The sequence below is a fragment of the Mesoplodon bidens genome (genome assembly GCF_964165515.1).
Source record: "Mesoplodon bidens genome assembly, chromosome: 17".
In the NCBI taxonomy this organism is placed as follows: domain Eukaryota; kingdom Metazoa; phylum Chordata; class Mammalia; order Artiodactyla; family Ziphiidae; genus Mesoplodon; species Mesoplodon bidens.
In genome coordinates this window covers 32,799,689-32,871,777 of record NC_138174.1, presented here as the reverse complement: position 1 = coordinate 32,871,777, position 72,089 = coordinate 32,799,689, and positions in this window count along the sequence as shown.

Sequence of the window (72,089 nt, the reverse complement as noted above, 5' to 3'; positions counted from 1 at the left end):
ACTATAATGTTAAAACCACTCCACAATTTATTTCCTGCCTACGACTCCAGATTTATCTTTATCCCACCTTGTCAAACTCTCACAAAGCCAGCCAGACCAAAGGGCTTAAAGTTCCCAAAATGTCTCCTCTTGCCCCAATCCCCATCCCATCTATTTCATATTGTTGCATCTGTAATTCTACAGTGTGATTATTTTTACAGTCTCTCTTTACTAAGGTGAAAGAACTTGGAAATCAAGGGATCTTTTGTGTGGCCAAAATATCTCCAACATTGTGTATAGTATCTGGGTGCTTAAGGAATATTTGTCAAATTCATTGATTTTCTCAAGGTCACAAAACCAGTTAATGGTGCATCTGGAACAAGAACCTAGAGGTCTTCATTTCTAGTCCAACGATATTTCTACACCATGTAGTCGATCTTAATGACCAAACCGCACATTATCATAGTGTTCCTGGTATCTGGACTAAAAGAATGGTGACACGGGCCTCCCTGGTGGCGCAGTCATTGGGAGTCCGCCTGCCAATGCAGGGGACACGGGTTCATGCCCCGGTCCAGGAAGATCCCACATGCTGCGGAGCGGCTGGGCCCGTGAGCCATGGCCGCTGAGCCTGCACGTCCGGAGTCTGTGCTCCGCAATGGGAGAGGCCACAAAAGTGAGAGGCCCGCGTACCGAAAAAAAAAAAAAAAAAACCGAATGGTGACATTCATCCCCATTCTTAAGAAAGGACTGCATATTCACTCCTGAAGGAGTATATTGAAAAGAGTATGAGAATCTATGTAAATCCTCAGACCTCAATTTCTTCCCCATAGACTAAATTATGATTCTCCAAATCATAGGAAAGCTTGGTTCTATTAACTTTGGTAAATATTTTACTTTTGAAAATTTATCAGTGCTTTTAAGGTTGCCTTTAGAAAGGTCCTATCTGCTTATTTTATCACCTTATACATTTATCACCTTATACATTCTCTGTATTATTTATAGTTGTTTCTATCGTTTTAATAAAAACCCAAGCAGACATGTAGGACCTATACAAAACTGCTCATATTTAATAATGCATTTTGGGGAGATGCTTTTTGGAGATTCCCCATAGAGCAGAATGTGAATGGAGTTGTTGATGTTGTTGTTGTGTTGTTATTGATTTGGCTTCTAGCTTTAGGATTCTCTCCAAATGCTTTCTCAGTCAGACTTCTCGGTTCTTCTATAGTTTAGTGTTTTCATGTTTCTGAATTGCTGCTTTGTAGAAAAGCCATGCTGTATGCAACTTCAAAAAATATATAAACAACAAAAAGATTTTTCTGAAAAATCAGTTAAGGTGATTTACTGGTTAAATGAGGTTAATTCCACTCTGAAATAAGCCAAGATATTTCCCTTTATCGACAGATCCTATTTTACTAATATGAATTCTTGCCCTGACAGTGAGCCACAGAAGACAATTTGAGACAAGAATAATTAATTAAAAGATACATTTCACGAAGCAGATGACATTGACCGAGTAAGAAATGAACAAAGCAGAATTCACAATCTGAAGCCTAGGCACTAAAAAGAATTCAGCCCCTTCAAGTGGTATAGGTATTTTCTTCTGGTGCACAAAAATGCAGAAGGCAATTCAACCCTTTAGAGGTCTGTTTTTCATCAGCTTTGATCTTAAAATTGAGACAAGTGTTTGGAGTACTGTCGCTGATAAGGAGCAAAGTGAGGGCTGGAAGCACACTCGAACAGAATGTGGTTGCTCACACCCGGAACGATTAAACACTCACGCATTTAAAAGCGAATTCCACAAGTCACACAGTTTCAGAAATCATTACTGAGAAAAAGAACACCACACACAGTACTTTCATAAGAGCAAAAACTGTCATGACCACAGAATACCAAAGCATAAGCTCTGCACATATTCCCAGTTTCAGCTTTAGTTTTTCTTATTTGTTTCTAGACACTGTTTTCTCTGCCACCGACAGTGTTTACAGTCCCTGCCTGTCACATAATGAAACAGAAGCAGAAAGCCTTACTATGGTGCTAGTAAGGCTTTAGAAAGATACCAACATAGCTGGGTATCGGATTTCCTTTGTTTTATTTTATTCTTTTTTAAATTCTCTCTCCTGGGACATGCTATTTTCTTGATCTGAGGAATCCTAGGTCAGCAGGGTTTTGGTAACTGAAAGATCATGTTCATAGCCAGTTGCATGGTTGAGATGCAATCCAGTGAGACCTAAATTACTAGTTTGTCCCCTAGAAGAGGAAGAGACATCCCATAAGCCAACCCCTCCTTGAGTTCTGAAACCTTAGCGACCAGGCAAGGGGTAGATTGATACAGAGTGGAACTTCCTCAACTGTCCATTTCATTCAGTGCCCCTCTCCATTTCAGGGAGGCAATACTTCACACTCCACAGCTGAAAAACAGAAACTTCTCACTTAGCTATTGAGCTTTATTTTCCCATTTTGCATTAGCAGAATGTGTGAAATCTATTAGTGTCTTCACTTTTTCGATATTTGTGCTAAATGTGCATGTGAGACAAAGAAGTATAATTCACAAAATCATTTAAACATTACTCAGCACCCACCATGCAGCAGATACTGCAAAGCCCTGGAAGCACAAAGGGGAATATGACATAACATGCCAGGCCTCAAGCAGTCAAGGTCTAGTCAGGGAGACAGAACAGCAAACACCTAATTACAACGTAATAACAGAAAGTGGGAAATGCTATCATAGGGCCTATGTGGGGAGATGGAGGAGCAGAGAGAAGCATGAACTCATTCTGCTGAGTCTCAGGGAGAAAGGAACCCAGGACACTCTGACAGAGGAAGGGATGTCTTTATCACCTGAGCTGAGCTCTCCAGGAAGAGAAGGCATAGAAAGCCATTCCAGAAACAGCAACCTACAAAAGCCAAGGCTAGTTGAGTGTTTGAAAAGGTGTGTGGGAAACAATTCGTTTGGAAAGTTTCTTATCAAGTGACCTTCTCGGGTAAGGGGAAACCTTGGAGAAAAGAACTAATTCCGTCTCTTAACACTGGTATCCAGAGGAAAGCAGACAAAATTGACATTAAAGTTGCTTTGAAAGGGGAAAGAAGAGGTAGAGATGGTGCAAAGAGGCAACAGGCGGTGTGGGAGGGAGGGAGGGAGGAGTGTAAGAGGAGGTGAAGCTGGCCCCAGACGAGTGCCCTTCTGTTTACATACTGTTTCCATGTCCAGACCTTTATCTGGTGGATTCTTAAATTTATTTATTTATTTGTTTGTTTGTTTGTTTGTTTGTTTTTGGCTGCGTTGGGTCTTCGTTGCTGTGCAGGCTTTCTCCAGTTGCGGAGAGTGGGAGCTACTCTTGGTTACGGTACACTGACTTCTCATTGTGGTGGCTTCTCTTGTTGAGGAGCACAGGCTCTAGGCGCATGGGCTTCAGTAGCTGCGGCACGTGGGTCCAGTAGTTGTGGCTCGCAGGCTCTAGAGCACAGGCTCAGTAGTTATGGCACACGGGCCTAGTTGCTCCGCGGCATGTGGGGTCCTCCCGGACCAGGGCTCGAACCCGTGTCCCTTGCATTGGCATGCGTGTCCCTTGCTTTGTCCCACTGCGCCACCAGGGAAGCCCTATCTGGTGGATTCTTTTTCATTTCTCCACACATTACCTTAGTGATGTGGCCTCTGAAGCAGCACTGACCCCATGAGTGACTGGAATCAGAGATGTTCCTGGCTTTGCCATATCCTAGGGACAGTGCTGTCTAAATCCCAAGAGAGACATGTAGGCTGAGGTCTCTTCAGAAGAACAAAAGTAGAAGAGAGACAAACACTACCTCCATAGAAGTTGGGATCCTGAGGCTATCAACTCTTTGGGAGAACTGAGCTTTTGACAGCAGTGAAATTGGGGAGAAAAGCAGAAGCCTGTTACCTGAGTGACCAGGAACACTCGGCCAGGCTTGCTACTGATGATGGGAGGAGTGACTGAGGAGAAAGAATTTCCAATCCAATGGGGACTCGCCAAAAAGATTCGAGGCAGATTGCAATTTGGAAGGAAGAAAGACACATTGTCACTCATCTCCAGGTCTTGTCACTCCTTCTACCCCAACTGACACTGTATCACTGTTTTTTGTAAATTTAAGTTGTATTGAAACACAGCCGTGCTCATTCATTTAAACATTGTCTACTGCTGCTTTTTCGCTACAGTGGCATAGTTGAGTAGTTGTGACAGAGCTTGGTAGCCCATAAAGCCTAAAATGTTTACTATCTGGCCCTTGCCAGAAGAAGTTTGCCAACCCCTGCTCCAGAGCTATCTTACAATTTTCAGGAAATACAGTGGATATAAGATGAAGTTAAAATGGTACAACAATGATGCAATCAGCCAAATCCAGAATGTGGCACATTCTACCCAACTTTCTTCAAAAAATCAACTGCATTAAAAAGAGGGGAGGGATATTGTAGTATACAAAAGACTTAATGAACACAAGTGCTTACAAGGGGACAAGGAGACAAGTAAAAGGGTAAAATTTGCCAAATGTAAACAAGAAGGAATGAGTGGCAGGACCTAAGTGAATTCAAATGCAGTTTTCTAAAAAATGTAATGGACACAACAAAACATGTTGACTGAATTGACCAGACACAACTTGTGAGCTGTTTGTGTAGGTGATGAACGGTCCTTAATGCAGTTGATTATTATTATTCATTTATTTCTCAAGCTTCTTCAACCTAAATATCTGTGATTTTACGGTATTAGTTATTAATAGGTCTATTTGTCACTCCCAAGCCCTGCAGAATTTTATCCTCTTGGATTTCTTTTGACTTGAAATACTAATGTTTTCCCCCAATGAACATTAGTTGGTGTTCTCCCAAGATTAATCACGTCATGATTGTTTACCCACACGTTTCTAACCTTGTTAGTTCCATATGTACCATGTTTCTATTCTTTCCTCTGTTGAAAACACCTCATTTAGTACAATCTGCAAAGTTTAATAAATTCTTTATTTATTCTCTCATAAAACTAATAAGAATATTAAATGAAACCTTTTAAATAGTAACCAGAATTTGCACAGCTCAGTCTTTGACTCTGTATGAGATCTTAGTAAAGCTGTTTAATCTCTAGGTACTTCTCCATTTTGGTACTTTTCACCATTGCTTCATTTTTTCCACTTATTTTATTTATTACCTTGAGTGTGATGACTTCTGAGGCTTTCTCCTGCTTTTTTATAAGAATGAGTGTCAGAATTATAGAATGGACAAGTTGATATACCTTCTTCCTTAAAAATATTTTTTCATTTGTTCTCACTAAGTAAATATCTCATGAAGGCGTTGCATGAGGGAGTCGTGCATGAATTTGTTTCTTTGATTCTGCTGTTGGCATTTAGCCACATTGTGATCAAAATGTGTTTGTAAAATGCAAACAGCATAACTACAAAAAAATATGCAAAGTGCTTCTCTAAATTCCTTCTAAGGGAAAATATGGATTATATAAGTTAAATAAAGCTATATAAGATAAATGAAAGTTTATCACATAAGCATCAGAATATGTACAGAATTTCAAATGACACACCTATAGAAAGAAGCCTAAATTTCCCCTTTGAAAATTGAGGAATAAAGGACTAAGAACTTTGTAGAAAAATGGAGAAAAGACACAAACACAATTCACCAAAAAGATATAAAAATGGTTCATAGTATATGAAAATAAGTTCAGTAAAAATATAATATTATAAATATTAATTAAGTGTTTTACTCATAATTAGAGAAATTCAAATTAAAACAACACTTGAGATACAAGTTCTCACGTATGTAATTGGTGATATTAAAAAGTATGACCAAAAAGTAAAATTAAATTAGAAATATTACCAAAAAAATTAAATTAAAAAAAAATTATGACAACATATTCTGTTGGCCAAGCTATGGAGAAATAGGAACTCTCATACATTGTTGGGAGAGTGTAAACTAGTACAACCATTTTGGGGAGAATTTGGCAATTTCTAACAAAATCATATATATGCTTACTTTTTGACCTGATAATCCCATGTCTAGGAATTTACCCTGATGATATATCTCCAATAACATGAAAAAGTACACTCACACAGCTATTAACTTCAACATTATTTATAACTGCAAAATATTTCAAACAACTTATGTGCCCACAGATCAAAGGGTAGTTGAATAAGTATGGTATAGCCACACAGTGAAGTACTGTACAGCTGTAAAAAAAAAAAAAAAAATGAGGGCTTCCCTGGTGGAGCAGTGGTTGAGAGTCCGCCTGCTGATGCAGGGGACATGGGTTCGTGCCCTGGTCTGGGAAGATCCCACATGCCGTGGAGCGGCTAGGCCCGTGAGCCATGGCTGCTGAGCCTGTGCGTCTGGAGCCTGTGCTCCACAGCGGGAGAGGCCACAACAGTGAGAGGCCTGTGTACCGCAAAAAAAAAAAAAAAAAAAAATGAGGATGATCTTTATTGACTGATATGGATTAATTTCCAGGATATACTTTTTTTCATTTAATTTTATTTATTTTTTAATACAGCAGGATCTTATTAAGTCATCCATTTTATACACATCAGTGTATACACGTCAATCCCAATCTCCCAGTTCATCACACCACCACCACCACCCACCTCTGCTTTTCCCCCTTGGTGTCCATATGTTTGTTCTCTACATCTGTGTCTCAATTTTTGCCCTGCAAACTGGTTCATCTGTACCATTTTTCTAGGTTCCACATATATGCGTTAATACACAATATTTGTTTTTCTCTTTGTGACTTACTTCACTCTGTACGACAATCTCTAGATTCATCCACGTCTCTACAAATGACCCAATTTCGTTCCTTTTTATGGCAGAGTAATATTCCATTGTATAAATGTACCACATCTTCTTTATTCATTCATCTGTCAATGGGCATTTAGCTTGCTTCCATGACCTGGCTATTGTAAACACTGCTGCAATGAACATTGGGGTTCATGTGTCATTTTGAATTATGGTTTTCCCTGGGTATATGCCCAGTAGTGGGATTGCTGGGTCATATGGTAATTCTATTTTTAGTTTTTTCAGGAACCTCCATACTGTTCTCCATAGTGGCTGTATCAATTTATATTCCCACCAACACTGCAGGAGGGTTCCCTTTTCTCAACACCCTCTCCAGCATTTGTTGTTTGTAGATTTTCTGATGATGTCCCTTCTAACTGGTGTGAGGTGATACCTCATTGTACTTTTGATTTGCATTTCTCTAATAATTAGTGATGCTGAGCAGCTTTTCATGTACTTCTTGGCCATTTGTATATCCTCTTTGGAGAAATGTCTATGAAGGTTTTCTGCCCATTTTTGGATTGGGTTGTTTGTTTTTTTAATATTGAGTTGCATGAGCTGTTTACGTACTTTGGAGATTTTGTCCGTTGATTTGTTTGCAAAGACTTTTTCCCATTCTAAGGGTTGTATTTTTGTCTTGTGTGTAGCTTCCTTTGTTTTGCAAAAGTTTTCAAGTTTCATTAAGACCCATTCGTTTATTTTTGTTTTTATTTCCATTACTCTAGGAGGTGGATCAAAAAGGATCTGGCTGTGATTTATGTCAAAGAGTGTTCTTCCTATGTTTTTCTCTAACAGTTTTATGGTGTCCAGTCTTATATTTAGGTCTCTAATCCATTTCGCGTTTATTTTTGTTTATAGTGTTAAGGAGTGTTCTAATTTCATTCTTTTACATGTAGCTGTCCAGGTTTCCCAACACCACTTATTGAAGAGACTGTCTTTTCTCCATTGTATATCTTTGCCTCCTTTGTCATAGATTAGTTGACCATAGGTGCGTGGGTGTAACACTGGGCCTTCTATCCTGTTCCATTGATTTATATTTCTGTTTTTGTTCCAGTACCATATTGTGTTAATTACTATAGCTTTGTAGTATAGTCTGAAGTCAGGGAGTCTTATTCCTCCAGCTCCACTTTTTCCCTCAAGACTGCTTTCGCTATTCGGGGTCTTTTTTGTCTCCATACAAATTTTAAGGACTTTTGTTCTAGTTCTGTAAAAAATGCCATTGGTAACTTGATAGGGATTACGTTGAATCTGTAGATTGCTTTGGGTAGTATAGTCATTTTCACAATATTGATTGTTCCAATCCAAGAACATGGTATATCTCTCCATCTGTCGTTACCATCTGTAATTTCTTTCAACAGTGTCTTATAGTTTTCTGCATACAGGTCTTTTGTCTCTCTAGGTAGGTTTATTCCTAGGTATTTTATTCTTTGTGTTGCAATGGTAAATGGGAGTGTATCCTTAATTTCTCTGTGAGATTTTTCATCATTAGTGTAGAGGAATACAAAAGATTTCTGTGCATTAATTTTGTATCCTGCAACTTTACCAAATTCATCAGTTAGCTCTCATAGTTTTCTGGTGGCATCTTTAAGATTCTCCATGTATAGTATCATGTCATCTGTAAACAGTGACAGTTTTACTTCTTCTTTTCCAATTTGTATTCCTTTTATTTCTTTTTCTTCTCTGATTGATGTGGCTAAAACTTCCAAAACTAAGTTGAATAATACTGGCGAGAGTGGACATCCTTGTCTTCTTCCTGATCTTAGAGGAAATGCTTTCAGTTTTTTGTCATTGAGAATGATGTTTGCTGTGGGTTTGTCATATATGGCCTTTATTATGTTGAGGTAGGTTCCCTCTTTGCCCAGTATCTGGAGACATTTTATCACAAATGGGTGTTGAATATTTTCAAAAGATTTTTCTGCATCTATTGAGATGATCATATGGTATTTATTCTTCAATTTGTTAATAGGTATATCACATTAATTGATTTGCATATATTGAAGAATCCTTGCATCCCTGGGATAAATCCCACTTGATCATGGTGTATGATCCTTTTAATATGTTGTTGGATTCTGTTTGCTAGTATTTTGTTGAGGATTTGTGCATATATATTGATCAGTGATATTGGTCTATAATTTCCTTTTTTTTGTAGTATCGTTGTCTGGTTTTGGTATCAGGGTGATGATGGCCTCATAGAATGAGTTTGGGAGTGTTCTTTCCTCCGCAATTTTTTGTAAGAGTGTGAGAAGGATGGGTGTTAGCTCTTCTCTAAATGTTTGATAGAATTCACCTGTGAAGCCATCTGGTCCTGGAATTTTATTTGTTGGAAGATTTTTTTTAACATCTTTACTGGAGTATAATTGCTTTACAATGGTGTGTTAGTTTCTGCTTTTCAACAAAGTGAATCAGTTATACACATGCATATGTTCCCATATCTCTTCCCTGTTGCCTCTCCCTCCCTCCCACCCTCCCTATCCCACCACTCTCAATTTCATTACTTGTGATTGGTCTGTTCATATTTTTTATTTCTTCCTGGTTCAGTCTTGCAAGGTTATAATGTTCTAAGAATTTGTTATTTCTTCCAGGTTGTCCATTTTATTGGCATAGAGTTGCTTGTAGTAGTCTCATAGGATGCTTTCTATTTCTGCGGTGTCTGTTGTAACTTCTCCTTTTTCACTTCTAATTTTATTGATTTGAGTCCTCTCTCTCTTTTTCTTGATGAGTCTGGCTAATGGTTTATCAATTTTGTTTATCTTCTCAAAGAACCAGCTTTTAGTTTTATTGATCTTTGCTATTGTTTTCTTTGTTTCTATTTCATTTATTTCTGCTCTGAGCTTTATGATTTCTTTCCTTCTCCTAACTTTGGTTTTGTCTGTTCTTCTTTCTCTAGTTCCTTAGGTGTAAGGTTAGATTGCTTTTTTGAGATTTTTCTTGTTTCCTGAGGTAGGCTTATATATCTGTAAACTTTCCTCTTAGAACTGCTTTTGCTGCATCCCATAGGTTTTGGATCATTGTGTTTTCATTGTCATTTGTCTCTAGGTATTTTTTGATTTCCTCGTTGATTTCTTCAGTGATGTCTTGATTATTTAGTAACGTATTGTTTAGCCTCCATGTGTTTGTGTTTTTTACATTTTTTTTCACTGTAATTGATATCTAATCTCATAGCGTTGTGGTCAGAAAAGATGCTTGATATGATTTCAGTTCTCTTAAATTTACTGAGGCTTGATGTGTGAGCCAAGATGTGATCTATCCTGGAGAATGTTCCATGAACACTTGACAAGAAAGTGTAATCTGCTGTTTTTGGATGGATTGTCTTGTAAATATCAATTAAATCTATCTTGTCTATTGTGTCATTTAAAGCTTGTGCTTCCTTATTAATTTTCTGTTTGGATGATCTGTCCATTGGTGTAAGTGAGGTGTTAAAGTCCCTCCCTATTATTGTGTCACTGTCGATTTCCTCTTTTATAACTGTTAGCAGTTGCCTTATGTATTGAGGTGCTCCTATGTTGGGTGCATATGTATTTACAATTGTTATATCTTCTTCTTGGATTGATCCCTTGATCATTATGTAGTGTCCTTCCTTGTCTCTTGTAACATTCTGTATTTTAAAGTCTATTTTATCTAATGTGAGTATTGCTACTCCAGCTTTCTTTAGATCTTCATTTGCATGGAATATCTTTTTCCATCCCCTCACTTTCAGTCTGTATGTGTACCAAGGTCTGAAGTGGGGCTCTTGTAGACAGCATATATATGGGTCTTGTTTTTGTATCCATTCCGCAAGCCTGTGTCTTTTGGTTGGAGCATTTAATCCATTCACGTTTAAGGTAATTATTGATATGTATGTTCCTATGACCATTTTCTTAATTGTTATATGTTTGTTTTTGTAGGTCCTTTTCTTCTCTTGTGTTTCCCACTTAGAAATGTTCCTTTAGCATTTATTGTAGAGCTGGTTTGGTGGTGCTGAATTCTCCTAGCTTTTGCTTGACTATAAAGGTTTGGATTTCTCCACCAAATCTGAATGAGATCCTTGCCGGGTAGAGTAATCTTGGTTGTAGGTTCTTCCCTTTAATCACTTTAAGTATATCATGCTACTCCCTTCTGGCTTGTAGAGTTTCTGCTGAGAAGTCAGCTGTAAACCTTATGGGAGTTCCCTTGTATGCTATTTGTCATTTTTCCCTTGCTGTTTTCCGTAATTTTTCTTTGTCTTTAATTTTTGGCAATTTGATTACTATGTGTCTCAGCATGTTTCTCCTTGGGTTTATCCTGCCTGGGACTCGCTGCACTTCCTGGACTTGGGTGGCTATTTCCTTTCCCATGTTAGGGAAGTGTTTTACTATAATCTCTTCAAATATTTTCTCGGGTCCTTTCTCTCTCTCTTGCCCTTCTGGGACCCCTATAATGCAAATCTTGTTGCGTTTAATGTTGTCCCGTAGGTCTCCTCGGCTGTCTTCATTTCTTTTCATTCTGTTTTCCTTATTCTGTTCCACAGCAGTGAATTCCACCATTCTGTCTTCCAGGTCACTTATCCTTTCTTCTGCCTCAGTTATTCTGCTATTGATTCCTTCTAGTGTAGTTTTCATTTCATTTATTGTATTGTTCATCTCTGTTTGTTTGTTCTATAATTCTTCTAGGTCTTTGTTAAACATTTCTTGCATCTTCTCGATCTTTGCCTCCATTCTTTTTCCGAGGTCCTGGATCATCTTCACTATCATTATTCTGAATTCTTGTTTCTGGAAGGTTGCCTATCTCCACTTCATTTAGTTGTTTTTCTGGGGTTTTATCTTGTTTCTTCATCTGGTACATAGCTCTCTGCCTTTTCATCTGTCTGTCTTTCTGTGAATGTCGTTTTCATTCCACAGGCTACAGGATTGTAGTTCTTCTTGCTTCTGCTGTCTGCCGTCTCCAGCATATACTTTTAAGTGACAAGCCCAGGTGCAAAAGAGTGTCATAGTGTGTGTAATATAGTGTGAGAATTATTCCCATATCGTCTCATTCGTGCAAACAGAAACACAGGAAGCATAAACCAGAACTAATGAATTTGGTCATCTAAATGAGGTGGGTGGGCCTAGATGGAAAGAACAGGAAAATGGGGACAGGGGAAAGGCTGAGGGAAGAATGACACTGATCTGGGTGTAACATTTTTTTTTTTTAAATAGCTTTGACTTTTGGAATCATGGTAATTCTAAATGTAAGTTATAGTGAATAAATAGTTAAAATGGATCAGGAAGTAGATGAAACTCAAAGTACACAGAGTAAAAATTTGGAAAACAGTGTTTGGACTATGTATTGTAAGGTTAACTACAAAGAACTTAACAACAGTAAATATTGTTACTAAATTTGTTTTTCACTGAGGTGTTGGTTAACAATTCAATAACTTCTTTACGTGCCTTCCAGAATTGATTAAATAAATAAATATATTGTGGGGCTTCCCTGGTGGTGCAGTGGTTGAGAGTCTGCCTGCTGATGCAGGGGACATGGGCTCGTGTCCCAGTCCGGAAAGATCCCACATGCCGTGGAGCAGCGGGGCCCGTGAGCCATGGCCACTGAGCCTGCACATCTGGAGCCTGTGCTCCACAACGGGAGAGGCCACAAGAGTGAGTGGCACGTGTACCACAAAAAAAGTAAATAATAAAATAAATAAATAAATATATTGTGGATAATGAGAGTCTGGTTTCTCATTGCTAGAGAAAGAAATGAGGCAGGCTAGGGATTTGGAATCAGAGGTATCAGTGTGAATTCACAGTTTTTAATATATTTAGAGAGAGAGAGAGGTAGAGGAATGTGTGTGGAATGTATGTGTTAGGCACACATGTATTTCTTATCTTTTTTCCCTACAAGAGCCTAGAAACAGTGACATCTCAGCAGTGAGCCCACTTGGCACTCAGATCTTGGTTTTGTTTTTAAACCATTGTCTAATAAAAGCAGCGTGCATATTCTTGGCTGATTCCAGGACTGAGGCAAGAAAAATGCAAGAGGAGTCTGAAGTATATATTGTGGTGCCAGAGAGTGAGGAAGTGCTCCAAAACTGATGGGGGCATGTGAAAAAGACACAAGAGTTCACTTGAAGGAGCTCCACTGGCCAAATCTCGGGAAAGCCACAAAATAAATAATGAGACTAATAGAATATAACCTATAGAAGAAAATAAAATACAGTGATCCATACTGAGAGAAAGAAATCATTAATATTTTTATGTGGACCTTTTTTTCCCCACAATATCTTCTTCTATAAAATTAGGGCTAGAAATATTTGTCTTGCAGTATTGTTGTTAGGATTAATTGAGGGACAGGGTTTGAAAGAACAGTTCAAAATATATGAGAGGTGCCTATAAATTACTTTATTTTTCTGCCTCATTTTCTTTTTACACAGAAAACCAGAATATCACAATTTTGAAGTTGAATAACTGTAGTTTTGATTTAGTTTTAGAAACATGGTCTTAGTCTATTTTTTTCTTTTAGCAGCTTCTTCAAAATGGAAGCATCTACCTATTGACTTGTCAGTGATAGTTAACCTATTGTAGAATAGTCTTGAGGAATTCATCATCATTTCCCTGTGCATTCTGCTCCAGCTGCTTCTTCCCTCCAGGTGAATTGTGGAAGTGATGCTGAGACTTGAACGGTCAGAATGCTGTGATTCTGCAGCATGCCCTGAACAGCTGGCCATTAGGGAGCACTGCAGGCTTGGAAGAGGCAACTTGTTCCCTCTTTGGAGTTCTGCTCACTAGGTAGGCAGCTGTCATCCGAACAAAGACGCTGATCTCCCGAGGAAGGAGTTTCAGCTTGGCTGGAAGAGGCCTTTCTCTGTCCTAATATTTGGGTGGTCCACTTTTAGGTTGTTAAAAGGAGTTTGATGAACATGTATTTTCTATGCATGTCATCCTCTCCTTGAAGTAATATAATCCTTGAAGGCAGAGAATGTTTCTACTTTTCTTTGATAATCCCTTAACATCTAATTTAATAATCTGCACACTGGACTTGATGCTATCAATCCAGTTTTGGGTGCAAACTAATCCTAGGAAACAGATATAAATCCAATCTTCCTTCAGTTAGAGGGAGATAACGCTACCTGCTTTTTACCTATTATATAGGGGTGTGTGGTAGCATCATTTCTAAAGTTAGACAAACACACTGTGATTTGTGAATAAGTGCTTTGGACTCTGGCATAAAGACAAATAACTCATTGAATACACTATTACTTCACTTATTCAACAAATATTTACCAAGCTTTCATGATACCCCTGGCACTGTGTTAAGTAGTGAGGATGAACAAGACTTAGGGACAAATAAATGATAGCATCTGCCCTCAATGGGCTTGCAGTCAAGTAGAGTGTGATGGTTGTGTAAATACTTGTAGCAAAGTGCTGTGGTATATGTGTCATGATAACCACCTGTACAAGATACACTGGGACACAGGGAAGGTCCAGCAATTCCCCTGAAATTATTGAAAAAGTTTTCACAGAGAAACTATCAATTTGAGCTCTGTTGGAAAGGTAATCTAGCAACAGCATGATGAACAGGTAAAAGGGAGGCTTGACTACAAGCAAGGAGACCAGTGAGGGGAAAATTGCAAGAGTCCAGGCCAGAGAGAGTGAGTCTGGAGCAGCAGATGGGTGAGCACCAGCACTGTGCAGGACTCAGACAAGGGCTTGAGTCAACATTTATAGAATGTGTGAAAGAGGAAACTAATAGAGACAATACATGTTAAAGTAGATGTGACAGGAATTAATCATTCATTTATTTAACAAATATTTACTATTCATCTACTAAATGTCAGACACTTCTAGGTGACAAGGATATAGAGTTTATAAAACAGACTCTGCTCTCAGGAAATGTACATTCTGATGGGGAAGGTACAGTAAACAAACAGGCAAATAAGTATAAGTCAGGTGTGTATAAGTGGTGTGATGAAAAATGAAGCAGGATAGGGCACTAGAGGATAGCAAGGGAGTGAGTTGCTGAGTTTATGTCAGGTGGACAGGGATGGCCTTTCTGATGATTTTTGTATCAGCAGAGAACTGAGGGAAGGAAGGTGGGGAGTCATTGAGTATCTGGGGGAAGAAAGGTCTGGTGGAAATAAGAAGGCTAGTATTTCTGGCACAGAGGGAATGAGGTGGAGAGAGGCAGCAGATGAGGACAGAGAGGAAGAGTGGGATGACCTGGGCAGATCATGGTGAGATGTCCTTCCAGGTGTTCTATGGGTCTGTGTGCAGATATTGAAGGGGAGCCCTGGGGGCCTCCGCTGGCAGCTCCATTGATGGTGGACGTGGCATCTCCTAAAGAACATGGGGCTCCAGAGCCCTAGACCATTGAAAGGGAAGACTCAAGGGTGACTTCACCTTCTTGTTGGATTTTAGTGCCATTCAACCAGATATATAATATAGGAAAAGCAGACTGGGAAGATGGCAAATGATTTCAATTTGGATATGTTGAGTTTGAGGTTTCTAGGGGACAGCCAAGAGAGTGAGTGGGTGGTTTATGTAGGAGTCTGTAGCTCAGGAAAGACTTCAGAGCTGAAAAAGAGAGTCATGTGCTTATTAGTGATAGTGATCTCAGGGGAGTTATGTGGTCGCCGAGGGAGGGAGGAGAGGAGAATTCTGGTGTCAGAGCTTGAGGATTATCAACACTTTAAGACAGGGCAGGAATAAATGAGCCTTCAAACAAGTCTGAGAAGGAAAGTTGAAAGCAGGAGGGGAATTGTGGCATCATAGAAGTCAAAGGAGAAGAGATTCCTCAAGAAGACAGGAATAATCAACATTGTCCAGTGAGCAAATGCCAATGGGAGGTGAGAACACAAAGACATTGAGCATAGACTCTTTTTCAAGGAACTTTGGTATAGGAGCTTCCCTGGTGGTGCAGTGAATAAAACTCTGCGCTCCCAATACAGGGGACCCTGCATTGGGTTTGATCCCTGGTCGGGGAACTAGATCCCACATGCATGCCACAACTCAGAGCTCACATGCCACAGCTAAGGAGTCCACCTGCCACAACTAAGACCCAGCACAACCGAATAAATAAATAAATATTAAAAAAAGAAAAAAGAGTTTCAAAATCAATATTAAAAAAGAAAAAGAAACTTTGGTGTAAAGGGAAGATGAGGGATGTGTCCGCTGTAGCAGAGTAAAGGCAATTGAGGTGAGGCAGTCTTAGCTTTGTTTTTATTTTAAAGGTAGTTGACACTTAAGCAGTTTGTTGGCTTTGGGGAACAAATCTTCCTTAAGAGGAAGCTGAAGATCTAGGAGAGAGAAGAAATAGCTAACTGGGCAAATTCTCACGAGAGACGTGAAAATGGGAACAAGAGCTGTCCACTTGGAAGACTGGTTTACAAGTGAGAACACCCACTCTTCTTACTAAACTATAATGCTGTCATTATTTAAAATTTGGATATTTCATAAATTATGGATTTTTGCATTAATTTTGATATCTTGAAACATTGCATTAAAATATTATTTATCTTGATTATGAAGTATTTTGAAGTTTTTTCTTGCCCCGTAAATTTTGTACCGGAAGCAAGTCCACTTGCCTCAGCCTAGTCCCAGCCTTATTTGAAACAGACACATACCTTATCTACCAAGGAAAATGTTGTTAAGATTAATCATCCAGGAAAGAAGTTAATTCTAGAAAAGCACTGAGGAATAGGGATACATTATGGACTTAGGCAGAAATGGACACTGTCTGGGATTCAGAGGTGTGAAGAGCTTGGATTCCAAGAAAGCAGAAGTGCTCAATTCCATCCCTAGAAGGACACTATAGAGAAAGGTACCCACAAAGAGCCCATCCCCCCACACACAAATGGGCCTGGCTTTGAATGTGAGCACATATAATAGCCATTAGCTGTCCACTAAGTCATTCTTTTATGATCTAACCCCTCTAACTTCAGTAAAGTCTTCTTTCTACCGATGACAAACTGTTTACTGCCAGGAAAAATATCCCAGACTCTAGCTAATGAGTTCACATGATTACCAAATTATGAACGCATGCAGTACATTTCTTTCTTTTAATACATTCGTTTCCTTTCACACAACACAATTTATGTCCTTCCTCTTGTGAGAGCTTCTTCTCCATCTCTGTCTGATATATTCATGCAATAGATTTATGAGTTTCATATCTTTACTGCTTTTCTAACAGTATAAGGTGTTACCCCCACAGTTGATTGGCATAGTTTTTATTTCTTGTTGAAACCTAACTTAATTCTTTACTGTTACTGATTTACAGTGTTCATTGGTGAAAAAAGAGAGAACACGGTACTCCACTTGTGACTATCGGAGTTCACAGCATTATAAAAATAGCTAGTTGATGGTGAAATGTCCCACTAGCCAGTCATGTAAACTTAACTCAGTGTTTTGTTGGGCATCTGCAAAGGAATAGACATCTATTCATACTGTCTTTGCCAAGAATGTGATGATAAACATTTAACAACTAGCTCTCCAGAAAATAAAAAAAGCCCTAATTTTGTTGTGTTCAACAATTTCCATGGTATAAATGTTCTTACCATGATTGATTTCAAGTTGCCAACCTGACATCACTGAATGTAGAATGGGAAAGAGTCACAAAATAGCAAAAGTGTCTATGAAATTTCCATCATATGCATACAATGAATGCATAAAAGTACAGGTAGTTGTAAAATAACTAGGAAGTGATGAATTTTGAGTGTTTATTAGTTTAAAAAAATTGCTTAGTTCTAAGTTTACACAATTTAATTTTTAAGAGTGGCTTGCAAAATTTTTGAAAATTTAACTGTCAGCCCTAATGAGCCTTTGTGACAGAGCTCCAAGACAACACTACTCCTTACTACCCTTAGTGAAAAGGAGTAGGTTATGAGGAGACAGACCTGAAGCAAAACTTCCTTATTGATAGGACTAGCAGCAGCTTGGAGGATGGTGGCTGCCTGCATTGAAGGAACAATGGCAGAGGAAGTGCAAGACTGAGGAAAAGGAGCTTTTTGATGCAAGGGTTCAAGAGTAAGATACATTATCATGACTGTCTTACCCTCTGAAAAATTCTTGATGCTTTGACATATCGAGTTTTGTGCTGCACAAGTAGGACCATGCTACTGTATCTGCCCTACTCCACTAGTCTGCTGGGTAACTTTGTTTAGAAACTTGAAAAATTTTCCCCTCTAGGTTTATAAAAACTAAGGATCCCACTCTGGAGTTGGAAAATGGGAGCTCATCATAAAGATGGTTTATTTTCTCAAAAATAATACAGGGGGTTTTTATTATAAAATAATGCCTCTAGGATCAAATCTCCTTTTAACGAAATAAGATTTAGCATCCTTGGGTTGAGGAAAAGTTCCATTCTCTCCAGTTTTATGTCAAAGTTAGAGCAGTTTAGGAGAATGTCTTTGTACGATCTCTGCTAGAGGTTCCTTCCAGATGGGCCATATTCTGGAACCACATTTCCAGTGATCAGTCACCAGGATCGAAAGGCCTGGACCTAGGACATGTACAAATTCTAATTACTGGGGGGATGCTCACTCAGGGGAGAGGCAAGAGAGCCTGCTGCTTATCATGGGTTGTTGCAGAGCTCCAGCCCATCACACCTGAGGGAAAGTAGAGAATGCAGACTTGAAAATGCAGTCTTGAACCTGCAGCCATTTCTACTCCTAGTGGCAAGGCATAATACTGTAATGCAACTTTTTCATAAATGTAGCTATTATATTTTTATTATTTTCTATTTATGTGCTACTTAACAAATTTCCATACTTTGAGCAAATTACATTTTGTTTGCTTCTCTATTCTGGCTATGAAATCTGCCAGTCAAACAAAACATTCTTAGCATAGGGCAGTGGTTTTCCAATGATCTTCCTGATAGCAGATTCTTCCTGAGCAGTTCCTTTCTGCTGTTGAGTTCTGAGTAGGGTTTTATTTGATAAAAGAGTTTCCTCAGCTCAAAAGTCAAGTCAGAAACCACTGGTAAGCAAGAAAAGAGTCTGTACATGTGTTACATGACAAAAGTAAGAAAGAATTAATCTGGAAGCATTGGAACGTCATTGTTGGAATTTAGACTATGATACAAGCCAGTTGGTTTAAAGCTAAAAGAGATGTGAAAAAAGCCCTCAATATTAAATTGAAGATTGTTGTCCTGATATCATTCTTACTCTAGGACTATTGATTTTTTTAAAAAATCAAGCTGTTTAAAAATGTTGTGCTAAGGATGAGACCATATTCAATGACAAATGGACTGCATAAACTGTCTTCCTGGGTCCTTATCAAAACTTTTCACATGGTGCTTGGATGGTTTGTTTTTTGATGGGCAGAATCTAAGTCGTTCACTCTTATCTGGCTTCATTATTATGGATATGAACATGGTTCCCGAGACTCTCACTGGTTCCACAAAAGGAGATTTTTTTTAAGCGGCAGCCTGATAAATTCCCCATTCAATGAGAGCTGAGAACCATTTTATTCCACTGTACTGCAGTTTAAAGGCATGTGACCTGAGTTTCTGCAGGAAGTTGTTTTCATAGGGAGAATATTTAGGTTACAAACCTTGACTATTACTCTCCCCGCCTTCTCCTCCTCCAAACCTGATTTAAGTGCTTTTCCCCCCATATTTATTTATGCAGGAGAACCTTGAATGAAAGAAAGGGATCAGGAAAGAAGGAATTGAGAGCCCTTTCAAACACCTGGAAAAGGATTTCAGAGGAACATCCAGCTCACTTCATCGCTGTATGAATTCAGACCCATCTAACTCACTTCAGAAAAAAAAAAAAAAATTAGTTTTTGATCTGAAGCCCCACAGGACCACATTTTCTACTATTGATGCTCCCCAGTTTGTGCCATTGATCTCTTATGTTTTTTTCATGACTCAGAAGTTGAAAAGGACTTAACCTGTAGGTCAGGAAAGAAAGAAGCCTCTTACTGGGGTGAGTAATATCAGGCAAGGATATTCACTACAGGCTGGGCATTATGCTAAGGTTATCTGATTTGTTTCTTATAACAACACCAAGGAAGGAAACCTTATTATCTCTACTTTGTAGAGTAGAAAATTGAGATTTAGAGAGATTATATGATTTACCCAAGGTCACTCAGCTAAAAAAAAGGATGTGACACACCTAGCAGTGGGATCCCAGTTCTGAGCACTTCACTGCAGATCCTACCACAGTGGAGTCAAAGGAGATGGAGGAGGAGTGTGACTCCATCAATGTAGGGATTAAGAGACGGCAGAAAGGGAAGAGCAACTGCCCTTTTCCTCATAAGGGTTATTTTAGGCCTTGTTCTTAGCATTCATCTATGCACTTGAATACTTTTCATTTCCACACATAATGCAAAATTTTCTGTCTCTAAAATTTTATTATGTGCCTTATGTAATAATTTGTATAAAGTCAAATTTGCATAAGTTGAGTGTTGAGCAACACAGTGAACATCTGTACATCATTATGTGTAACTAAATAGAAAGGGAAAGGAGAAAGATGGGTAGAATAGGTTTTTTATTCAGAGGCTGAGAGAGAAAGGATTATAGGGAATAAAGAAGTAGGGATGGAGAGGAAAACAGAAACTATGAGAAAGGAACCCGGTTGAAGGGGAGAACGAAACTCTTACTGAATTATAAAAATGCACGTGCTAGCCTTGATCCTGCTCACTTCTTTCTCTCTTTCTTTCTCCTTCCCTCCCTCCCTCCCTTCCTTCCTTCCTTGTTTTGTTATTAAGCTCTTTCAGATTCTCAGGAACATAAACGTGCTCAGGGCATCTCAACTATGGTAGTTACTTGTAAGAATACTGGAGAAAATACGGAAATAAGAAAAAATGGGAAAAGTCCAGCATTTAAACTACCAGGTCTTGGGAATAATAGCCCTCCATTCTCAGAGTCAGACCTTGAGGAGAACGGTCTGCTCACTGGGTCGTATCTCATTATCTGCCCTCCCCCACATCAGCAAAGCCTCTGGAGTCTCTGTCTCAGCTTCTACTTCTCTTGCAACCACGGATTCTACTTACTCTCTTCCTACCTCATGGCTTTTCCTTACTCTTGACTTTGACTGCCTCATGGCTTTTTCTTCCTTCTATATATATCACAGCTTTTGACAAACCATACAAGAAAGTCTAGTTTACTCCTTCTTTTATTCAAAGAATATTTAGCATGAATTAGACACCTCTCTTACATGTTCCCTTGACACCCATTTCTTCCCTGTATTAAATACTTTTTAGAACATCTGACCAGTTCACAAGAATCCCCTTAACTGTCCCATCTACCCCCTTGTGGACCCAACAGTCATTTTGTACATGCCTATCAGACAGACCAGTCCCAAGATCAGCCAATCAGAGTTTCTTTTCTGGCAACATGAAATAGGAGCAAAGAGAATGAGTCTATCCAGGTGGCTGGGCCACTAACTTGTGTAACTTGGCTGTCTCCCTCTTGCCTATTCATGGATGTCTCGTTTTACTCCAAACCAGACAGAGCTCAGCTCTCTATCACCAATTCCATTACAAATATCTGGTCATTGAGTATCTTTTAACTTTTGTAGTCTTTGTTGTTAATGAGGTGAAGGGTAGAGAGGTCATTCAGTCTCTTCTCTAAACCCTCTCCTTCCTAACTGTCTGTCCTGGGTCACACCCATTCTTCTTGTTTTATGCATAGAGTTGACAGCAATCAGCTTGTGCAACTCGAGCTCACCCACTCAGCGTACCAACTTATCCAAGGATTACTTCAAACGAGATATTCCTTCTCAGAGGAATTCTGGTCAGTTTGATTATCTTCCTCAGACAGGTTTGTTCTTGGAAGCTGTGACCAGCTTTATAACTGTGACCAGTGCTTTAGAGCAGCACTCAGACTGGGGAGCAATCTTCAGGAAAAGATAAAGAGAAGCAGAGAGGAGAGTCAGAAAGAACACTTCTTTCTGGACAGTTGTGTCCCTCTCCCCTATCCACTGTCTCTCCAGTTCTTGTCCCTGTCCTCTCTAAGCTTAGGCTGCATTCTTCCCCTTGGGTTCTGTGAAATAGCCGGTTAGTTAATAAGTCCCTTCTTTGCTTAGATTAGCTACACTATCTATTTGTCACCCAATAACCCTAATTAAATACTCCTCTATCAAGCATCACTTTTTATTACCATTGCCGGTTATGTCTGTGCTCTCTCTTGATTGAAAGCTTCTTAAGGGCAAGGACTGAAATTGTCTTGCTCACTGTTTTATTCCCAGCACTTAGCATGTTTCCTGGATACTTAATAAATGTATTTGGAATGACTCTATATTTATTGATTACCAACAGTACCAAGCACTACTTCATGCACTACGATTATAAAGATGAAAGACATGACCCTTGACCTCACATTGCTCAGAGTCTAGTTACTTCCAAATCAGTCCAGTTCTACTTCTACTTTAAGTGTCCCTTGTATTAGTTAGGACTCTTCGAGCTTTGGTGAAGGGGGCAGGATTGGCTCAAGTGACCAAATCTCACAAGGGCCAAGGATAAAACTGGGCCATGGGAACAACTAGAACCAGGGACAAATGTGGCCAGGACTTTTCTCCCTCTCTTGTTTCTATCTGTGGGTTGACTTCTCCACGTCAGACGTATCTCCTCCTGAGTATGGAAGAGTAACAACCAGCAGTTTTCACTCTTATGTTCTTCCAGCTTTACCATGATTTTCCATGTTTCCAATTTGAAAAATCCTGGGGAGGCCTTCCACTTGGCTCAGATTTTGTTAAGGGTACTTCTCTGGGCCAATCACTGTGGAGAGAAGGCACCAGGATTATTTTACTTTGGGTTTCCATCCCTACACCAATCAGAACAAGCAGGACCTGTCAGATGGTGGCATGTTCCAATCTTAGTCACATGAATGGGACCTGGCCAGAAAGGGGGTGGGAACTCTTCTGGGAAGACAAACTAATAGATGTCTGCCTACTCCATCTCCTTAGCCTCACATGCATCAACTCCTTTCCCTGACTTTAACAAATATCTATTAAATGTTCATTTAGTGCAAAGCATTGTGCTAGGCTCTTAGACTAAGCATTTACATTTTATGTATCAAAATTAATTTTTTTAAAGGAAAGCAAACATCTTTCCTTAATCCCCACAGTCATAACCCAATTTTTCCTGCATTTATTTTTCAGAGTCACAGTATAGCAAAACCTTCAAGCACTGGTTTACTTGGACCATCCCAGTGCACATGAATCAGGTGATTTTTATCTTTGGTTCCTATCCTTGCCATCCCTAATCTGTCAGGCAGTCCTAATCTATACAGTCAGGCTTGTTTGTTCTACTTCTCTATCCTTTTATCATGGTTCCATTAACTCACATCCAAGGATGTCAAGAGAATAAATAGCCCAATAAAACAAAAGAATATACTTCCAGATTTGAAAAGAAAGAAACATATAAGAAATACATAAATCATACTGTATGACAATAGCCTAGAAGATTGCATGGGAGGATTTTCGTGTTTTCTGTAGAAGAAAAGAAAAATGGAATTTTCATGCCTTGCATCAGCACTTGACAGCTGTATATTGGACACTAAAAGGAGGGGTGGGCATTAGGAATAATTTTACCTGAAATAAGCACAATTCCATGAGGATGACTGCACATTTTCTCTGGTGCTAATCTTACAACTCAGGAAAATTTAAACATGAGCCTAATTTTGTCTAAGAAATTCTTAATCATGAACATTTCCTCCTCATAAAATATGGTCCCTTACAACATGGGCTTGGCATGCCAACTTCCTATCACTTAATGTCACACCTACGTAATGGACACTCATGTCTCAATGAAGTCTTCCCAGATAAGCAGAAGGCTCTTGTCCAAGAGTAATAAACACCTGGTACACAGGTTGCTAAGAGCACTAATAAAGATAAATTTGTTAGTCTGACCTAAATGTTCTCTGGATCTCAAATTAATCTAATGTTACCTGACATTTGGCACTTTCTCTATCTATCCCAAAAAGACCACTCTATTGTCAGGGTCTCATCACTCTTTTTCAAGAAGTAATTGTTCTTTTGCCTCCCGGTGCTTCTCTGCTGCTTCAGTGGGATACATTGTGAGCTCCAAATGTAGCACCCAGATTCAAGCAGAATATAATTCAAAGTTATTCAAAATCAAATGTTTGGTTCCTGGAGTCAATGCTGTTGTAAGGCTAAGCCTAACATCTAAGGGGAATTTTTTTTCTTTTTTGAGATTCTCTACATGGCTTGAATTAGAAATAAATTATATCAGCATTTAAACATGCACTTTAGCGTTCTCAATTTAAAATCATAGTTTTACAGTTGAGGAAACTCAGACTCCAAGATCTAATTTCCCCAAGGTCACACAGACCTTAGTGAGTGGCAACTTATGCTAGAACATTCAAAATATGTTCTATACATCTTAATATGTTTAGTTATGACAAACAAAGAAATTTTCTCTGTCAATAGAAAGCTGGATTGGTGAGCAGCCAAAAAGCTTACCTGCCAGCTTCTATAGATTCACAAGTCAATAATTACTTTATCTTTCTAGGAAATAAGGATTCCGTACACCAAGTTCTGAGAAGAAGACAATGCAGAGGCGAGAGGAACCACTGAGAAGGTCACCAGTTGTAGGTACAGAAAACACATGCCCCAATCTCCCCATTAAATAAGAACAGACTCACACACTAATATTATTACTACTATTACTATTTAACATAATCTAACCTCTGATGTCCTCCCAGAGCAAGCTCTGAAATGTGGTTTATAGCTCTTAGGAATTGATTCTCCTTTTCCAACCTAAGTCTATTAGCTGTTGTCTGGAAGCCTGGTGTTTGACAACAGCAGCTTACTGACAGCTAAGACTGAAATGAAACCTTTTCCTCATCATTTCTACTTGAACCTAATCTAATCTTCTGCCTGAAACAGGCAAGATGGCTGTACAATAGGACAGAACAGACCACTGGAGTCACACTGCATGTGCCTCAAACCCACAACTCTAAAGGGCCGTGTGATCACTATGTGCTCCCTGCAAACCCTCCTGGACTTGCAAATTTCCCTTGTTTACCACTTTGGCCAACTGGTCAATCCCTCTACTTCATGGCTCTGCCTACCTCTCCACAGGATTATCATACAATGCTACAGATTTTCCCAAACATCTGCCCATTTTATTTATTCAGAATCAACAGCTCTCCAGCTGACTACATCTGACATCTTATCAAGACCAAATACTCTTAGGGAAATTCTTTTTTTATTATTTTAAACTTCCTCCTCTTAAGATAGTTTATTTAATCATGCATGTGTTTAACATCAGAGTGAAATTTAAATAAAAGGAAATTCGTTAGCCTTTCTACATTCTGCAGGAGGCAGATTACAGGAATTGTAAATCCACATTGTAAATTGACAATACTACACAGCACTGAAACAGAATGGATTCTAGATACATGCATATCATGGAGGAATCTCCCAGATGTAATACTGAGCAAGAGAAGAGGGCACAAAAGAGTACATGCTGAATAATCCCATATTTGTCAAGTTCAAATGCAACAAACCTAAGTCTATGGTGATACAGGTCTGATAGTGGTTACCTTTGGCTGGGTTATCAACTGTGAGTGGGCACCAAGAGCCTGCTAGTACTGCCAGAAAAGTTCTGTCTTAATCTGGGCAGTGGCAAAATTAACTTTTGTTTAAAGATCCAGTGATGTGCTCCAGTCTCTGATTCATATAAGGAGCATTCCTCAAGGTCACCATTCCTGTAATTATAAATTTCCTTTTCATAGTACACAGTCTGTTGTCCTAGCCTTGCTCAGTGGGAAGGCCCACATCTCACCCCCTTGACCTGGCTGCACCTCCAGGAGACAATCTTGGCCAGGCTGCTCTACAGAGGATGTAGGTACCCCACTTCACTGCACTTGGCTACATCTTTCAGTGTTGCCATGATCCTTGGTCACAATCATTTTCTAGACTGAGTATCCACACATCTTTCTTTATATGCTAGACATATCCAAAAGAACACTCAGAAATCCTCCTTCAAGTATTTTCAAAATATTATAAATATAACGGCATCACAATACTAAAGAACATTGTGGTTGATTCATAATCTTCATAATTAATGCAATTATGAGGAGGAGTGGGATACCAATGATTATAGCATGTTAGTGAATCACTTGGTTTCCTGTGTCCATGTTCTTTGTCCATCCTTGTATATATATAAAAATAATTTAAAAGATATAATCATATCATATTGGCATTAAAAATAGGCACATAGATCAATAGAACAGAATAGAGAGCCTTTTCAATTTGGATTACTTTTATTTCATTTTCTTGCCTACTTGCTCTAACTAGTACTTCTAGTACAATATTGAGTAGATGTGGTAAAAGCAGATATTCTTGTATTATTCCTGATCTTGGGGGATCTAGTTTTCCATCATTAAGTATGATGTTAGCTGTGGATTTTTAGAGATGGCCTGTATTAGGTTGAGGGAGTTCCCTTCTACTTTCAGTTTATTGGGTGTTTTTTTTCATGAAATTGTATTGGATTTCATCAAATGCTTTTTCTGTGTCTATTTAGAGGATACGTTGTTTTTTCCCTTCATTGCATTAATGTGGTGTGCTATATTTACCCATGATTTTTTTAGATAAATCCTACTTGGTCATGGTGTATTATATTTTTATATGTTGCAGGATTTAGTTTGCTAGTATTTTGTTGAAGATTTTTGTATCTGTATTTATAAAAGATATTGGTCTGTAGTTTTTTTGTGATGTTTTTGTGTGGTTTTGGTATCAGGGTCATACTGGCCTCATAGAATGAGTCAGAAAGGGTTCCCTCCTCTTCTATTTTTGGAAAGGGTTTGTAAAGTATTGATGTTAATTCTCCTTTAAATGTTTGGTAGAATCCACCAGTATATAATTTCCTTGACACATTTAAATGGTATGGTATTAACACAATGTTATTTTAACTTGAATTTCTTTGGTAACTAACAAGGTTAAACATTTTCCCATATGTTTGTTTGCTAATTATCTCTGTTGGTATGTCCTGTTTGTTCATATCCTTTGCTCATTTTTATATTGGGGTCTCAGTGTTTTTCTTATCAATTTTAATGAGCTTTTTAGAGTAGTAACCCTCAGAACATTATATTTTAATCTAGTAATCTTTCATCATCCAGAAATGTTAATGTATTTTAGGCATAGGGAGGATAAATCAGGTTTTAGAAGCACTTCTGCTTACAGTAATTTTCTCACAACTTTATCCTGTTGGCATGCAAAAGTATTCCATATTTAATGGGGGAAACAGGAGGTCACAAATCTAATTAAAAATAAATTTAGATTCCTTGATGCCCAGACCAATTTTTTTAAAATTTATTTTCTTGAATATTTATTTGTTTTTACTATGCCAAGCCAGGCACATATATCAGACATACCCAACCCATAAGGCTTTATCCTCCCTCTGAATTCTTGCTGATGGTTCCATTTAGTGAGTCTGACTTACTGAGTATCATGCCTACATGCTCAGTTCAGCATCTAATTCAACTTCCCCAACTATTTTTACCCCAGGAAAACATCAAAATGGGAACCAATTCAACCAATAAGTACCTTGAAAAATTAATTCTGTTCACTATTCTAATGAAAAACTAATGAAGAGGATTTGATGAGTCTCCTATAGTGTCAAGCATTTGATTAAGAAGGCCAGTTGGCATAAGGTCTGCTTAAAGGATTTTTAGCTAAAATATCCTTCCTTACAAGCCTATCACAATGCCTGGACATCCCCCATTAGAACTGTATTATTTGTGATTAGATTTGGAAAAGACTTAATCTATATATATCTTGTGTGGGTTATGTGTGTGTGTCTGAGGGTGAGTGGATTGTGGGTGTGTGAGTTTAAATGAAGGAAAAGGGAATAAAACACACAGAGGCACAAAGGTGTATTTTTGCTAGCACAAAGTAGGAATCAAATCACTCTTAAAGTCAGCCTCAAGAAAGTAATTTAAACTACCTAGTATAGATTTTGTTTGGCTCTTTGCACTGTCATTGGAAACAAAACTGCTGTTTGTGTTTTAGGAGATTTTTATCTCCTACTCTCTTGTCATTTTAGATGAGCACACAGACAATTATACAATGTCTTTTCATTCCAAACCTATAGAAATAATACACATGCTGAATATATGGAAGGTGTTTTAATCATTCTTGTGTTTTTCACTCCTCTTTGGTCCATTCCTTGTGATCATAAATTGATGCTATTCCTATACATTTTATTCCTTTAAGAAGTATCCCCACATATTTTTATGTGTAATTTAATAAAGTATAGCTATCTCTAGAAGCTTGCTAGACAATGTATTAAATAAAATTCTAATTTTTCTCCCTAAGTTATCATTCTCATTCCATTTTTTGAACTATACAAGGCTGCAAGCTCTATCATTTATGTCTATGTGATCCTTGTACAAAGTACCTAACCTCTCTGGGTCTCAGTTTCCCCATTCCTAGTAGGATGCTAACTCTTTCAAGATTGTTGAGAGGTTCTACCAAACTTTTGCTCCAGCCATCTTGGCAGATGTTGCAAGAAGAGAGGCCACTGTCCAAAGGGCAGCAGCGTAGGACCAAGGAGCATCATCAAGGACAAAACCCTGTCCTCTCTGCTGTCCAGATGATTCATAGCCCTTGCCCATTAACTGAAAAATCACCCTGGTTGAAAGGAAGGAGAAAAGAGAGAAAAAAATCCTGAAGTGCTGTGTCTATGGCAAACCATGAGTAACCAAGAAAACACTGGACTGACTGAGTCCACCATGAATTGCCCTGATTGACTTTTCTACATTAACCTTCAGTTGTAAGGCTCCTTCCTTGGAGACCAATAAATACCAGCAGTCTATTCTCTTCAATCACAGCTGGATCTAGTTTGACAGAATGGTTGGAAGATTTGGAGAGGAGGGTTTAAAGACTGTTTCTGTAGCCTTTCTCCTTATTATTATATCTTTCATGGATATCCTATCCATTTCTAGATCTGAAGTGTTGACATCAATACATAGACACCCGCTTCTTTTTGAGGCAGACAAGTGTGTGAGTCACTGCTGGAAAACTTTTCTCCAACCTTAAGTCACAAGGAGCTTCAAGACGGCGGAAGAGTAAGACACGGAGATAACATTCCTCTCCACAAATACATCAGAAATACATCTCCAGGGCTTCCCTGGTGGCGCAGTGGTTGAGAGTCCACCTGCCGATGCAGGGGACATGGGTTCGTGCCCGGGTCCGGGAGAATCCCACATGCCGCGGAGCAACTAGGCCCGTGAGCCATGGCTGCTGAGCCTGCGCATCTGGAGCCTGTGCTCCGCAACTGGAGAGGCCACAACAGTGAGAGGCCCGCGTAACAAAAAAAAAAAAAAAAGAAAGAAAGAAATACATCTCCATGTGGAACAGCTCCTATAGAACACCTACTGAATGCTGGCAGAAGACCTCAGACCTCCCAAAAGCAAGAAATTCCCCCACGTACCTGGTTAGGGCAAAAGATAAAAGAAAAAAAAGAGGCAAAAGCATAGGGACTGGACCTGCACCAGTGGGAGGGAGCTGAGAAGGAGGAAAGGCTTCCACACACTAGGAGCCCCTTCGTGGGCGGAGACCGCGGGTGGCGGAGGGGGAAAGCTTCGGAGCCATGGAGGAGAGTGCAGCAACAGGGGTGTGGAGGGCAAAGCAGAGAGATTCCCGCATGGAGGATCGGTGCCGACCAACACTCACCGGCCCAAGAGGCTTGTCTGCTCACTCGCCGGGGCGGGCGGGGGCTGGGAGCTCAGGCTTCGGTAGGATCGCAGGGAGAGGACTGGGGTTGGCTGCGTGAACACGGCCTGAAGGGCCACAGCTATCCGGGAGGGAGTCCGGGAAAAAGTCTGGAGCTGCCAAAGAGGCAAGAGACTTTTTCTTGCTTCTTTGTTTCCTGCTGCGTGAGGAGAGGAGACTAACAGTGCCGCTTAAAGGAGCTCCAGAGACGGGCGCGAGCCGCGGCTATCAGCGCGGACCCCAGAGACGGGCATGAAACGCTAAGGCTGCTGCTGCCGCCACCAAGAAGCCTGTGTGCAAGCACAGGTCACTACCCACACCTCCCCTCCCGGGAGCCTGTGCAGCCCGCCACTGCCAGGGTCCCGTGATCCAGGGACAACTTCCCCGGGAGAACACACGGTGCGCCTCAGGCTGGTGCAACGTCATGCTGGCCTCTGCCGCCTCAGGCTCAACCCGCATCCGTACCCCTCCCTCCCCCCGGCCTGAGTGAGCCAGAGCCCCCGAATCAGCTTCTCCTTTAACCCCGCCCTGTCTCAGCGAAGAACAGACACCCTCAGGTGACCTACCTGAACCGTGGGAGCTGTGTGAACAAAGAAGAGAAAGGGAAATTTCTGCCAGCAGCCTCAGGAGCAGCGGATTAAATCTCCACAATCAACTTGATGTGCCTGCATCTGTGGAATACCTGAATAGACAACGAATCATCCCGAATTGAGGAGGTGGACTTTGGGAGCAAAGATTTTTTTTCCCTTTTTCTCTTTTCGTGAGTGTGTATGTGTATGCTTCTGTGTGTGATTTTGTCTGTATAGCTTTGCTTTTACCATTTGTCCTAGGGTTCTCTCAGTCCATTTTTTTTTTTTTTTTACTTAAAAAATGTTTTTCTTAATAATTATTTTTTATTTTAATAACTTTATTTTATTTTATCTTCTTTCTTTCTTTCTTTCTTTCTTTCTTTCTTTCTTTCTTTCTATTTTTTCTCCCTTTTATTCTGAATGGTGTGGATGAAAGGCTCTTGGTGCTCCAGCCAGGCATCAGGGCTGTGCCTCTGAGGTGGGAGAGCCAACTTCAGGACACTGGTCCACAAGAAACCTCCCAACTCCACAAAATATCAGATGGTAAAAATCTCCCAGAGATCCCCATCTCAACACCAAGAGCCAGCTTCACTCAACGACCAGCAAGCTACAGTGCTTTGACACCCTATGCCAAACAACTAGCAAGACAGGAACACAACCCCATCCATTAGCAGAGAGGCTGCCTAAAATCATAATAAGGCCACAGAAAACCCAAACACACCACCAGACGTGGACCTGCCCACCAGAAAGACAAGATCCAGCCTCATCCACCAGAACACAGGCACTAGTCCCCCCCCACCAGGAAGCCTACACACCCCACGGAACCAGCCTTAGCCATTGGGGACAGACACTATAAACAACGGGAACTATGAACGTGCAGCCTGTGAAAAGGAGACCACAAGCACAGTAAGTTAAGCAAAATGAGAAGACAGAAAAACACACAGCAGATGAAGGAGCAAGGTAAAAAACCACCAGACCTAACAAATGAAGAGGAAATAGGCAGTCTACCTGGAAAAGAATTCAGAATAATGACAGAGAAGATGATCCAAAATCTTGGAAACAGAATAGAGAAAATACAAGAATCATTTTAAAAGGACCTAGAAGAACTAAAGAGCAAACAAACAATGATGCACAACACAATAATGAAATTAAAAATTCTCTAGAAGGGATCAATAGCAGAATAACTGAGGCAGAAAAACAGATAAGTGACCTGGAAGATAAAATAAAGGAAATAACTACTGCAGAGCAGAATAAAGAAAAAAGAATGAAAAGAACTGAGACAGTCTCAGAGACCTCTGGGACAACATTAAACACACAAACATTAGAATTATAGGGGTCCCAGAAGAAGAAGAGAAAAAGAGACTGAGAAAATGTTTGAAGAGATTATAGTTGAAAATTTCCCTAATATGGGAAATGAAATAGTTAATCAAGTCCAGGAAGCACAGAGAGTCCCATACAGGATAAATCCAAGGAGAAACATGCCAAGACATATATTAATCAAAGTATCAAAAATTAAATACAAAGAAAAAATATTAAAAGCAGCAAGGGAAAAACAACAAATAACACACAAGGGAATCCCCATAAGGTTAACAGCTGATCTTTCAGCAGAAACTCTGCAAGTCAGAAGGGAGTGGCAGGACATATTTAAAGTGATGAAAGGGAAAAACCTACAACCAAGAATACTCTACCCAGCAAGGATCTCATTCAGATTTGATGCAGAAATTAAAACCTTTACAGACAAGCAAAAGCTAAGAGAATTCATCACCACCAAACCAGCTTTACAACAAATGCTAAAGGAACTTCTCTAGGCAAGAAACACAACAGAAGGAAAATACCTACAATAACGAACCCAAAACAATTAAGGAAATGGGAATAGGAACATACATATCAATAATTACCTTAAATGTAAATGGACTAAATGCTCCCACCAAAAGACACAGATTGGCTGAATGGATACAAAAACAAGACCCATATATATGCTGTCTACAAGAGACCCACTTCAGACCTAGAGACACATACAGACTGAAAGTAAGGGGATGGAAAAAGATATTCCATGCAAATGGAAATCAAAAGAAAGCTGGAGTAGCAATTCTTATATCAGACAAAATAGACTTTAAAGTAAAGACTATTAGAAGAGACAAAGAAGGACACGACATAATGATCAAGGGATCGATCCAAGAAGAAGATATAACAATTGTAAATATTTATGCACTCAACATGGGAGCACCTCAGTACATAAGGCAAATACTAAAAGCCATAAAAGGGGAAATCCACAGTAACACAATCATAGTACAGGACTTTAACACCCCACTTTCACCGATGGACAGATCATCCAAAATGAAAATAAATGAGGAAATACAAGCTTTAAATGATACATTAAACAAGATAGACTTAACTGATATTTATAGGACATTCCATCCAAAAACAACAGAATACACATTCTTGTGAAGTGCTCATGGAACATTCTCCAGGATAGATCATATCTTGGGTCACAAATCAAGCCTTGGTAAATTTAAGAAAATTGAAATCATATCAAGTATCTTTTCCGACCACAATGCTATGAGACTAGATATCAATTACAGGAAAAAAACTCTTAAAAATACAAGCACATGGAGGCTAAACAATACACTACTTAATAACCAAGAGATCACTGAAGAAATCAAAGAGGAAATTAAAAAATACCTAGAAACAAATGACAATGAAAACACGATGACCCAAAACCTATGGAATGCAGCAAAAGCATTTCTAAGAGGGAAGTTTATAGCAATAAAATCCTACCTTAAGAAACAAGAAATATCTCAAATAAACAACCTAACCCTACACCTAAAGCAATTAGAGAAAGAAGAACCAAAAGAACCCCAAAGTTAGCAGAAGGAAAGAAATCATAAAGATCAGATCAGAAATAAATGAAAAAGAAATGAAGGAAATGATAGCAAAGATCAATAAAACTAAAAGCTGGTTCTTTGAGAAAATAAACAAAATTGACAAACCATTAGCCAGACTCATCAAGAAAAAAAGGGAGAAGACTCAAATCAATAGAATTAGAAATGAAAAAGGAGAAGTAACAACTGACACTGCAGAAATACAAAGGATTATGAGTGATTACCACAAGGAACTCTATGCCAATAAAATGGACAACCTGGAAGAAATGGACAAATTCTTAGAAACACACAACCTTCCAAGACTGAACCAGGAAGAAATAGAAAATATGAACAGACCAATCACAAGCAGTGAAATTGAAACTGTGATTAAAAATCTTCCAACACACAAAAGCCCAGGACCGGATGGCTCCACAGATGAATTCTATCAAACATTTAGAGAAGAGCTAACACCTACCCTTCTCAAACTCTTCCAAAATATAGCAGAGGGAGGAACACTCCCAAACTCATTCTACGAGGCCAACATCACCCTGATACCAAAAGCAGAGAAAGATGTCACAAAGAAAGAAAACTACAGGCCAATATCACTGATGAACATACATGTAAAAATCCTCAACAAAATACTAGCAAACAGAATCCAACAGCACAGTAAAAGGATCATACACCATGATCAAGTGGGGTTTATCCCAGGAATGCAAGGATTCTTCAATATATGCAAATCAATCAATGTGATACACCATATTAACAAATTGACAGAGAAAAACCATATAATCATCTCAACTGATGCAGAGAAAGCTTTCGACAAATTCAACACCCATTTATGTTAAAAACCCTGCAGAAAGTAGGCATAGAGGGAACTTTCCTCAATCTTAAGTCACCATTTATTTTTGACCTATTGCTAATGGAAATATTCTACGCAAAGTCCAGGAAAAAATACCCTTTACTCACCTTACTCACATAATCACCAAATTATGAAAGTATCTATAGTCCTAAGCATATCAGCATTGTCAATAACTGCAAGTAGGTTGTCAGAACTTGAAATAGATAATAAGAATTATCAACAGCAAGAGCCCATAAAGCAGAGGTCAAGAGTTAGTTAGATTTTCATACAAACTAAAGGCTTCTAAAATCTTTAACATAGGAAACTGTTTATCAGCTCTTTCCATCCAGTGACATGGATATGTTTTATTCATCTATGGAGTACACATTGATGCTGTGAAGCAAGCACTTCCTACCCTATAGACAACTTTCTTCTCACCATTAGTGATGAAGCTTCTGTTAAGAGTTAACACAGTGTCTTCACATTATCTCTTTCCACAACTGTGAGCCTTTCTCAGCACATCAGCAAGAGCAGGAAAATGAAGAGCAAATGAAAACCTGAAAACAAGTTGGAAATGGAAGCACCTCATTTAATTGAACTGAAAAGTTCTTCCTAAGCTTGCTGCAAACTCACTTGGCAGCAAAGCCTGAACTGATATAAGACTGTTTAAAGACTATTTATCCTACTTATAGTATGAGTATTCATTCAGTTTTCTGCAGAAATAACAATATGGTTGATTATAGGGCACAGACTTGTTGGGGATGTTATATTACATATTAGCACATTACATAACTTATATGCATTTAATTACCTTCTGAAACTCAAAAATCTCTGAATTCTAAAATACTTGTAACTTCAAAGCCTTTAGATAAGTAAGTATGAATTTGTACTCATTTTTCTAATTAGGTTATATCGAATTATTCTAGACACTTTTATTTCATATGGCAATATACTTGGTCCATATTCCTGATTCTAGTTTCCTCATCTGTATCCATAACTTATATCTCGTCTTTTTTTTTTTTTTTTTTTTTTTTGCAGTACGCGAGCCTCTCACTGTTGTGGCCTCTCCCGTTGTGGAGCACAGGCTCCGAACGCGCAGGCTCAGCAGCCATGGCTCACGGGCCCAGCCGCTCCACGGCATGTGGGATCTTCCCAGACTGGGGAACGAACCTGTGTCCCCTGCATCTGCAGGCAGACTCTCAACCACTGCGCCACCAGGGAAGCCCCTTATCTCATCTTAACTGGAGTACTAGGTAATTAATGACAGCTAAGCACTTAACATGATAATATGTGTACATACATATATAAAACAGATATATGTTTATGTGTATACAAAGACACACACAGAACTGCTATGGAAAACACTTCAAATTTAGTAAACACAGGTTTATAATTGATACTTTCAATCAACAATCTATTTCTCAGAAGCAAAGCTTAAATCAAGAACCCTGGCAGTGATAGGGTACCACTGAAATGTCTGGTTTTAAAGAGACTATCTTCAGTCGGAGAACTCCCAGATCTCTCTTCAAATTGTTGAATACTTTAAAGGAATTTGATCGTCATACTGGAAATCAATCTATCTGTATATTGTTTAAAGAGCTTCTATGTGACATCCACATCTACACTTAGCACTGCAAGCATTTCTTCTCGATTATATTGCAGGAATAGCTTAGGTTTATATTATGTTTTTCAAAGAATTGTAATATGTATTTTCTATATTTGATTTTGTATAATGAGGATAATAATAGACACAGGGGCTTCCCTGGTGGCGCAGTCATTGGTAGTCCACCTGCTGATGCAGGGGACATGGGTTCGTGCCCCAGTCCGGCAGGATCCCACATGCCGCGGAGCGGCTGGGCCCGTGAGCCATGGCCGCTGGGCCTGCGCATCCGGAACCTGTGCTCTGCAACGGGAGAGGCCACAACAGTGAGAGGCCCGTGTACTGCAAATAAATAAATAAATAAATAAATAAATAAAAAATAATAGACACATCAAGAGTTGTTTTGAGGGTTAGATAACACATTAAATATCAAGCCCAATGCATTCTACATGGTACCATTGTGAGGTAGTATAGCTAGCATCATTGTCCCCAGTTTTCAGATGGGGCCCAGAAACTGTAGGTGGCTTATTCAATGTCACATGACTAGCATACTGGAAAACTGACACTTGATCTCGTTTTGCCAGCAGCAAGTTCAGTGTTCTATCCACACCATCTCACTATTTAAAATAAATGATAGTATTTTTACCATAGCTTTTTACAAAATGGAAACTGCTTTGTTATTTTTGCTGATTATTCAAATAATACATGCACATTGCATAAACAATTACACAGATCTAAAGTTGGATAAGTGTAAAGAAAAAGAATACAGAAAAATCACATCCTCCAATCAGCCAGAAAGACCCATGTTTAATTAGGGGCATAAACTTTAAACGTTTTTCTATGCATAAACACATGTAAATACAATATAGCAATTAAAATAAGATAACATATTTTTATAGTGTGTTTTTTCATATAATAAATCATACCTATATTTACATATTAATAAAGGTAAGTTTTAGTTATTAATTTCAAAATATTTACTAAAGTGTATGAAACTTACAGTAAAATACTGCTTAATTTATTCTGAAGACCCACAGCTAGTAGAAAAGTCAACCTCAGCAATTCATGGTGGACTCAGTCCACTGTTTTCTTGGTTACTCATGGTTTGACACAGTCACAGAACTTCAGGATTTTTTTTTTTTTCTCCTTTGCTTCACCCAGGGTGATTTTTTGGTTAATAGTCAAGGGCTATGAATCATCTTGGCAGAAGAAAGACCAAGGTTAGATCCTTAATGATGCTCCTCTGTCTTATGCTGCCTTTTATCTTCCCTTTAGGCAGCAGTTTTCATTCTTGTCACATCTGGTCAGAGGGTTGGAATCATTCCTTGACATCTGGCTGTCAGATTTTACATTCACCATCCAATTTATACCAAACACAAGGTCTCTTCAAGTCTGCCCAACAACCCATCTGCCTTAGCCTGCTATAACTGAATGTACTATAGACTGAGTGGCTTAAACATTTATTTTTCACAGTTCTGGAGGCTGGGAAGTCCAAGATCAAGGTGTCAGTAGATTCAGTGTCTGTCGATAGCCCACTTCTTGTTCATAGACAGCTGTCTTCTCACTGTGTCCTCACATGGTAGAAAGGGCAAGGCAGCTTTCTGGAGCCTTCTTTATAAGGGCACTAATACCATTTATGAGGGCTCCACCCTCATAACCTAATTACCTCTCAAAGGCCCCACCTCCTAATACTATCACCTTTCGGGGTTATGATTTCACAGACGAATTTCGAAGGGACACAAACATCCACTGCTTAACATCACCTGTGCCCTCTCAGCTGTTTTTCCAATGCCAAACTGAGGTTACCCTTGGGACCACCTGCTGACACATCTAATGCAGTCATTTCTATTCTACTGCTAGTGTACCATGTTATAATGGCCCCCAAAGATATTCACATTCTCATCATCTGAACTTGTTATTATGTTACTTTACATGGTAAAAAGGACTTCACAGATGTGATTAAGTTAAAGATCTTTATAAACAGAGATGATATTGGATTATCTTGGTTGGCCCAACATAATCATAAGACCCTTATAAAAGGGAAGCAGGAAGATCAGAAGCTGAAAAGGAGATATAATAATAGAAGCAGAGAGAGGGAGAGGCTGGAAGATGCTACACTGCTGCCTTTAGAGATGTGAAAGTGGTCTTGAGCGAATGAATGTAGTTAGCCTCTAGAAGCTAGAAGAGGCAAGAGATAGATTCTCCCTTAAAGACTTCAGAAGGAATGTAGCCTTCCCAACAACCTTGATTTTAGCACACTGAGACTAATTTTGTTCTTCTGACCTCTAGAATTATGACATAATAAATTGTACTGTTTTAAGTCACCAAGTTTGTGGTAATTTGTTATAGCAGCAATTTGAAACTAATACACACCCTAAACATAGATTTTCTTTAAAAGACCTGTAGTGTCCCTGGGCTGTACTTAGAGAAGTAAAACATAGGTACCCTCTTCACTGATGCAACTTAATTGAAATTGGATTTCTATTCTCGCCACTCATCCCACTTTCAAAGCTTAGCCAACAGGAATGCAGAGAACTATATTCCTTCTCAGAGACCACTGATAGCAGCCAAGTTTATTACTCTACTCTATGTCTGTGAAAAATAAACTTGTTTCTTTGCCCAGAAAGGAGAAGAAACTCACCAGACAATCATCCAAATCTATCATTTGTTTTAACACTTCAGAGCTTTGGCTTCTAATATGCAAAGCCAAACTTTTCAAACTAAACATCTTTCTCTCACAAACTCCAGCTCCTAAAAACCTAAAGTTTTTATTTTTTGCCTTTTATTTTATTTTATTTTTATTTTTTAACATCTTTATTGGAGTATAATTGCTTTACAATGGTGTGTTAGTTTCTGCTGTATAACAAAGTGAATCAGCTATCCATAAACATATATCCTCCCTCTTGCGTCTCCCTTCCACCCTCCCTCTCCCACCTGTCAGGGTGGATACAAAGCACAGAGCTGATCTCCCTGTGCTATGTGGCTGCTTCCCACTAGCTATCTATTTTACATTTGGTAGTGTATATATGTCCATGCCACTCTCTCACTTCGTCCCAGCTTCCCCTTCCCCTTCCCCATGTCCTCAAATCCATTTTCTACGTCTGCATCTTCATTCCTGTCCTGCCCCTAGGTTCTTCAGAACAACTTTTTTTTTTAGATTCCATATATATGTGTTAGCATATGGTATTTGTTTTTATCTTTCTGACTTACTTCACTCTGTATGACAGTCTCTAGGTTCATCCTCCTCACTACAAATAACTCAATTTTGTTTCTTTTTATGGCTGAGTAATATTCCATTGTATATGTGTACCACATCTTCTAAAACCTAAACTTCTTGATTTAAGTTTAAAATTTCATTCACATACATATGTATTATGTTATATTTGCCCTCCTCCTGAGCCACTAAATACATTGATTCAATTATAGGTAGAGAGAGAACCTGGGTTAATATCACCACAATTTAACTCTGTTCATATAAACCTCCACCAATATTTTTTTCATTGAAGTATACTTGATTTACAATGTTGTGTTAATTACTGCCATACAGCAAAGTAATTCAGTTTATATATATATATATATATATATATATAATATATATATAGTATATATATTCCTTTTTAAAATATTCTTTTCCATTACGGTTTATCATAGGATATTGAATATAGTTATCTGTGTTATACAGTAGGAACTTGATGTTTATCCATTCTATATATAAAAGCTTACATCTGCTAACCCCAGCCTCCCACTCCATCCCTCCCCTAATCCCCTCCCCCTTCACAACCACCAGTCTGTTCTCTATGTCTGTGATTCTGTTCCTGTTTCATAGATAAGCTCGTTTGTGTCATATTTTAGATTCCACATATAGGTGATAGAATAAGGTATTTGTCTTTCTCTTTCTGACTTACTTCACTTAGTATGATAATCTCTAGGTGCATCTTTGTTGCTGCAAATGGCATTATTTCATTCTTTTTTATGGCTGAGTAGTATTCCATTGTATATATGTACCACAACTTCTTTATCCATTCATCTGTCATCCATCAACTTTTTTTTTTTTTTTTTTTTTTGTGGTACGCGGGCCTCTCACTGTTGTGGCCTCTCCCGTTGCGGAGCAACAGGCTCCGGACACGCAGGCTCAGCGTTCATGGCTCATGGGCCTAGCCACTCCATGGCATGTGGGATCTTCCTGGACTGGGGCATAAACCCGTATCCCCTGCATTGGCAGGCGGACTCTCAACCACTGCATCACCAGGGAAGCCTCATCAATATTTTTAATGATAGTAGAATAGTCTATTATATGGTGACTCTGGAATTTATTTACCTAATTCCCTTTTGATGGACATTTTGATTGTTGCCAAGTGTTTACTAATATAAAAATGCAGGGACTTCCCTGGTGGTCCAGTGGCTAAAACTCCATGTTCCCAATGCAGGGGACCCAGGTTTGGTCCCTGGTCAGGGAAATAGGTCCCACATGCCACAACTAAGGGTTAGCATGCTGCAACTAAAGATCCGGCATGCTGCAACTAAGATTGAAGATCCCACGTTCCACGACTAAGACCTGGCACAGCCAAATAAATAAATAAATATTTTTTTTAAATGCAGAAATGAATTCTGATCAGTTATGAAATCATTTCTTTAAAAAAGAGCCTTAGGAACAGATTTTCTAGGTCAAAGTGTAAGCACATTTTACACTTGGAAACTTGTTACCAAATTGATTTTCTTTTATGGTGGAAGTAAAAATGAATTGTCCCTTTCATTGTACCAGTTTTTCTTTTGTGTGTACCCAAGTGTATGAGAGTCCTAGTTTATCCACACTCTGTCCAATCATAGGAGTTAATAATTTTTCTTTATGCACAATGGATCAACAATAATATCAAATTGTTATTTTACTTTGTATGTCTTTGATTATTAGATTAAATGTTTACTGGTCATTTTTATTCCTTCTCTAGATTCATCAATCATATCCTCGGTTCATTTTCTTACATTGCCTTCTTCATATAAGCCTTTACATGCCATCACAACATTTTTCCAAATGCTTGTTACGTATCTTTTTCCTTGTATTTATTTTTACTTTTCATTTTACTTTTATGGTTTCTCTGCCCCCATGAGATTGTCAAGTATGTCAATCATTCTTTTAAATGTTCTGATTTAGCTAGTACTTCAGCTTTTCATTTTAGTACTGTTTGTGATTTGCAGAATGTGATATCTGAATGGATTAACCAGGAACATTTAGAAATAAAAAACTTTGCCTTTTTTCCCCCCAGAGAATATTTATTTATTTGTTTGTTTGTTTGTTTGTTTGACACAGTTGCATTTAGGTCTCCAATCTTACTATTACTTACTTTTTAAAATGGAATTATAATTGACATACAATATTATATTAGTGTCAGGTGTACAACAGAGTGATTTGATATTTTTATATATTTCTAAAATGATCACCATGCTAATGTCCAGTTACCATGTTGCCATACAAAATTATTACAATACCATTGACTATATTCCCTATGCTGTATACTATATCCCTATGAGTTATTTATTTTATAGCTGGAAGTTTGTACCTCTTATTATCTCTCACCTATTTCACTCAACCCCCTACCCTTCTTCCCTCTGACAGTTTGTCCTCTGTATCTATGAGTCTGGTTCTGTTTTGACTCACTTGTTCATTTGTTTTGCTTTTTAGATTCCACATAGAAATGAAATCATATACTATTTGTCTTTCTCTGCCTGACTTACTTCACTTAGCATAATATTATCTACATCCACCCATGTTGTTGCAAGTGACAAGATTTCATTCTTTTTTATGCTGAGTGAAATATTACATATATATGGAATATTATTTATTTATTATATATATATATACACCACATTTTTTTTCCATAGGGACTGTACCAATTTACATTCCCACTAAAAGTGCATGAGGGTTCCCTTTTCTCCACATCCTCTCCAACACTTGTTATTTGTTGTCTTTTTTTTTTTTTTTTTTTTGTGGTATGCAGGCCTCTCACTGTTGTGGCCTCTCCCGTTGCAGAGCACAGGCTCCAGACATGCAGGCTCAGCGGCCATGGCTCACGGGCCTAGCCACTCCACGGCATGTGGGATCTTCCCACACTGGGGCATGAACCTGTGTCCCCTGCATTGGCAGGCGGACTCTCAACCACTGCACCACCAGGGAAGCCCTTGCTGTCTTTTTGATAATAGCTATTCTGAAAGGTGTGAGGTGATATCTCACTGTGGTTTTGATTTGCATTTCTCTGATACTGAGTGATGTTGAGCATCTTTTCATGTGTCTGTTGGCCACCTGTGTTTTCTTTGGAAAAATGTCTATTTGGATCTTCTCCCCAGTGTTTAATCAGGTTGCTTGTTTTTTTTTTTTTATGTTGAGTTATAAGAGTTCTTTGTATATTTTGGATATTAACCCGTTATCAGATATATTGTTTGCAAATGTCTTCTTCCATTCAGTAGGTGGCCTGTTTGTTTTGTTGAGCGTTTCCTTCATTGTACAAAAGCTTTTTAGTTTGATACAGTTCCATTTGGGTTTTTCATTTGTTTTCTGTCTTTTGGGGTTTTGTGTCTGTGTGTGTGTGTGTCTGTGTGTGTTTGCTTTTGTTTCCTTTGCCTGAGGAGATAGACTGAAAAAAAATTGTGAAGACCAATGTCAAAGAGCATACAGCCTATGTTTTCTTCCAAGAGATTTATAGTTTCAAGCCTTACATTTAATTCTTTCATTCATTTTGAGTTTATTTTTGGATATGGTGTGAGAAAGTAATCCAGTTTGATTCTTTTGCTTGTAGATATCCAGTTTTACCAACATCATTATTGAAGAAGTTGTCTTTTCCACATTGTATATTCCTGCTTCTTTTGTCGTAGACTAATTGACCATATAAGCATTGGTTTATTTCTGGGCTCTCTATCCTGTTCCATTGTTCTATGTGCCTATTTTTATGCCAGCACCACACTGTTTTGACTACTGTATCTTTGTACAATAGTTTAAAAACAGGAAGCATGATTCCTCTAGCTTCATTTTTCTTTCTCAAGATTGTTTTATCTATTCATGTTTCCATAAAATTTTAGAATTATTTGTTCTAGTTCTGTGAAAAACTGAGTTTGGTATTTTGAGAGATATTGCATTGAATCTGTATTTTGCTTTAGGGAGTATGGTCAATTTAACAATATTAATTCTTCCAACCCATGAACACATTATGTCTTTCCATTTGTTTGTAGTTTTTTTCAATTTCTTTTTTCAACATCTTACAGTTTTCCAAGTATATGTCTGTTACCCCCTTGGTTAGATTTATTCTTAGGTATTTTATTCTACTTCATGCAATTGTAATGGGATTACTTTCCTAATTTCTCTTTCTGATAATTCATTGTTAGTGTATAGAATGCAATAGATTTCTGTATATTGATTTTATATCCTGTAAATTTGGTGAATTCATTTATTAGTTCTAATAGTTTTTGGTGGTGTCTATAGGAATTTCTATACATAGTATCATGTCATCTGCAAACAGTGACAGTTTTACTTCTTCCTTTCCAATTTGGATTCCTTTTATTTCCTTTTCTTATCTGATTGCTATGGCTAGGACTTCCAAAGCTATGTTGAATAAAAACTGTGAGAGTGGCCATCTTTACCTTGTTTCTGATCTTAGAGAAAATCCTTTCAGCTTTTCACTATTGAGTATGATGTTAGCTGTGGCCTTTATTATTTTGAGATGTGTTCCCTCTATACCCACTTTGTTGAGAATTTTTGAGAAATTTTGAATTTTGTCAAAAGTTTTCTCTGCATCTATTGAAATGATCATATGATTATTATCCTTCAGTTTGTTAATTTGGTGTATCACATCAATCAATATGTAGGTGTGAACTATACCTGCATCCCTGGGATAAATCCCCACCTGATTATGGTGTATGATTCTTGTAATATATTGTTGAATTCAGTTTGCTAATATTTTGTTGAGGATTTTTGTATCTGTATTTACCAGTGATGTTGCCCTGTAATTTGTGTGTGTGGGTGTGTGGGTGTGGTGTTTTTTCTGGCTTTGTTATCAGATAAGGTGTAAATTCTGGCCTGGTAGGATGAGTTCAGAAGTTTTCCTTCCTCTGCAAATTTCTTGGAATAGTTTGAGAAGGATAAGTGTTAACTTTTCTTTAAATGTTTGATAGAATTCACTTGTGATGCTTTCTGGTCCTGGGCTTTCATTTGTTGACAGATTTTTTTGTTTTGTTTTGTTTTGTTTTCTAACTTAATTTAATTCTGTTCATACTGTGTATTTATTACTGATTCAGTCTTAGGAGATTGGACATTTGTAAGAATTTATTTCTTCTTGGTTATCCACTTTATTGGCATATAACTGTTTGTCGTAATCTCTTATGATACTTTGTATTTCTGTGGTGTTGGTTGTAACTTCTCCTCTTTCATTTCTAGTTGTATCTGGGTTCTCAATCTTTTTTTCTTGATGAGTCTGGTTAAAAGTTTATCAGTTTTGTTTATCTTTTCAAAGAAACAGCTATTAGTTTCCTTGATCTTTTCTATTTTTTTAAGTCTTTATTGAATTTCTTACAATATTGCTTGTTTTATGTTTTGGGTTTTTGGCCGCAAGGCATGTGGGACCTTAGCTCCCCAGTCAGGGATTGAACCCACACCCCCTGTATTGGAAAGCAAAGTCTCAACAACTGAACTGCCAGGGAAGTCCCTCTATTTTTTTTTTTTTTTAGTTGCTATTTCATTTAATTCTGCTCTGATCTTTATGACTTCTTTCCTTCTACTAACTTATATTTGGTTTGTTCTTAATTTTCTAGTTCCTTTAGGTGTAAGCTTAGGTAGTTTATTTGAGATTTTTCTTGTTTCTTGTGGTAGGCTTGTATAACGATAATCTTCTCTCTTAGATGTGCTTTTGCTGCATCCCACAGATTTTAGATCATTATGTTTTTGTTTTTATTCATCTCTAGGTATTTTTTATTTCCTTTTTGATTTCTTCAGTGACTGATTGGTTGTTTAGTCATGTATCGTTTAGCCTGAAAAAGTATATATATATATATATATATATATATATATATATATATATATATATATATATATATATAACATTTTTATTATATATATGTAAAACAGTTAACATTTTGTAATGTCTTTTGTGTCTTATCATAATCTTTCCTTTTTAAAGTCTATTTTGCCTAATATCAATATTCCTACCCTAGCTTTCTTTCCTTTCCTTTTGCATGGAATACCATTTTCCGTCCTTCACTTTCAGTCTGTGTCTTTATTTTTCCTTTGGTCATGCCACATGGCAGGTAGGATCTTAGTTCCCCGACCAGGGATCGAACCTGTGCTTCCTGCATTGGAACTGTGGAGTCTTAACCACTGGATGGCCAGGGAAGACTCCTGTTTGTCTTTAGATTGAAGAGAGTCTCTGGTAGCACATATATGGGTCTAGATTTTGTAGCCTTTCAGCTACCCTATATCTTTGAATTGGAGTATTTAATACATTTACATTTAATTATTCATTAAGTATGGACTTATTTTCATTTTGTTACTTGCTTTCTGGTTGTTTTTGGAGTTCTTCTCTGTTTCTAGCTTCTCTTGTTCTCTCCCCTTGTGATTTGATGACTTTCTTTAGTGCTATGTTTGTATTCTTTTTTCTTTATTCTTTTGTGTATCCGTTATAGGTTTGTGGTTACCATGACATTCATATATACAAGCATATATGTGTGTGTGTGTGTGTATGTATATCAACTTAAAATAATTACGCATATATATACATAATTGTTTATACAATTATATGTGATTATATTTATATATAATATATAATATATATTATGCATATATAATGTCAATATTATTATGTACATAATATATTATGTACATATATTATGTATATTATATATGTATGTTATATATATACATATATAATACACATATATGATATTAATATATTATATATATTAATTTATAATATTTAAACATATTTTTATTATATGTAATTATATTATATATGACATAATATATGAATAATATACTACATATTATTTATAATATACTATTATAATATATTATTTATAATTATATACTATACTATATATACTAAAATAATAGTAAACTATATATACGAAAATAATATTTTAATTACATAATTATATATATTATATATATCATATTTATTATATAAAACATTAGATATTTCATATAATTGATTATATATTATTATATGTTATAAAATATAATTATATTATTTTATGTATAATTATATATATCATATTATATTATATATTAAATATAATATATAATTTTAATGATATATAATATATATAGCATAATATTTAATATATATTACACATACATAAAATAATATTTTATATATAATGTATATTTATATATAAATATTATATATACAATATGCTTTATATAATATATAATATATTATATACTATATTATACATTATTATGTATTATATATAATATACTGTAGGTAATATAGCTTTAAAAATATATAGTATCATATAAATATTATGTATTATATATTATGTATATTATTTATTAATATATTATTATATAATATATTATAAATAAAATGTTTACATATTATATTTCATAATATACAATATTATATAATATTATTATGTTATATATTATGATATATATTATATATATTACAGTATATAATTATATATAATATATGTTATAGTATATATAATATCTATTAAGATATAATATCTAGGGCTTCCCTGGTGGCGCAATGGTTGAGAGTCTGCCTGCTGATGCAGGGGACACGGGCTCGTGCCCCGGTCCAGGACGATCCCACATGCCACTGGACCCATGAGTCATGGCCGCTGAGCCTGCACGTCCAGAGCCTGTGCTCCACAACGGGAGAGGCAACAACAGTGAGAGGCCCGCGTACCACAAAAAAATAAATAAATAAATAAAAAGATATGATATCTAATATTAGTGTATATTTAATTTTTATTTTTTATTATTAATATTTATAATATATATTAATATATAATATATAATTATTACATTATAATGTACATAATATATAACATAAGACATTATGCAATATGTATAATATACATAATATATATTATTACATTAAAATATATATTATATATAGTTATATGTAATATTTTATATTATTTATAATATATCATTATAAGTTAAATTATAGTATAATATGTAATTTACTTTATTATATATAACTTATACATAAAATTTTATAATTATATATAGAGATTATATATATAAATTATGTATATAAATTATATACAATTTACTCATTATATATAATTATATATGTAAATTATATATATAATTATATATACTTGATTATTTTCAGGTAATTATTTCTTAAGGTTGAACAAACTCTAACAACCCTGCATTTTTACTCTCCACCTCCCTATGTTTAATGTTTTTTACTTCATATTTTAATGTTTTGTGTATCCCTTAACTACTTATTATGGATTTAGATGATTTTGCTGTTAATACTTTGTCTTTTAACTTTCCCACTAGCTTCCTAAGTGGTTTTTCTACTACCTTTACTATATGTTTGCCAATGAGATTTTTTTCTTTTCATAATTTTCACATTTCTAGTTGCAGTAGTTTATGCTTAGCGAAGTTCCTTTAACATCTCTAGTCAATCCAGTTTAATGGAGCTGAGCTGTTTTAACTTTTGTTTGTCTGTAAAATTCTTTCTTTTCTTCAGAGCTGTATGATGGCCTTGCTGAACAGAACATTCTTCTTATAGATTTTTTTTTCTTTCATTACTTTTATTATATTATTCCACTGCCTTCTGGCCTGCAAAATTTCTCCTGAAAAGTCAGCTGATAGCCTTATGGGAGTTCCACTTTACCAAAATAGTTGCTTTCTCTTGCTGCTTTTAAGATTCTTTCTTGATCTTTAACTTTTGCCATTTTACTTAGGATGTCTTGTTGTGGACTTCTTTTGTTTATCTTGTTTGGGATTCTCTGTGCTTCTTGGACCTGGATGTTGTTTCCTTTCCCAGTTTAGGAAAGTTTTCAGCTATTGTTTCTTCAAATAAGTTCTCTGCCCCTTTCTCTTTCTCTTTCTATTTCTTGATATTTTAACACACTGTTGCCCTTGGTTCTCTGAGATGTGTGTGTGTGAGTGAGTTTGTGTGTGTCTCTGTGTATGCTGGGGAGATGTAAGTAGTAAAGAGAGAAATCCATGCATGTAATTGTTTTATAGATAAAAGTGTTTTGACATGGGATTCTTTTTTCACATATCAGTAACTCCTTCAAAGACAGTCTTGATGAACTGATATGAATAAACAATTATCTAAATAAACACTACTATAATTATGTTCCAGATAACTTACATTCCCTACTTAAAATAACTAAGTAAACGATACTGTGGAATATTACATAGCTATTAAAAAGAATGAACATAAATTTAAAATTCATACTTGTTGAACTTTTTCCCTCATGTACGTCTAACAATTGAAACTTACTTCAGCCAACTGATAAACATATTCAAGAATTGTCAAGCTGTGAATGGAAACAAATGCACTTATTTTTTAAAAAATAAGTTTGACTCAGAAACTATTATATTAAATATTTCTAATTCAATCTAATTGAATTTCTAATCTAATTTTATCTTCAATACTAGAAATCTTTAATTTAATTTTGCTAAAACAGCTTGGTTAAAAATTGAGTACTGTGTTTTTTCCTCTGATAAATTCAAATAGCTTGTATGAAAAATATCTGATATATTTTCATCTTATAATCTTTACTACAGACATTCAGAAAGCTTTGATTTCTCTTGACCACATTCCATCTAAATCAAGTTCATTTTGTCCAATAAAACGTTCAGGAAGGCTGCATGGAAATATTATGAATGTTGAAATACCAGACATTTTCTAGATAATTGTACAGAAAAGATAATTCTGAATAGGATTTTTTTTAATCTTGATAATGTGTTGTTATTCATTTTTCTTGGAACCATTTTTTTCTAATACATAGTTTTCCTCCTGTAGTGGTGAAACCATTATTTTGCTAATAGTTAACAATATATCTCCCATATGGTCATTTCCTCTGCTTTGGTTTCCTGACCTTTCTCTTCAGCAGTGCAAAATTCTTTTCAACAAATTCTTTCCAAAGATATCCACTAGCTTTTAACAATGAGGTTTGCAAGGAACCCAAAAAACTCTGTCTAATTGCTTTTCACCTCTGACCAGCCGGTCATTTTTGGCTGCTGATTTATATGTGCCCAGAATACCTAAATTCCTTATCATGCTTGTTATCACTTGTTACTTTGGCAAGATCTTCATTATTTCTAAATTGCAAAAATTCCTCTTCATTTTCCTTGTTAAAGAAAAAAAAACAATTTCAGTGTCATAGGACATAATTGATTTCATGCTTGTCCTCATTTATTAGTAAGCTTGCTTCCTTTCTTTGTAATTCCTTCCCCTGATATATTTCCCCTGCTGATTAGTGTTAATCCTTTATATTATTAGAATATTTTGCTTACTTGCAAACATATATCTTTTCAACTAAAGTTGTCTCCTTATGTGTTTACTTTGCTTCCTTGTCATCTCATTTCCCAAATAGATTTCATTCGTCAAAATCTTTTAGTGGTATGTGCTCAAGCCACTTGTTCTATAGAGTTCTCATTCCTTAAGGAGTTAAAAGCTATGCTGGGTTTTCATTAAAATCTCTTAGATAGAACATTTCCTTCACACCTCTTGATTTTAACATATTTTTCTCTGCACTTGGATTAGTTGGGTATTATTTTTCATGAATTATTATATATTCAAGTCTCTACTGTTATACTGGAGTCATTAATTTTCTCTACTCATATCTACTTTTATATCCATAATGTTGTATAAAATACTTATATTTCAACAACAGTAAATTTTTAAAAAATTCCTAAAAAGACAGGCATTGTGCTCCATCTCTTCTGCAACACCTTAGGAATCTAACATTTAAGATAAAGAACTAATTTAAGAACATAATGATTCATCTGAGGATTATTCGGATTTAACCTGTTGAAATGGAAAAATCACAAAATCTATTTTAAAAAAATGTTTGAGTCTTAGTACTGCAATTTACTAACTATTATCTTGGTTGGGTTACATAAGTGATCTGTGTCTAGTCCTCATCTATAAATGTTAATATGAAGTAATTTTGAGAATAAAATAAGCACATGTTATTGAAAGAGCTATGTAAGTTGCAACACATTCTAAATAAATTAAGTTTTATTAACACTCCCTCATTGTTTATGTAAGGGATCAGGAAATCTGATGTTAATTGATTTATAGGTAAAGGTTTGATCTGGGGGAAAGTGTACCCATTAAAATAAGATTAGGTGTTAGTTATTGAGGTTAAAGAAACAAGGAAAAAAGAGGCCTTCCCATTCTTCTTTTGAACACTTAGCTCTCTTTTTTTCTCTTCTCAGTAGTTAAAGTTAATTAAGAGAGCTTCTCTATTCTCTCCCACTATCTCTCTTTTCTACCTAGCCCATGTCTCAGAACAGCTGTTACCTTGAGCTGGAGAATGCAGCCAGGGTATACTGACTGTATAGGACAGGGTATCTCTTTCCCTGCCCCAAAGATCCTTAACATACATTTTATACCTAATCACTTCTCCCACATGAAAGTTTAGTAGTACAGATTTAGTGTATATCTGTTTCTGTGCAGTGGCCCTTTAGACAGCCACAAACCATTGTAACTAGCTAAATATTTTTTTGCCCTTATGTACCAATTTTCACCCTCTACAAGGTTATTATTGCCTCTGTGGAGAATTTGTGCTATGGGGGACACATGGGAGGATTGGTATTTCAAGCTCATCCTCTCCCTTCTGTCCATTCTTACAGTAAATCTCCCCTTAGCTGAAAACAACTGAAAGCCAGGGGACAGAGGAGTTCACAGATATAGTTTATGCAGGTCACCCTCCTAGGGCACAGGGCTGGGTAGAGAAGGGTGATGAGTAGACCTGGATGGGTGAATAGAATATATTAACACAGACAACACACCAATAGCCATGAAATATATCTTCTATGTGTGGTAGCTTTGCGAACAGGCAAAGTCAAAAGTCAGAGGAGGTGTGTTCTGAAGGAGACAGAGCAGAAAGGCAGTCAGAATAATAAAAAGAGAGCTTAACACAAAAAACAAGCTAACAGCAATGGCTAGGATATTTCAAGACCTAGTTCTTCTTCCCAAACTTTAAATGCATAAGTCCTTAAGTCTCATTCTAGGATTGACACTCTCCTGCTCTTGTCTTGATGGGCTCTTAGTTCATTAAGGTTCTGTCAGGGATGTGGTACAAAAGGGTTGAGTACAACATTTCATTTAATGCAAGGATTAATGAGGCTTAAGAGAAGATGTGATGTTGAATAATTAGAATTTTTGTCTAATCTCTAATAGACCCCAGGACCTTCCTGGTATATCACATTATGCCACTACATTTCTCTGACTGACCCAAATTTCCCAGCTCCCTCCCTTCTACTTCATTCTTTCCCATTTCACTTGACTTCTCTTTAGATTTTACAAATAGTATTGACAGTTATAAACTTTTATGTTGGGAAATTATGCCTAATAAATTATTCTCAAGCATTCACACATTTGACTTTTTCACTTATCATTAATTATGAATGACCCCAAGTTTGCATGTCATATAATAATTTGTCATTTTGCTGTGGGTGTTATTTTTAGTTCTTTTTCTTACAATGTAGCTGTCCCTGAGCAAGTACGTAAGGTTAGCTTACCAACCCACATACACATTTAAATCAGCCTTGTGTTTAGCAACTTTCAGGGCCACCCAAAAGTGACTCATAAACACAAAAAATTTGTGTGCAGTGATTTATATATTCATTTTCTGGTGCGAATTATGCATAAAGGTGGTTTTTAGAAATAGAGCAATTTGCAAAGATATAGTGAGGGTCCACTATAGTTGAAAATCTAAGGTTATAAAAAAAATGAGATTTCTCACAGGATTTTAATTTTGTTATTTTTTTTTAGATGGCACATAAGAGAAATTCAAAAAGTGTAGGTAGAAAGAAAAAAGGAGAGAGTCTTAGTCATTATTCTCTTCCTGATGAAGTCCTAGAACAAACAGAGTTTTCTCAATTTATCTAACACTCTATAAGAGGCACAAAAGTGAAACAAATGGTAATTTTAAGAGAAGAAATACTGACTCTGTTCTGCTTAAAATAAAATTACATATTCCCTTGTAAAAGAAAAGATGTCAGAGTTAGCACAGAAGAATGAATTCATGTTATTAAGGATTCACAATTAAAATATTAAAATTCTGACATTATAAAAATGCTCATAAACCCACAACCATCTTTTGATGTCAGGATGATATTATAGTCATTAAAAAATAATATTACCTAGAAATTCCATCTGAACAAAGAAATTACACAGAGGAATTTAATTAAATAAAATTAGCATACCTAAAGATGTTTGAAATCTACTTTGAGTAACTTTTATGATTGTGAACTGTAAATATGAGCATTAAGTATATATTTCAACCTGGTCAGGTACAATCACTTTTTATTTTGATTACATCTTGAGATCTGCAATTTGTAGGAAATACTAGCAAATTTATATTCAGATCAGCTTTCAATGTTTATGAGTGTATATAAACATGTTAAAGGTACATTTCTTAGCAACATGACACCTCAGTAGGCACTATATATAGTGAACTTGGCACTACGGGTGAATTTTATTCACCTATATGCTCATCAGTAAAATACAGAACATGCTTATTTATTTGTTTTTGTCTGCATGGTACAGTAGCATTTGCAGATGGTCAACCTTTAACTGAAAGTCTGAACCTATCCTTTAGCTTTACTTTATCTGGCATTAGAAGCAAGAATTGATTAGTGAAACAGTTTATACAGAGTTGGAAATATGTAATATAACTGCAAACTTAGTTACTAACACAAATGATAGTATAACAATAATAAATGGACATTTTAAAAGTATATTTTTCCCTATGCCATGTAAAATAGAAAAATTCATCTACAGACCATTATGAAATTTCATTTGCCAAGTTTCCTTCCATTCTGTGCTGTATGTATTAGCAATGAAATTCTCAAAATTTGTTAATGGAGGTATTTTTCTGTGGAAAAATGTCTTTTTCCCTTACGATGGAGAAAATGATATTCACCACTTCACAGAATATGACACTTGGCTTTATCATACTGCAAATGTGGAAATAAGGATTTTATGATTTTAGGGGATGGTTAAATTTTGTATAACAAAATTATCATTTTCAATATACTCCAGTAAACTGTTATTTTCACTATCTTCATACATATATTGACTCTCTAAGGAAACATATTTGAAAAGTCAGGGTTCATATATTCAGTTTAACCAGAAATATCTTTGCAAAGCTTACCAAATTAATTTTTTCCATGCCTACTTTTAGTCCTAGTAGTATATATTTCTTTGAGGTAACTATCTGTCTTAATTTGTAAATGAGACAAATTTATAAATTCTGCTATAAGAATATTTTAGTTACTTATAAGTAAAATATCCAAGACATAGGACATCCCATCCCCAGTTATTTATTCTACCTCTATGATTGATTAAGAATTAATGTTCTATGCTTTCATTTTCATTGCCACCTACATAATACCTTGCTCTGCTTGGTCAAGTATATTCCTCACCTTCTTCACCACCTTACTGAAATCCTATTGAGGCAGGAGATAGATGGGCCCCAGTTTAGACATTTGCAACTGCCCTTCTGCTTACATTTCATGGGGCAGGAAAAAGTGGGCTTCAGGCCAGACACTTACAACTAGTCTCCTGTTTGCATTTCCTGAGACAGGAGATAGATGGTCTCCAGGTTAAACATTTAAATTCAGCCACCAGTTTACTCTCTGAAATGGAAGCAACAGAGACAGGGTAAATAGCCAGGCTTTGTCTCTTATGGATGCCTTAATATAACAGTCATGGTAAGAATAAAGAGGGGCCAAAACCTTGTTTGAGTAAAGGATCAAGGGCTCTCTGCTTCTCCCCTCTTTGGGGCAAGGGAAGCACTACATATGCCCAGAAAGGCTCCTCAGGGGTCAAAAGTCAGGGGACAACACCGGGCCATAATGAGTCTTGCTTCCCCCAGACTCCTTTGCATCGAGATCCATCTTGGCTGAGAAGTGCATGTGCACCTAAGGGAAGGGTTCTGAGACAGACTAGCCAAGGGGGACAAAGCAAGTTGATTGGCCAGAAGGAAGACAAAGACCCAGAAAACTGCCCCCTTATAAAGGATTTAAACTTCCCAAAGGCGCGACTCTCTGAGTTCGACTGTGTGTCTTTCCGCATGTACTTTGCTTTTCCAATAAACTTTTTACTTTTCTCTTTACCTTCTGCCTCCTTGCCTGAAATTTTCTTGACAAGGCAGGCAAGAACTGGGGATCCAGGTCCTAGCCGCTGGCCTCTGTGGTCTAATGGTTAGGATTCCTGGTCCGGGAACTAAGATCTTATTTCCAGCTACTGCTCCCTGTTGCTTGTGTGCATACGAAATCACTGTCACCCTTCCATAAACTTTTCCCAAAACTGTAGAATTGTACAATTGCCTTTCCTGCTAAATGGCAATGGGTATTGACCACTGTGGAAGGCATAATAATGGCCCCACAAAGATGTCTATGTCCTTATCTCTGGAATCTGTGAATATGTAAATTTACAGGGCAAAAGAAAATTCAGGGTGTGGATGAAATTAAAGTTGCTAATCAGCTGACCTTAAAATAATGAGATTATACTTAATAATTGGGGGTGAATCCTTAAAAACAGAGGACAAGACTAAAGAGTCAGTGAGAGATGTGATGACACATGAAGAGGCAGGTGAGATTTGAAGCATGAGTGGGACTTGATCTGCAGTTACTGGGTTTAAGATGGAGGGAGAGGGCCATAAGCTGAGGCATGTGAGTGGTCTCTAGAAGCTGGGACCAGCCTTCAGTTGACAGCCAGCAAGAAATGGGAATCTCAGTCTGCAAGAGAAAGACATGGATTTTGCCAACAACTTGCATGAGTCTAGACATGCCTTCTCCCCTAGAGTCTCCAGAAAAGAATGGGCTCTGTTGACACCATAATTTCAGTCTAGTGAGACCTATTTTGAACTGACTTCAAGAACTGTAAGATAATAAATTTCTGTTGTTTTAAGCTTAGTTTGTGGTAATTTGTGTGACAACAATAGGAAACTAATACAATCACATTCACCTCCAACCATTAATGTATTAATTAATTTAGTTACGAGCATCCATTAACTGTCTTGTAGATAGATAGGGTTGGTTCTGTTCCACTGTGACCAACTGGTGAAGGGATTTAACTCCTATTCTTCCCAGAATTCTATTGAAATATTAGTAAAGAAGCAAATAGGAGAATACATTCATTAAAGAATCAAAAAGAAGAGTGGGAACATTAACAGATAAGAGAGTTTAGAAGATAGAGAGTAGTTTGGAGCATATTTATGAGTAATCTGGACTGGAAGAATCTACAGACCAAATCCTGCACAAGAAATCTTATAGGGGGAATGAGTATGGTAATTTCCTGCCAAGTAATGGGAGACTTCAGATTCTATATTGGACAGTTTATAAATAGAGTGAGATGGAAATCAAGGTGATTATGTCAAGCAAAGTCTATAGAACAGCTGTGCAATTTTCCTCATTTGCATCTCTAGGTTAAAAATAAATGGGGTAACCTGCCAGAGGAGGGCTAAGGATCTAGTGTGGGGATTATCCACCAGAACAAGCTTCCCTCAGACTGAAAGATGGGAGAGAAGAGGACTCCCTGTCTATTCCTTCCCTTAATGTGAAGAGAGTCAATAGATGTAATTATATTTGTCAGGTAAATGTTATAAATGTTGACAATGTAAAGAGAGTAGTCTAAATGATAGAAATGGCAGGGGGGGCACTGCTGAGAAAGGCGGAAGGAACTAATTTCCTCGTTTTATGGTAGTTGAGAGATGTCATCTAAAGATGTTGAAATGGGAAACAAGATTTAAGTATGCATATTATTTAAAATTATGAATGTAACATATTGTGGTAGGCAGCCTCTAAGTAGCCCCAGTAATCCCTATTTCCTGGTATTCACATCTTTGTGTTATCTCCTCACCTTGAGTGTGGGCTAGGGTTATTGATTAACTTCTAATAGAATACAGCAGAAATGACAGGATGTGAATTTGAGATAGGTTATTAAAAAAAGACAGTGACTTTAACCCTGAGCGCTTCCTTGGATTGCTCAGCTGCCAGGTTGTGAGACAGTGTGGTGGAAAGACCTGCAAGTGAGCCTTTCCCCATCAATGAACCTTCAGACAACACTGATGTCCTGATTGGTAATTTGACTGCAACCACAGGAAAAATTTTAATTTTTGTATAGTCAAATATATCTCATCCTTTTTGCCAGAAATTTTATTTTCCTATCCATAGATTATACATAGAGTATCGAAGATTTTTGTGTAAGAATGTTTTTTTAGTTTTACAACTATAAGTTTAATTCATATGAAATTTATTTTTTGTCTAGAAGAGTTTCCAATTTGACTTTTCCTGTATGCCTAGTCAGTTTTACCAGAAAAATTTATTAAATAATCCATCATTTTGCCACTTATGTAAACAAATAAAATAAATTTAATCAATTATCATATGTACTTGGATTTGTTTTTGAAGGCTATTCTGTTATACAGATCTATTTGTTTCTTCCTATACCAACCAATATCTTACTGATTTGCTGAATGCACATTCTAGTTAATTAGTAAAGCAAGTTCTGACCCCATCCAAATTGCTTTTCTTTCTACGTTTATTGGCTAGTCAAACTATAATGTACAAAGAGCTCAAGATGGACAAGAAAAAGACACCTCAATTTTTTAAATGACCAAAGAACACAAAAAAATGTTATTTACAAAATAGCAAATTCAAATGACCAACGAACATAAAACTCTCCAATATTCAATAATAGTCAATTAAATTAACAATAAGGTATAACCTTACCTTATCTGACTGGCAACAATTTAAGAGTTCTAATTTCTATTTCCAGTGAGAATGCAAAGTAAAAGGATACTTACCTTAGTGACAAGGGACTGAAATATGCATTGTTACGGCTTTTGGTGAAGCTGTCTCAATATCTAAGAGTATACATTTTACCTAGCAGTTCCACTCTTGGGAATCTATATCATAGAAATAAATCAAATAGTACTTAAGACTATTTCTACAGAATGTTTATTCAGCAATGATCATTATGGCAGAAAGCTAAAAACGTTTTCATGACCATTAGTAAAGGCATGGTTCAAGAAATCATAGTACATATATATTATGAAATTTTCAACTATTTAAAAAGAATCTCTTACAATTATATTAGTCAATTTAAAGATATTTCCACAAAAGAATGAATGAGAAGACGAAAATGCAGAAAAGTGTAGGTAACATTATCTCAATTTTGTAAAATAAACATGGCCAAAAGAACTTCTACAGTATCATCTCTTTGCATGTAGAGTAAGACCATAAAAAATGACTGTGCAAGCTGAAACCATACCCATTGGTTTAATAATCAATAGAGAAAACTAAGATTGTTCTGAAACCCTTAACAAGTTTAGTCAAAACATTAAAATTGCTCTTGTTGTCAATTAGGTATAAATGTATAGAGAAATTAGAAAATGTAAAATGATATATTTAGTACACTGTAAGTTAAAACATTAGGAGCATTAAGAATTAAATCGTTTTATTTCATTGTAAAAAACTTATTAAAACAAACTTATCAAGGATGATTGGAAGACTACTGCCTTCTCCATTGGATAACTTACTATATGGAGTAAGTATCTTTTCTATGCCTTAGCAAATTATCATTCTTCTTTTTTTTGAATTTTTTCTTTTGGCCGTGCCATGCTGCTTGCCCTATCTCAGTTCCCTAAACAGGGATTGAACCTGGGCCATGCCAGTAGGCCACCAGGGAACTCACGTCATTCTTCTTTTTAAGATTGATTCAGCTTCTGACATTTTATCCTTTCAGTGTTGTGAAATATCTCCAGAAATGCTTTTAACATGAAGTTTTTTTTATTGGCATCACTTCCTCAGGGATATCATTCTTTTTATTACAATCACTTTCCTTATTTATGTTGATAAGTTCACTGTCACTAAGTCCTTCTGTCTGCACAGCTAGAGTCTCTCGAATGTCAGCAGTGTCAGCATTCCCATGGCCAGCTATTTCTTTCATAATTCGATTTATGTTCAGTTGGAATTTCACTACCAGCATTATGACTTTTCCTTTTTTTGCTGCACTTTGATCTTTGTTGCCCATTTCCATTTTTGATTATTCATTTTGTAAAATGTCGTGTAGTTTTATCATGGGGAGACAAGGAAACAACACACTGCATGCTTTGCTGTCTGTGCATGACCTGAATAAAAAATGTGCAGTGACCAATCAATCAACAGACTTTGAAAACAGTGCCATGATTGGTTATGATCATGGTGTACATTTGTTATTTACAAGATGGTTTGTAGACTGACAAGTTAGCAGTGAACTTTGTACTTTTTTAATATAAAATTATTAATTTTTGGCTGCGTTAGGTCTTCCTTGCTGCTTGTGGGCTTTCTCTAGTTGCGGCAAGAGGGGGCTACTCTTTGTTGCAGTGTGCAGGTTTCTCATTGTGGTGGCTTCTCTTGTTGCAGAGCATGGGCTTTAGGCAGGCGGGCTTCAGTAATCGTGGCATGCAGGCTCAGTAGTTGAGGCACATGGGCTTAGTTGGTCCCTGGCATGTGGGGTCTTCCCATACCAGGGCTCGAACTTGTGTCCCCTGCATTGGCAGGCGGATTCTTAACCACTGCACCACCAGGGAAGTCCTGAAGTTTGTACTTTATGCAATCATTCACAGTTAATATACTGTGGCAACTGAAATTCAAACCATGTTCTTGAGAGGCTGGTGTTATTCAACAGTGTTATTATTTACCACTGAACTGTGGTAAGTGAAATTTGTTTATGTAGGAACTGTGCAAAGTGAAGACTTCCTATATATGAACATATGTGTATGATTATATAATCATGTATTTTTTAAATTTCTAAATTTTGGTAAAAACACATAACATAAAATTTGCTCATTCCAACCATTTTAAGTGTGTAGTTCAGTAGTGTTAATCATATCCACATTATTATACAATAGATCTCCAGAAATTTTTCTTCTTGCAAAACTGAAACTCTATATCCATTGAGCAATGTGTATGTTTCACATGATTATAAAATCATGAAGAAATATCAAAAGATTCTTTATAGTCTGTAAACATTTGTTAATGGAAAGGGCCTGTGTTTCTGAATTAAGGGAGGGAAAATTAGGCAAAAAAAAAAAGAAAGAACTGCACTAAGATAAAACATATACCATATTATCACATTTATGTATTTATTATAAATGTAAAAATATTTGTGTATATATGTAAATAAAAATAAAGGTAACTAATTAAACAGAAATAAAAGTTAAATTAGCAAACCTTGGAGTGAGGAGATAGCAGAAGGAGTAGGGGTGAGCTAATTTTCTCATCTTTCATAATAGAGTCAGTTGATACTGTTTAGTACTAATAAATTGCAAAAATAAGACATAAGTGTAATATTCAGTATTACAGAAGTAATGACCAAAGGAACTTGAAATAAAAACAGTTAAATGTGGTTATCTCTGCTAAACAGAAGTAGGAGTAAAGAATGGGAGATTTTTGCTTTGTGCTTTATAATCTTCTGTAAACTGGATTTTTTTATTACCATATTTATTTTATTTTTATAACTTAAAAAAATGGTAAACTTAGTACATATTCTCTGGGTGATTACCATCAAGTTACACACCACATAAGAATTAAAGTACCACACACGGCAGTAATGATTCAACTGCATAATTATCTGTTTTGAAATATGTATATAATATAATCATTTTTCCTTAAGAAGTGAAGTCTAGTAGCAACATTAATGAGGAGAGAGGAGGCACTACATCTAAAACTTCTGTGATCATTATGCTGACAGTAATGTCCAACACCATAAAATACTAAGATAAATTAAGGTAAGTAGCAGGACAGCAGTAAGAACATTAACCTAAGATTTGAAACCAATTTAAATATTCTATGGTCAGCTCTACTATATAATGGAAAACCCTGTCAGTTTCCTCATTAAGTGGATCAAGGAACTTTAGCATTACTACTATCAGGCAGACATAACAGAAAAATGGATCCTGATCTAAAAGGTTTTCTAAAACATGCTTGATGTTGAGTAATTTTTGTAGAAGTCATTCATTTCCTTCAAAACTAGTCACATTTAAATCATGGCTTTAAACATATTTGTGGGCAAATTTCCAGACTTCCAGAGAATGTGTGAATATGCATGAATATGGCAGGGGTTGGGAAAGTGACTGAATTTGCCAGAATTTATGAGTAAAAATAAGATAAACTTTTACAGATGTTAAATACCTTGGAGAGCATGATAGTGTGATAGCAGCTGTGTTTGTTTGCTTTCCTGCTGCTGTTCTTTGAAGAGTGTGTGTTGGTATTTTTGTATGGAGCTAAAGAATAAAGATTTTTTATTTGTGCATGATATAAAGTTGTGGTTGGTAACAAACGTTCTTCTCCCTAAGGTTTGGCATTGAAAGATGACATATTAATGTGAGAAATTAGATTTTGTTTTTCAAGAGGAGCAGAAGAGGGCTTCCCTGGTGGCGCAGTGGTTGAGAGTCCGCCTGCCGATGCAGGGGACATGGGTTCGTGCCCTGGTCCAGGAAGATCCCACATGCCGCGGAGCGGCTGGGCCCGTGAGCCATGGCCGCTGAACCTGTGCTTCCGGAGCCTGTGCTCCGCAACGGGAGAGGCCACAACAGTGAGAGGCCCGCGTACTGCAAAAAAAAAAAAAAAAAAAGAGGAGCAGGAAGATTCAATTACACTTTGTCAATATTCATTTTCAGAATGGATCGTGTAAATGGACAGAAAGAATGAAATAAATTACCAAACCACATGAAAGAAAACATCTGTTGTCTAATCTTATACATGACAATTAAGGCAAATAGACTATTTGCTTGGTCCCAGCTATCTCTGAATGCATGTGAAAATCCATCTTGCAGCTATGACTGTTGCTTTTCCAAAACTATTACAAAAGCATTGACTCCTCAGAGTTTGAGAGAGAGAGAGAGAGATTGGTTATATATGTAACATTTAACATGATTTCTTCATGAAAAAATAAAGGATTAAATATATACAGAGGAGGTTCCATGAACCAGTGCATATAAAACTCTATATTTTCAATTATATGATTTATTTTGCAACCACACACACACAAATATACTAATCACCTACCATGATTGGAATTTTTTTCCTTTTTAGTTTAATTCTCAAGATATAGTCCATATTAACAAAAGTAAAGCAGGGAAAAGAATCAAGTTAGTTAAATAGATAATTTTCAAAATGTTTAGCTTTTTAGATGACTGGCTATTTACATTAGTGATTGTGATTGTGAACTGCACAATCACTATGTAACAAAATCACTATGTAACAAAAACAAAATGTTGATTCTAACTTTATGTTTTTCTTTTACTAATTCTCTTGTCTATAATAAATTCCCTATTCAGCTCTTCCTAGAAATTAAACTTAATTCCTTTCTCTCTGAGAGTTTGAAGAGCCTCTTTCTATTCTTCATAAACTTTCAATAATGCATGGGCTAAGGTGTAGCCAGTATACTCATGTGTAAAAGAAAGAAAACTCTATATAGTTCAAAAGCTGAATGAAAAAGGCAAAGAAATAAAACAGTCTGGATACCTGAATAGGTAATGGCAGGTAGGGAACGTCTATAAAAGGGATTCTTAGGATTCTTAGGAAAGTTATACTTGGTGAATTTTAAAAATTCCCTCTTGTTATTTCCAAATCTTCAGAAGAGATTTGTTTATCATGGCAGACTGTCCATCTGTACTGAGGGGAATTAAGGGACAGATCAAATCTTTACAAATAATGTGCACTGGCTCTACTTATGAAACCTGCTCTGGAGAAGAGTCATGGTCTTCACATTGTAAACACAAGTTTCTTGTCACTGTCCTTCCATTTGTCCTCCAGCTTTCTCTCAACCGTTTCTTATGTGAGTTTTGCAGAAAAGGTTTAGAGCCAGCTAGACTCACTGTGCAGTTTATCTTTTATATATAAATCCAAAAACTGCACCACAATCCCAAATTAATGATGACATTTTTATACCCTGTGATGCACACTAACATTAGAGAATGTAAAATAAACTAATATTTACTGAATGTCCATACTATAGTATTAATCATCTCACATAATCTTTACACTGTGGATCAGAAAGATTAAAAAACTACAAACAATAAGGATGACAAGCCAAACCCAATGGGTTTTATGTGGATATTTCAGTTTTGCCTATTCAGGATACTGTTCCATCTCATCTTTATTAGTGCAAGCATCCCAATTTTCTTTAAGGAACTCCACAACAATTCCTTGTGATTTGAATGCATCTGCCCACCTCATTCTCTCACTTGGGTAACTCCACCTCTCCCCTGCTGGGTCCCCTCAACAAACCTAGGCATTTCACTCAGATATGACCAATCAGAGCCCTCTCTAAACGTTATTTGCTTGAATTAGCAAAGAAGACTGGCTCAGCCATTGCAGTAGGAAAGAATGAGGAAAACATGAAAAAAGAAACAGAGAAAAGTGAATGTGAGAGATGTCAGGGAGAAAGAGAGAAGGAAGGTCCTGGTTGACTTGAATCTCTAGCACACGATCTTCATGGGCATACAACCTGCATGTCACACAGGATTCTGAACTTGGAAGGGCCTCACACATAATGTTGACTGCTCTGCTGTAGTCGTCTTGAAATTCTTAATAATTTTTAAACAAGGCATCTTGCTTTTTCATTATGCAAATTATGTAGCCAATCCTGATCTCCAGGCCCAGCTTCTGAGATCTAGTTCTTTTTATTATGTGAACTTCCTTAGTATTTTTTGTTATACGAAAAGACATGCCCTTCTGTGCTTCAGCTAGTCTGAGCTGAGAATTTGTGACTTGCAACGGAAACAGTTATGACAAACATACCTTCAAACCTGCACTTTCTATCAGTCTTCAGGTTGTGATACCATCAACCCTTGATCATATGTGAAGGATAAGGTATTCACTTATGAATGATTTATGACACAGTTTTAACACTAAGTGCTGTTTTCCGGCCATCTGTCATGCTTTCAGCTAGCTTCACAACATCAATTTGATAGTCCATGGAATGAAAACTAATGTTAACAACTCCTAAAAATATATATGTTTAATTTATATAAAATATAAATACTTAAAATATATTTAAAAAATAAAAGCATATCTGATACATATATAACATGTGGCAAATACATGCCAGGGAAAATTATAATATATGTACTTTAGAGTGATTTTAAGTTTATAAAATGTTTATACATACAACATATTACTATAAGAAGTTCTCTATTTTGAATAGAGCTACTGGGCTTATTGATAGGTAAACTATTTTGCATTTTAGTATTTTAAAAACAAATGAAAATTGTATCCACTGCCTTAGAGAAGGATGGTTTACCTACATCTGAAATTCAGTTTGTGGTACTGGTAATTATAAGTTAGTAAAGATTTGGACAAGTAGGGAAAAATCCATCTATGATCAACCAAAACAGCTGAAGGGGTTGGGTGCAGCTGTACTGAGACAAGAACTCAAAGACAGGAATTCTTTCAAGTGGAAGAGAGAAAACTAAGAGAGGACATGGTCAAAATACACAAAATCATATATATGAAATAGATCAAAAAGAATATGTGCTTTACATTCTGAAATATTAAAATGAGGTCCTGTCTTCTAAAACCTCAGTTTAGAAAGTTAAGTTGAACTAGAAGTACTACTTAACTTCAAAAAGCATTTGAGAAAATTTATTAAGGACAGAGAAACATGTGGTTACTAAAAGTAAACAGACTAAGACTGAACACTAAGGTTTAACACAGGTTTGATGGAGGGCTAACACATGTTTCCATAGTCTTGTGGTTTTATCTGTCAAAAATATAAAAATTAGGAAAAAAAAAATTCTGGTCTAGAGTCCCCTGTGTGTCCATCCCACCTGAAGACTTTAACAGGGCCTGATGTACCCAGCTGTCTGTTCGGCCTCCTTCTGAGCTCTCCTCATTTCTTCCTTTGCCAGCCTAGTTTGTCCTTGCTCAAGACTACTTTTCAGGAAATGGGTGAGGTGCAGCTCTCCCTTGTCATAGTGTAAATGAAGAGAGGATGTTTTATTTTGCTTACAACAGTTTACTCCCTCCTGGAAGTAAGAAGTGAAAATTAGGTCTAGGGAATCACATAACTGAGAGAGGTGAAAATAGAGTTAGAGAAATGGCAGGACCTTAAAATGAATTCAGGATTTAGTAACCATCTGAAGGACAACAACAGATGGTAAGTTTAGAAGTGTTCAAATATAATGGGAAGAGGTCAGATGAATTTCGATAGCAATCGCAGGAGAACTGCATGATAGTTTTGAGGAATAAAGAAGAGAAGAGAAACCATACGGCAAGATGGTAATTAGGCTCCAGTATTTGCCTTTAAGAAAAGAAAAATCTTGGAAACTTATTTATGAAGACGTAACCTGAGGTAAAGGTAAAGATTTATTGGAAAATAGAAGAAAGAGAGATGACATTATGAGACTAAATTGCAGAATCTTGAAGAGATTTTACAGTAAAATTAAAACTAGGGGGCTTCCCTGGTGGCGCAGTGGTTGAGAGTCCGCCTGCCGATGGAGGGGACATGGGTTCGTGCCCTGGTCCGGGAAGATCCCACATGCCTTGGAGCAGCTGGGCCTGTGAGCCATGGCCGCTGAGCCTGTGCGTCCGGAGCCTGTGCTCCGCAACGGGAGAGGTCACAACAGTGAGAGGCCCACTTACCTCAAAAAAACAAAAACAAACAAACAAACAAAAAAACTAGGAAAATGAGTAAAGGAAAATAGTAATTTAAACAACACAGAGCTATGAATCAGGCTTCCTAATGACAGGAAGAGTAGAATAGTACTGAGAAATTGAACAGAGTTCCCAAAGAAAAATTTTTTTTTTTTTTTTTTTTTTTTTGCGGTACGCGGGCCTCTCACTGTTGTGGCCTCTCCCGTTGCGGAGCACAGGCTCCGGACGCGCAGGCTCAGCGGCCATGGCTCACGGGCCCAGCCGCTCCGCGGCATGTGGGATCTTCCCAGACCGGGTCACGAACCTGTGTCCCCTGCATCGGCAGGCGGACTCTCAACCACTGTGCCACCAGGAAAGCCCCCAAAGAAATTTCTTATAAAACTAACCAAAACCATTTTGACACTGAAAATAAACTTTGTGAATTATCTGCTTATTAAAATACAGATCTCTTCTTCATGGCCAGGAAGAAAAGCAAACATCTTTTCAGTGCAGAGAAAAGTCTCTGCGGAGTGTGGGTGACTGGTTAAATGTATTAAGAGCTTGCTAAACTCAGAGATCACTCCATTCCCTAGGTTAGGCCCAAGTTTTCTTTTAAGGTCAAGAGAAGGTAGATGTTTCATATCAGGAAACTAGTTAAAATGTTTTTCCGCTGCCCATTCTCCAGTCAAGGCAATGTGTATGCCACATTGGTTTATGGCAGTTTCTGCTTGAGAGGTTTCCAGTCTTATTCTTCTGAGGTATCAGAGAGTTGTGATAGCTGGAGGAGCTGGATTTTAAACCCCAGGAGAAACTAAGCAATCAGATAACATTTTCAGAGAGAGCTCTGTGGCAGCAGCCTCTAGGATGCACTGGTGGGACCAGAGCGGAGTCTGAGAAGGCAGTCAGAGGCTGGTTCAGCCGTGCAGGAGAACAGTGTCTGAGGCAGGGCAGTGGTGTGGAGAGAATGGATTTGAGGCATGTTAAGGGCTAGGAATTGACAGGATTTAGAGACTGGATGCAAAAGGGAGCAGGTTTCTGCTAAGGTAAGTGGGTAGGCCGTGTTGCTATCTGCTGAGGTGACTTGACTGGGTGAGAGGCAGGTAAAGAGACAAAGATGTTGATTTCACTTTTGTATGTGTTGGATTTTAGGCGTCTATGGGATAGTCTCATTTTTTCCCCTCTCCAGTTCTGACTGCCTGCCTTCTGATGAATACTTTTCTTTACATGGATTAATATACTCGTGAAGTCAAAGTTATCAGTCCTTTAATGTAGGAAAACCCCAACAATTTCTGATTATATGTTAATTTAATTAGTTTGATTATCAGAAGGGCAAACATTCCTCCTTTTCAGATTTTGGGGTGGTGCTCACTGTTCACCCTGTACCACCGTGACTTGGGTGTAATTTGTCAAAGAGAAGAAATGTCAAAGAGAACTTTCAGGATTGCTGTCTGGAATATTGAAGAACAGCGGTGGTGCTGGCAAACATTAACAACTGGGGTGGAGATTGTGAGAGGTTCAGTTTTGTTATATGCCTAAATTGGGAATATACTAGAATTGCGATATCATAGAATGTCAACATGGATGGGACTTTCAAGGAGAAGGAAAAATAACATTGAGCATATGATATGTACCTAGCACTTTGCTAAAACACTTTTGTATATGTTACTTCAATTAATCTTGATAATATGCTTGTAAATGATTTCTCCTGTTTTGTAAATGGAAATAGAGATTCTCAGAGGATAGTAAGTAGCTCAAAGTCACCCATTTAGTTATGTAGTGGATTATTTAGAGCATTTAGAGGATGGGAAGGGAGCCATAATCACCCTTGGTACCTCATGCCAAAGGTATGAAAACTGGTTCTTAGGGGGCAGAAAAAGGTCTCTCTTTATGTCTAAAGCACTGATAAATACATGGCATATCTAAAGTATTAAAATTTTACAGGGAGGCAATTAGGAAAAACGTTTACAAAGGCTCCTTAAGGAAAAGATAATAAAAAAAAAGATAGAGGAAAACTGATTTAGACTCCATTTCATTTAATGATTTTTTTTACTTTTTTCAAAATCCTTTTTTGTTCCACATGAAACCTCATGTTGAAGAATTCTATGTACAACAAGTAAAAGCAGTGTTGGTTTAAAGGTCTCTTGGGAGAGGGCCCAGAATCATTCCATTTCCTTTTCCCTCCCCTTCTGTGGTGGCCCTGGAGGTACTGATATGAAAGATTAGAGCTCTGAGCATCTTAGTTGGAATATCTGAAGAACAATTTAACCTCTTCATTTTGCAGATGAGTAAACTGAGGCATGCATGTACTGCAGAAGCATGAACTCTGCCAGTCATTTGTTATTTGGAGGCCCTGCAAAAAGTGGAACTGAATCAGGTTTTCTACCTTGAGGCATACTATAGGGTGAGATGCTATCCCGAGCAAAGGTCAGGGAAAGAATGTTTAGAGAGATGATGAGAGAAATAAGCGCGTAGAGATGTTGAAGAGGGATACTCATCACAAGAAAAAAAAAAATTTGTAACTGTATAAAGTGACAGATGTTAAGTAGACTTATTGTGGAATCATTTCAAAATATATACAGAGGATTCCCTGGTGGTCAGTGGTTAGGACTCTGTGCTCCCACTGCCAAGGGTCCAGGTTCAATCCTTGGTCAGGGAACTAAGATCCCACAAGCCACGTGGTGCAGCCAAAAAAAAAAAAAAAAAATATATATATATATATATATATATAATGTACAAAATCTAATCATTATATTGTATACTTGAAACTAATACAAGGTTTATGTCAAAAAAGAAAAATAAAGAGAATGCTGTTATCAATGGCAGCAAATGGAGAGGTGATCAAGGATTGAGACCTGACAGTATAAAATTTTCTGGTCACTTGCGACTGTAGTTTCAGAACAGTGTGCAGGCAGAGCTTGATTTCACAGGAAATTGTAAATATTTCAGACATTATAGGCAAAAAACCTAAGGATGCTAACTTTGCTAACCATTGCAACTAATTATACAATACCCTCTCATGACCGGATAGAGACATCAATAGATTAATCACGGCAAACTGACAAAACTGTATTTATTCTATTGTATTAGGATGGGCTCAGCTCAAGAATTAGAACCAAAGCAAATAATGCACACAAAAGAATGCCTTCAGGAGAAAGCTCAATAAAGACAGGTTTTATGTACATTTGATTCTACAGAATGTCCAAAACACAGAAATTCATCTGAGGTTAAAAAAAGAAAAACATATATGGTGATGAGAAAGAGACATTAATGAAAGAAAAAGAATATTTGAAAATCTCTATAGGGTACCATAGAATTCTAGCTTATTTTACATGTATTTTTAGCTTTGAGTTATGTAGTTACTATTTGCTATTGTTAGACAAATTATTATCCAAGTGACTCAACAAATTATATCTGGGTGTTAGTAATTGTGTTTTAATATGAAAGAATTAAACTGTAATCTTACAACAGTCTTAATGATTTCTTAATTCCTTTTTGCTACTTATTTCAAATACTGGGAGTGTGACCTGATAGTGACATCTAACACTTCCAACTGAACCTTAGTTAAATGTTAATATTAGTTAATGTAAGTTAGTTAATATTAAGGACTATTTCTGTTCCCTTTTAAACGGCTCTATCATCTACAAACATGGGCAAATTAATTTTCTAATCAAAACATCCCGAGAAACTATTAAGCATGACATTAAACTGTGTTAATATATTAACTATATTCCCTACGAAAAATTTCTATCTGAACTTACAGCATAAGGCCCTGGAGAAAACTTAGCAGAGCACAAATTACTTAAATGTGTTTTAAGAAGAATCACTTATCTATATAATAATTTTCCTTTTCACACTTACTTTGAATGAACTGTTCTCCACAGTGACTCATTATGGTAGCAAGATCTTCTTGGCCTTGCTAAACAGACTTAAAAAAACTGTTAAAGCCTGTGTAAGTGTGTAATACGGCAAAGGGAAGAACGTGGCTCTATAATGAACATTTGTCCAAAATTAATATTTGCTTCTTACTGGAATACTACTCTCATTGAAGAAGAAGAAATAACCGAACAAAACAAAGTGTGATACACCAAGGGGGAAAAATAATTTAGTAGGGGTCAGAAAATATTTTTCTCTAAAGGGCCAGATAGTAAACATTTTAGGCTTGGCAGGCCATATGGTCTCTGTCCCAATTATGCTACAGTTGTAGAGCAAAAGCAGCTACAGACAATATATAAAAGAACAGGCATAGCTGTATTTCAATAACATTTTCTTTACAAAAAATAAGCAGCATATCAAAATTACAATGAGATACCACTCCACACACACTAGCATGGCTAAGTTCAAAAAGTCAGGTAAAAAAAAAAAATTGTTGGCAAGGATGTGGGGAAATTGGAACCACCCCTGTTAATGGGAATGTAAGATGGTGCAGCTACTCTGGAAAAGTCTGACAGTTCCTTAAACTGTTAGCATATGACCCAGCGAATTCTCTCCTGTGCATGTATCCAAGAGAAGAAATACTTATGTCCACACAAAAACTTGTACATGAATATTTATAGCAGCATTATTCATAATAGTCAAAAGGTAGAAAAAATATCCAAATGACCATCAACTGATGAATGGATAAACAAAATGTGCTATATCCATACAGTGAAATATTACTCAGCCCTTCAGGGATATTTGGCCATGCTTGGGGAAATTTTTGGTGACAACTAGTGGGTAAAAGTCAGGAATGCTGCTACACATCCTACAGTATACAGGACAGTCCCTCCCATAACAAGGAGTTATCCAGCTCCAGAAGTTAATAGTGCCGAGGCTGAGAAACACTGGTGTAGACACATACATTATATAACTGTATCAGTGGTCATTCTGTGGATGTGATTTGCTTTTTTCTCACCTAACATTCTATTGTAAAACAGCAGCAATTTTAACCAAGACGGACAAGCACGTGGAAAGTGTGGAAGAAGCCATGCCTCATATCCCGTCTGGGAGGCAACACTGTTTTATCTTGTCATTGAGGGTTCGGAATGAAAGCGCAAAGTCCGTGCTAATGGCCAGACAATTATTTGAATACACTGTCATTAAGCACAAAATGCTACAGAATTTATGTACAGTGAGGCATTCCTCCACTGTAGTCAGGTGGTAAAGCAATGATGAAAATGATAAAGTTAAATTACTTAGGTTTGAATTAGGCTTGTTATTAAGTGGTTCTTGTTTTAATGCACTGACCACTTGGAAAGTATTCATGGCAAAGAACTGAACTTGTAGTTTAACTGAAAGAGGGAAATGTAGTGGTTTTCCTTGTTCCCTAGCTCTCCACCTCTGTGCTAATTTAAGGGAGAGAAGGGAAATGCATGTGAGAAGAGAGGACAGAAAAAAAAGTGGAAAGGCAGGTGGAGGAGGAAATATGACTGATTACTCAAAATTTTAAAAAAATTAAAGTCATCCTAAAAGAAAATTTAATTTTTCCTTACATGAACTTAATAGCTCATTGTGGTCTCAATGCCAACAAACTAAAATTTTCTGAAGGAATGGGAAGAGTTAAGGGAGCTATTTCTAAAGTTACTTTATTTCTGTTAGCTTATGTATTTTGTTAAAAACCTTATATATAAAAAACTTATTTTCAACCCCCCCAAAAACCCTTAATATGAAACATTTCCAATAACCAGAAAATTACAGAAAATAATAAAAAATAAAACAGACACAAATATACCCATCATTGAGATTAAATGTGTTAACATTCTGCTAGATTTACTTCAGATGTTTCACTTTTAATAGATAAAAACATTTACCGATACTTCAGCTATAACATTTCAGTTTTAATTACTTCCTTCTTCTTTCTTCCTTTCCTCTTTGGAACTAGATGACGTTGTTCTGTTTATTTCCCTCATGTTTTTGCAGTGTTATCACGCACATACACATTACATTTATATATATATGTATATATATATATATATATATATATATTGCCACTTGATTTTCCTCTTTATTTTTGAGATTTATCCAGATATTCCCTGACTGCAGGATGGCTAAATGCTTTACCCTTTTTTGCTCTTACAGATGTTCAGGAAATACCTTTGTACGGCATCTTTGGCCTTCTCCAGGGAGACTTTAGACATGGAATTGCTGGGTCATAGGTACATGTACCTTCACCATTACTAGGTGTTTCCAAGTTGCTGCCCCAACTGGCTGTACCAGTTTTGCACTCTTATCATCTATGAAGAAATCCCTACATCTTGGTCAAAACTTGGTGATGTGGAACTTTGTAATATTTGTCAGTCTGATGAAGGTAAAATGGTATCTCATAAAATTGTTTGTCACTAAAAGAAAATTTTGAATGGGAATGATCCATCCCTTCCCTCAACTTTTCACAACTTTCTCTCTTATATAGTCATTAAGAGTGAACCCTCATAAGGATTGCATTACTAATTGTCTAGATGTTTAGAATGAACAGACATGATAAAGGAAAGAAACATATTCCTGGATTCCAAGCTTCTCCAGGTCTGCCTTTGGTTCCATTCAACTTTGTCCCAGCCCTGGGTACCAAGGCTGGCACAAGGTAGCACTTCCAAAATTGTTGACTCAGTAGGGTATATCATATCCTTCTTGTCGGGGCATAAGAATGAGGGGCAGCACATGCTGTTGTGATGTTTAAATAATAAACACATATAAAATGTACTTTAAAAATGTGAAATTTAGACAAATGTATTATTTTCACAGGTGCATTGTGGTTGCAAAGAATTTCTATGGGAAAAATGTCAGAGTGCTCTATGTAAAGTCTGAAAATCAATTATAACAGCTCCTGCTTATTTATATTTAGTACCATCTACATGCCAAGGACCTGAGAAAGAAAAAAGCAGCCCTTGACATGAGGGAACTAGTTGCCACTTCCAGCTGGGCCTCAGTGTTTTTAGAAGCTGGCCTGACACTCACAGATAGGCCCTGTTGTTCTTCTCAAGGAAATAACCAATCTTACAGAATAAGGTCCGTGGGCAAATCACTAAATACCAAACCTCCCAAGACTATCAATGACTGCTCCTCCTTTGTCAGTTACAGCTTTAGTCTCATTCTTTAGCCTGCCATCCTTCTAGATAAGATTTACTAAGATACACACTCATCGAACTGTCCCCAATCCCTGACAGCGCTGAAATTCAGAGTAACCCTTCTCATTCTTTTTCTGGACTCTTACTGAGAAACCCCATCCCATAGTGCCTGTCCTCATTCTCTATGAGTAACAAACTCCACTGGTTCAACTACACATGTTCCTCCTGGTGGTCTTTGGTGGGAGAGGCTTTCACAGACATTTCTAAGAACTTTACATATGCTACCTCATTTAAGCCTGACAACACTGCTTGTTAGGTATTATTATCATCCCCTTTTGCATATGGAAAGGCAACAGAAAGAAATTTTAACATCACCTCCAACATCACATAGCTAGTAAATAACAGGAATAAAATTTGCATCTGCGTCTAACGGTCACCAATACATAGGAACTACTTGCAGTTCTCCTGAACTTTCTGTTCTCCTCGACTTTCCCCTAAAAATAAGGTGCTTTTTGACGACAGAGACTGGCACAGAAAGTTTGGTACAGTAAACAAATATAAAAACAAATAAACATAAAACAAACAACCCCCCCCGAAAAAAAAATGTAGTGTGAAGACTTACTTGAAACTAAGGCCCATTTTCTCAACCTCTGTGCTAATCTCCTGAGTTCTTAGAGTTGTTTCTTGTACCTAAATCACTACTGCATGTTTACCCACACCACCTCCATGGAGTCAGAAGATGGGTAGCTTAAGGAAATAGTTCAAAGGGAGAGACTGCTTTTAAAGGGGAAAGAAAGCACGCTTATGTGTGGGAAAACCGCTTTGGCCTTGTAGCTCAACCTTGGCTATACGCAATAAACTCTTCGGAATGGTTTCAGCTGGAGGCCCTTCATTACATGCCCTTGAAGTTTTTTCAACTCTTTGATCTTCACTCCTCTTGGCCTTGCTCCTGCCTGGAACGTCTTTTATCTGAAAGTCCTGCCACTCTTTTCTGTTCAG